General features: G+C 51.9%; 1 protein-coding gene across 1 annotated transcript; it reads left to right on the plus strand.

Moving 5' to 3' along the window:
• Positions 1 to 7,894: 7,894 nt before the first annotated feature.
• On the plus strand, positions 7,895 to 21,235 carry LOC132388995 (cobalamin binding intrinsic factor-like; the record flags this gene model as incomplete). Its single annotated transcript, XM_059961411.1, has 7 exons — positions 7,895 to 8,008; positions 9,752 to 9,892; positions 11,552 to 11,673; positions 16,970 to 17,147; positions 18,653 to 18,833; positions 20,868 to 20,986; positions 21,111 to 21,235. Coding segments are annotated over 7 exons (917 nt in total), but the record flags the coding sequence as incomplete, so codon positions are not given.
• Between the last annotated feature and the right edge of the window lie 50,854 nt (positions 21,236 to 72,089).

Genomic DNA, 72,089 nt, shown 5'->3' on the forward strand with positions numbered 1-72,089 from the left:
GGTGACGGAGACGGGGAGGGGTGTGGGGGAGGGTAGGGAGTGACGGAGACGGGGAGGTGTGTAGGGGAGGGAGAGGGTAATGAAGACGGGGAGGGGTGTAGGGGAGGGAGAGGGTAATGAAGACGGGGAGGGGTGTAGGGGAGGGAGGGGGTGACGGAGACGGGTAGGGGTGTGGGGGAGGGAGGGGTGACGGAGACGGGAAGGGGTGTAGGTGAGGGAGGGGGTGACAGAGACGGGGAGAGGTGTAGGGGAGGGAGGGGTGACGGAGACGGGGAGGGGTGTAGGGGAGGGAGGGGGTGATGGAGACGGGGAGGGGTGTAGGGGAGGGAGGGGTGACAGAGATGGGGAGGGGTGTAAGGGAGGGAGGGGTGTAGGAGAGGGAGGGGGTGACTGAGATGGGAAGGGGTGTGGGGGAGGGAGGGGGTGACGGAGATGGGGAGGGGTGTAGGGGAATGAGGGGGTGACGGAGACGGGGAGGGGTGTAGGGGAGGGAGGGGTGACGGAGACGGGGAGGGGTGTAGGGGAGGGAGGGGGTGATGGAGATGGGAGGGGAGTAGGGGAGGGAGGGGGTGATGGAGATGGGGAGGGTGTAGGGAGGGAGGGGGTGACGGAGACGGAGAGGGGTGTAGGGAGGGAGGGGGTGACGGAGATGGGGAAGGGTGTAGGTGAGTGAGGGGTGACAGAGACGGGGAGGGGTGTAGGGGAGGGAGGGAGTGACGGAGACGGGTAGGTGTGTAAGGGAGGGAGGGGTTGACGGAGACGGGGAGGGGCGTGGGGAGGGAGGGGGTGAGGGAGAAGGGGAGGGGTGCAGGGAGGAAGGGGTGACGGAGACGGGGAGGTGTGTAGGGGAGGGAGGGGGTGACGGAGATGAGGCGGGGTGTAGGGGAGGGAGGTGGTGACGGAGACGGGGAGTGGTGTAGGGGAGTGAGGGGGTGACGGAGATGGGAGGGGTGTAGGGGAGGGAGGGGGTGACGGAGACGGGGAGCGGTATAGGGGACTGAGGCGGGTGACGGAGATGGGGAGGGGTGTAGGGGAGGGAGGTGGTGACGGAGACGGGGAGGGGTGTAGGAGAGTGAGGGGGTGACGGAGATGGGGAGGGGTGTAGGGGAGTGAGGGGTGACGGTGATGGGGAGGGGGTGTGGGGAGGGAGGGGGTGACGGAGACGGGAGGGGTGTAGTGGAGTGAGGGGGTGACGTAGATGGGGAGGGGTGTAGGGGAGGGAGGGGGTGACGGAGACGGGGAGGGGTGTGGGGAGTGAGGGGGTGATGGGGATGGGGAGGGGTGTATGGGAGGGAGGGGTTGACAGAGTTGGGGTGGGAGGGGGTGACGGAGCCAGGAGGGGTCTAGGGGAGGGAAGGGGTGACGGAGATGTGCAGGGGTGTAAGGGAGGGAGGGGTGACGGAGACGGGGAGGGGTGTGGGGAGGTAGGGAGTGACGGAGACGGGGAGGGGTGTAGGGGAGGGAGGGGGTGACGGAGATGTGCAGGCGTGTAGGGGAGGGAGGGGGTGACGGAGATGGGGACGGGTGTAGGTGAGGGAGGGGGTGATGGAGACGGGGAGGTGTGTAGGGGAGGGAGAGGGTACTGAGACGGGGAGGGGTGTAGGGGAGTGAGGGGGTGACGGAGATGGGGAGGGGTGTAGGGGAGGGTGGTGGTGACGGAGACGGGGAGGGGTGTAGGGGAGTGAGGGGGTGACGGAGATGGGGAGGGGTGTAGGGGAGGGAGGGGTGACGGAGACGGGGAGGGGTGTAAGGGAGGGAGGGGGTGACTGAGATGGGGAGGGGTGTAAGGGAGGGAGGGGTGTAGGAGAGGGAGGGGGTGACTGAGATGGGGAGGGGTGTGTGGGAGGGAGGGGGGTCACGGAGACGGGGAGGGGTGTAGGAGAATGAGGGGGTGACGGAGACGGGGAGGGGTGTAGGAGAATGAGGGGGTGACGGAGACGGGGAGGGGTGTATGGGAGGGAGGGGTTGACAGAGATGGGGTGGGAGGGGGTGACGGAGCCAGGGAGGGGTCTAGGGGAGGGAAGGGGTGACGGAGATGTGCAGGGGTGTAAGGAGGGAGGGGTGACGGAGACGGGGAGGGGTGTGGGGGAGGTAGGGAGTGACGGAAACGGGGAGGGGTGTAGGGGAGGGAGGGGGTGACGGAGATGTGCAGGGGTGTAGGGGAGGGAGGGGGTGACGGAGATGGGGACGGGTGTAGGTGAGGGAGGGGGTGATGGAGACGGGGAGGTGTGTAGGGGAGGGAGAGGGTAATGAAGACGGGGAGGGGTGTAGGGGAGGGAGGGGGTGACGGAGATGGGGAGGGGTGTAGGGGAGGGAGGGGGTGACGGAGACGGGGAGGGTGTAGGTGAGGGAGGGGGTGAGAGACGGGGAGAGGTGTAGGGGAGGGAGGGGTGACGGAGACGGGGAGGGGTGTAGTTGAGGGAGGGGGTGAGAGACGGGGAGAGGTGTAGGGGAGGGAGGGGGTGATGGAGACGGGGAGGGGTGTAGGGGAGGGAGGGGTGACGGAGATGGGGAGGGGTGTAAGGGAGGGAGGGGTGTAGGAGAGGGAGGGGGTGATGGAGATGGGGAGGGGAGTAGGGGAGGGAGGGGGTGATGGAGATGGGGAGGGGTGTAGGGGAGGAAGGGGGTGACGGAGACGGGGAGGGGTGTAGGGGAGGGAGGGGGTGACGGAGACGGGGAGGGGTGGTAGGGGAGGGAGGTGTGATGGAGATGGAGGGGTGTAGGGAGGGAGGGGGTGACGGAGACGGGGAGGGGTGTAGGGGAGGGAGGGGGTGACGGAGACAGGGAGGGGTGTAGGGGTGGGAGGGGTGACAGAGACGGGGAGGGGTGTAGGGGAGGGAGGGAGTGACGGAGACGGGTAGGTGTGTAAGGGAGGGAGGGGTTGACGGAGACGGGGAGGGGCATGGGGGAGGGAGGGGGTGAGGGAGACGGGGAGGGTGTAGGGAGGGAGGGGTGACGGAGACGGGGAGGGGTGTAGGGGAGGGAGGGGGTGACGGAGATGAGGAGGGGTGTAGGGGAGGGAGTGGGTGACGGAGACGGGGAGGGGTGTAGGGGAGTGAGGGGGTGACGGAGACGGGGAGGGGTGTAGGGGAGTGAGGGGGTGACGGAGATGGGGAGGGGTGTAGGGGAGGGAGGGGTGACGGAGATGGGAGGGGTGTAGGGGAGGGAGGGGGTGATGGAGACGGGGAGGGGTGTAGGGGAGGGAGGGGGTGATGGAGACGGGGAGGGGTGTAAGGGAGGGAGGGGTGTAGGAGAGGGAGGGGTGACTGAGATGGGGAGGGGTGTAAGGGAGGGAGGGGTGTAGGAGAGGGAGGGTGTGACTGAGATGGGGAGGGGTGTGTGGGAGGGAGGGGGTGACCGAGACTGGGAGGGGTGTAGGAGAATGAGGGGGTGACGGAGACGGGGAGGGGTGTATGGGAGGGAGGGGTTGACAGAGATGGGGTGGGAGGGGGTGACGGAGCCAGGGAGGGTGTAGGGGAGGGAAGGGGTGACGGAGATGTGCAGGGGTGTAAGGGAGGGAGGGGTGACGGAGACGGGGAGGGGTGTGGGGGAGGTAGGAGTGACGGAGACGGGGAGGTGTGTAGGGGAGGGAGAGGGTAATGAAGACGGGGAGGGGTGTAGGGGAGGGAGAGGGTAATGAAGACGGGGAGGGTGTAGGGGAGGGAGGGGTGACGGAGACGGGTAGGGGTGTGGGGGAGGGAGGGGTGACGGAGACGGGAAGGGGTGTAGGTGAGGGAGGGGGTGACAGAGACGGGGAGAGGTGTAGGGGAGGGAGGGGTGACGGAGACGGGGAGGGGTGTAGGGGAGGGAGGGGGTGATGGAGACGGGGAGGGGTGTAGGGGAGGGAGGGGTGACAGAGATGGGGAGGGGTGTAAGGGAGGGAGGGTGTAGGAGAGGGAGGGGGTGACTGAGATGGGAAGGGGTGTGGGGGAGGGAGGGGGTGACGGAGATGGGGAGGGGTGTAGGGGAATGAGGGGGTGACGGAGACGGGGAGGGGTGTAGGGGAGGGAGGGGTGACGGAGACGGGGAGGGGTGTAGGGGAGGGAGGGGGTGATGGAGATGGGGAGGGGAGTAGGGGAGGGAGGGGGTGATGGAGATGGGGAGGGGTGTAGGGGAGGGAGGGGGTGACGGAGACGGAGAGGGGTGTAGGGGAGGGAGGGGGTGACGGAGATGGGGAAGGGTGTAGGTGAGTGAGGGGTGACAGAGACGGGGAGGGGTGTAGGGGAGGGAGGGAGTGACGGAGACGGGTAGGTGTGTAAGGGAGGGAGGGGTTGACGGAGACGGGGAGGGGCGTGGGGGAGGGAGGGGGTGAGGGAGAAGGGGAGGGGTGCAGGGAGGAAGGGGTGACGGAGACGGGGAGGTGTGTAGGGGAGGGAGGGGGTGACGGAGATGAGGCGGGGTGTAGGGGAGGGAGGTGGTGACGGAGACGGGGAGTGGTGTAGGGGAGTGAGGGGGTGACGGAGATGGGAGGGGGTGTAGGGGAGGGAGGGGGTGACGGAGACGGGGAGCGGTATAGGGGACTGAGGCGGTGACGGAGATGGGGAGGGGTGTAGGGGAGGGAGGTGGTGACGGAGACGGGGAGGGGTGTAGGAGAGTGAGGGGGTGACGGAGATGGGGAGGGGTGTAGGGGAGTGAGGGGGTGACGGTGATGGGGAGGGGTGTGGGGAGGGAGGGGGTGACGGAGACGGGGAGGGGTGTAGTGGAGTGAGGGGGTGACGTAGATGGGGAGGGGTGTAGGGGAGGGAGGGGGTGACGGAGACGGGGAGGGGTGTGGGGAGTGAGGGGGTGATGGGGATGGGGAGGGGTGTATGGGAGGGAGGGGTTGACAGAGTTGGGGTGGGAGGGGGTGACGGAGCCAGGGAGGGGTCTAGGGGAGGGAAGGGGTGACGGAGATGTGCAGGGGTGTAAGGGAGGGAGGGGTGACGGAGACGGGGAGGGGTGTGGGGGAGGTAGGGAGTGACGGAGACGGGGAGGGGTGTAGGGAGGGAGGGGGTGACGGAGATGTGCAGGCGTGTAGGGGAGGGAGGGGGTGACGGAGACAGGGAGTGGTGTAGGTGAGGGAGGGGGTGATGGAGACGGGGAGGTGTGTAGGGGAGGGAGAGGGTACTGAAGACGGGGAGGGGTGTAGGGGAGGGAGGGGGTGACGGAGATGGGGAGGGGTGTAGGGGAGGGAGGGGGTGACGGAGACGGGGAGGGTGTAGGTGAGGGAGGGGGTGAGAGACGGGAGAGGTGTAGGGGAGGGAGGGGTGACGGAGACGGGGAGGGGTGTAGTTGAGGGAGGGGGTGAGAGACGGGAGAGGTGTAGGGGAGGGTGGGGTGACGGAGACGGGGAGGTGTGTAGGGGAGGGAGGGGTGACGGAGATGGGGAGGGGTGTAAGGGAGGGAGGGGTGTGTGGGAGGGAGGGGGTGATGGAGATGGGGAGGGGAGTAGGGGAGGGAGGGGGTGATGGAGATGGGGAGGGGTGTAGGGGAGGAAGGGGGTGACGGAGACGGGGAGGGGTGTAGGGGAGGGAGGGGGTGACGGAGACGGGAGGGGTGTAGGGGAGGGAGGTGTGATGGAGATGGAGGGGTGGTTGGGGAGGGAGGGGGTGACGGAGACGGGGAGGGGTGTAGGGGTGGGAGGGGTGACAGAGACGGGGAGGGGTGTAGGGGAGGGAGGGAGTGACGGAGACGGGTAGGTGTGTAAGGGAGGGAGGGGTTGACGGAGACGGGGAGGGGCATGGGGGAGGGAGGGGGTGAGGGAGACGGGGAGGGGTGTAGGGAGGGAGGGTGACGGAGACGGGGAGGGGTGTAGGGGAGGGAGGGGGTGACGGAGATGAGGAGGGGTGTAGGGGAGGGAGGTGGTGACGGAGACGGGGAGGGGTGTAGGGGAGTGAGGGGATGACGGAGATGGGGAGGGGTGTAGGGGAGGGAGGGGGTGACGGAGACGGGGAGGGGTGTAGGGGAGTGAGGGGGTGACGGAGATGGTGAGGGGTGTAGGGGAGGGAGGTGGTGACGGAGACGGGGAGGGGTGTAGGGGAGTGAGGGGGTGACGGAGATGGGGAGGGGTTGTAGGGGAGGGAGGGGTGACGGAGACGGGAGGGGTGTAGGGGAGGGAGGGGGTGATGGAGACGGGGAGGGTGTAGGGGAGGGAGGGGGTGATGGAGACGGGGAGGGGTGTAAGGGAGGGAGGGGTGTAGGAGAGGGAGGGGGTGACTGAGATGGGGAGGGGTGTAAGGGAGGGAGGGGTGTAGGAGAGGGAGGGGGTGACTGAGATGGGGTGTGTGGGAGGGAGGGGGTGACCGAGACTGGGAGGGGTGTAGGAGAATGAGGGGGTGACGGAGACGGGGAGGGGTGTATGGGAGGGAGGGGTTGACAGAGATGGGGTGGGAGGGGGTGACGGAGCCAGGAGGGGCGTGGGGGAGGGAGGGGGTGAGGGAGAAGGGGAGGGGTGCAGGGAGGAAGGGGTGACGGAGACGGGGAGGTGTGTAGGGGAGGGAGGGGGTGACGGAGATGAGGAGGGGTGTAGGGGAGGGAGGTGGTGACGGAGACGGGGAGTGGTGTAGGGGAGTGAGGGGGTGACAGAGATGGGGAGGGGTGTAGGGGAGGGAGGGGGTGACGGAGACGGGGAGGGGTATAGGGGACTGAGGGGGTGACGGAGATGGGGAGGGGTGTAGGGGAGGGAGGTGGTGACGGAGACGGGGAGGGGTGTAGGGGAGTGAGGGGGTGACGGAGATGGGGAGGGGTGTAGGGGAGTGAGGGGGTGACGGTGATGGGGAGGGGTGTGGGGAGTGAGGGGGTGACGGAGACGGGGAGGGGTGTAGGGGAGTGAGGGGGTGACGGAGATGGGGAGGGGTGTAGGGGAGGGAGGGGGTGACGGAGACGGGGTGGGGTGTGGGGAGTGAGGGGGTGATGGGGATGGGGAGGGGTGTAGTGGATGGAGGGGGTTACGGAGACGGGGAGGGGTGTGGGGAGTGTGGGGGTGACGGAGACGGGGAGGTGTGCGGGAGAGAGGGGGTGACGGAGACGGGGAGGGTCGTGGGGGAGGGAGGGGGTGACGGAGACGGGGAGGGGTGTAGGGGAGGGAGAGGGTGACGGAGACGGGGAGGGGTGTAGGGGAGGGAGGTGGTGACGGAGACGTGGAGGGGTGTAGGGGAGGGGGGGTTGACGGAGACGGGGAGGGGTGTAGGGGAGGGAGGGGGTGACGGAGACAGGGAGGGGTGTAGGGGAGGGAGGGGGTGACGGAGACGGGTCGGGGTGTGGGGGAGGGAGGGGGTGACGGAGACAGGGAGGGGTGTGGGGGGGGAGGTGGTGACGGAGACGGGGAGGGGTGTTGGGGAGGGAGGTGGTGATGAGAAGGGGATGGGTGTAGGGGAGGGAGGGTGTGACGGAGACGGGGAGGGGTGTAGGAGAGGGAGGGGGTGACGGAGACGGGTCGGGGTGTGGGGGAGGGAGGGGGTGACGGAGACAGGGAGGGGTGTGGGGGGTAGGTGGTGACGGAGACGGGGAGGGGTGTGGGGGGTAGGTGGTGACGGAGACGGGGAGGGGTGTAGGGGAGGGAGGGGTGACGGAGACGGGGAGGGAGGGGGTGACAGAGACGGGGAGGGGTGTAGGGGAGGGAGGGGGTGACGGAGACGGGGAGGGGTGTAGGGGTGGGAGGGTCTGACGGAGACGGGGAGGGGTGTAGGGGAGGGAGGGGGTGACGGAGACAGGGAGGGGTGTAGGGGGGGGAGGGGGTGATGGAGACGGGGAGGGGTGTTGGGGAGGGAGGTGGTGATGGAGAAGGGGATGGGTGTAGGGAGGGAGGGTGTGACGGAGACGGGGAGGGGTGTAGGAGAGGGAGGGGGTGATGAGACGGTGAAATGCGTACTGCAGGGTGGAGTAGGTAACCCTCTGCGCTCTCCCCCACCCCCAGGCCACTCGTTCTCCAGCGGCATGCTGGGCCTCTACGTCCTGGCACTGAGAGCCTCGTGTGTCGACCCTGCCAGGTCACCGATCACACAAACACATCCCCCATCGACCTGGTCCGGTACTGCAGGACAAGCTGGCAGCTGAGATGAACAGTATCGGTGAGGAGAGTGGTTGGGGGGGTGGCGAGGGGAGGGGCCGTCTCACCCCCTCTGGAGTTAAATGCAACACTTCCTCCCAAGTATCATCCATGGTTGCCTGTCTCTCAAATGCCCCTGAACCCACCGGGACATTCCACACACCCACCACTCTCTGTGTGACCTTCCTACCTCTCCGACTTTCCCCCACCCCCCACCACCGGATGCTCCAAGAATCCATCTTGGACAACGACTCCCATCCACTCCATAATGTACCGGTTAGGCACAGGAGTACATTCAGCCAGAGACTCATTCCACCGAGATGTAACACTGAGCGTCATAGGAAGTCATTCCTGCCTGTGGCCATCCATCAACTTTACAACTCCTCCCTCGGAGTGTCAGACCCCTGAGCCAATAGGCTGGCCCTGGACTTATTTCCACTGGGCATGATTAACTTTTATTTAATTATTTCTGGTTTTCTGTTGCTATATTTCTACACTGTTCTTGGTTGGTCCGACTGTAACAAAACCAATTTCCCTCGGGATCAATAAAGTCTGTCTGTCTGTCTTTCTGTGTTTCTGTCTCTCCGTGTGTGCGGGTTGGGGAGGCGGAGTATTGACCTCTTACTGATCAATCTCTCTCTCTAACCCCCTCTCTCCCGCTCTCCCTCCCTCACTCTCCCTGTCCTCTCGCCCCCCCCCTCTCCTTCCCTCTCTCCACCTTTCACCCCCTGGCTCTCCCTCCCTCCCCCTCGCTGCCTCTCACTGCCCCTCTCTCCCCTCTCTCTCCCTCCCTCACTCTCCCTGTCCTCTTGCCCCCCCTCCCCTTCCCCCTCTCCACCTCTGTCCACCTTTCACCCCCTGGCTCTCCCTCCCTCCCCCTCGCTGCCCCTCTCTCCCCTCTCTCTCCCTCCCTCACTCACTCTCCCTGTCCTCTCGCCCCCCCCCCTCTCCTTCCCCCTCTCCACCTTTCACCCCCTGGCTCTCCCTCCCTCCCCCTCGCTGCCCCTCTCTCCCCTCTCTCTCCCTCCCTCACTCACTCTCCCTGTCCTCTCGCCCCCCCCTCTCCTTCCCCTCTCCACCTTTCACCCCCTGGCTCTCCCTCCCTCCCCCTCGCTGCCCCTCTCTCCCCTCTCTCTCCCTCCCTCACTCTGCCTGTCCTCTCGCCCCCCCCTCTCCTTCCCCTCTCCACCTTTCACCCTCTGGCTCTCCCTCCCTCCCCCTCGCTGCCCCTCCCTCCCCCTCGCTGCCCCTCTCTCCCCTCTCTCTCCCTCCCTCACTCTCCCTGTCCTCTCGCCCCCCCCTCTCCTTCCCCCTCTCCACCTTTCACCCCCTGGCTCTCCCTCCCTCCCCCTCGCTGCCCCTCCCTCCCCCTCGCTGCCCCTCTCTCCCCCTCTCTCTCCCTCCCTCACTCTCCCTGTCCTCTCGCCCCCCCTCTCCCCTTCCCCCTCTCCACCTTTCACTCCCTGGCTCTCCCTCCCTCCCCCTCGCTGCCCCTCTCTCCCCTCTCTCTCCCTGCCTCACTCTCCCTGTCCTCTCGCACCCCCCCTCTCCTTCCCCCTCTCCACCTTTCACCCCCTGGCTCTCCCTCCCTCCCCTCGCTGCCCCTCCCTCCCCCTCGCTGCCCTCTCCCCTCTCTCTCCCTCCCTCACTCTCCCTGTCCTCTCGCCCCCCCCCCTCTCCCCCCCCCCCTCTCCACCTTTCACCCCCTGGCTGCCCCTCCCTCAGTCACGGACGCTCGCCCGGTGACATCCTACTATGAGGTGGCGCTGGCCCTGCTCGGCCTCTGCGAGATCGGCTCCCCGGTGAGTGAGATGGACGTCCAGGCTTTCTCGGACGCTGTGAGGAAGGGTTTCGTCACACAGGTCGGTGAGTGAAATCGGAGCTGGGGGGGGGGGGGGGAGAGAGTGGAGGGAGAGAGGGTAGAGGGAGATGGGGAGGGAGTGAGAGAGTGGAGGAGAGAGGGTAGAGGGAGATGGGGAGGGAGGGCGTGAGAGAGTGGGTAGAGGGAGATGGGAGGGAGGGAGTGAGAGTGGGTAGAGGGAGATGGGGAGGGAGGGAGGGAGAGAGGGTAGAGGGAGATGGGGAGGGAGGGAGTGAGAGTGGGTAGAGGGAGATGGGGAGGGAGGGAGTGAGAGTGGGTAGAAGGAGATGGGGAGGGAGGGAGTGAGAGAGAGAGTGGAGGGAGAGAGGGTAGAGGGAGATGGGGAGAGAGGGCGTGAGAGAGAGTGGAGAGACGGTAGAGGGAGATGGGGGAGGGAGGGTGTGAGAGAGAGAGTGGAGGGAGAGAGGGTAGAGGGAGATGGGGAGAGAGGGCGTGAGAGAGAGTGGAGAGACGGTAGAGGGAGATGGGGAGGGAGGGTGTGAGAGAGAGAGTGGAGAGACGGTAGAGGGAGATGGGGAGGGAGGGAGAGAGAGAGAGAGAGGAGGGAGATTGGGAGGGAGGGAGTGAGAGAGTGGAGGGAGAGACGGTAGAGGGAGATGGGGAGGGAGGGAGGGACGGCAGTGGGAGATGGGGAGTGAGGGAGGGAGAGACGGTAGAGGGAGATGGGGAGGGAGGGAGTGAGAGAGAGAAGAGGGAGAGAGGGTAGAGGGAGATTGGGAGGGAGTGAGAGAGAGAGTGGAGGGAGAGAGGGTAGAGGGAGATGGGGAGAGAGGGAAGTGAGAGAGAGAGAGGAGGGAGATTGGGAGGGAGGGAGTGAGAGAGTGGAGGGAGAGAGGGTAGAGGGAGATGGGGAGGGAGGGCGTGAGAGTGGGTAGAGGGAGATGGGGAGGGTGGGAGTGAGAGTGGAGGGAGAGAGGGTAGAGGGGGATGGGAGGGAGGGAGTGAGAGAGAGAGTGGAGGGAGAGGGTAGAGGGAGATGGGGAGGGAGGGAGTGAGAGAGAGAAGAGGGAGAGACGGTAGAGGGAGATGGGGAGGGAGGGAGGGAGAGACGGTAGAGGGAGATGGGGAGGGAGGGAGGGAGAGACGGTAGAGGGAGATGGGGAGGGAGGGAGTGAGAGAGAGAAGAGGGAGAGAGGGTAGAGGGAGTTGGGGAGGGAGGAAGGGAGAGACGGTAGAGGGAGATGGGGAGGGAGGGAGTGAGAAAGAGAAGAGGGAGAGAGGGAGGGAGGGAGGGAGAGACGGTAGAGGGAGATGGGGAGGGAGGGAGGGAGAGACGGTAGAGGGAGATGGGGAGTGAGGGAGGGAGAGACGGTAGAGGGAGATGGGGAGGGAGGGAGTGAGAGAGAGAAGAGGGAGAGAGGGTAGAGGGAGATGGGAGGGAGGGAGGAGAGACGGTAGAGGGAGATGGGGAGGGAGGGAGTGAGAAAGGAGGGAAGGGGAGGATGGAGGGTATGACTCGTTTCTGAGTGATGCAGCTGAGGGAGGACAGAGCTGTTGAAGAGGAGGCCAACGGGGGAGATCGGGAGGAGAAGCAGGGAGCGGAAAGGGAGGGGAGCGAATGTCCAGACTCAGCCCCCATTGCTCTCGGCCCTTTGGCAGACACCGAGGCCGTCTCGGCCCTGGCCCTCCGCTGCCTCCAACAGGGAAGTTCCAGCCCGAGGACACCGTGAGGGACGCCCGGCTCAAGCTGACCCTGGAGCTGTACAGTGCGCGGACCGACCAGCACACCATCGGCAACATCTACAGCACCGGGCTGGCCGCGCAGGTGGGCACAGGGTGATCCCACAGAGGGAGAGGTCACGGAGTGTGGGGAGGGAGGGGGTGACGGAGACGGGGAGGGAGTGGGTGACGGAGATGAGGAGGGGTGTAGGGGAGGGAGAGGGTGACGGAGATGGGGAGGGAGGGGTGTGACGGAGACGGGGAGGGGTGTAGGGAGGGAGAGGGTGACGGAGATGGGAGGGAGGGGTGTGACGGAGACGGGGAGGGGTGTAGGGGAGGGAGAGGGTGATGGAGACGGGGAGGGGTGTAGGGGAAGGAGGGGGTGACGGAGACGGGGAGGGAGGGGGGTGACGGAGACGGGGAGGGAGGGGGTGATGGAGATGGGGAGGTGTGTAGGGGAGGGAGGGGTGACGGAGACGGGGAGGGGTGTGGGGGAGGAGGGAGAGACGGAGATGGGTGGGGTGTAGGGGAGGGAGAGGGTGACGGAGACGGGGAGGGGTGTGGGGGAGGGAGGGGGAGACGGAGACGGGGAGGGGTGTAGGGGAGGGAGGGGTGTGACGGAGACGGGGAGGGGTGTAGGGGAGGGAGAGGGTGATGGAGACGGGGAGGGAGGGGGTGACGGAGACGGGGAGGGGTGTAGGGGAGGGAGAGGCTGACGGAGACGGGGAGGGAGGGGGTGATGGAGACGGGGAGGGGTGTAGGGGAAGGAGGGGGTGACGGAGACGGGGAGGGAGGGGGTGACGGAGACGGGGAGGGAGGGGGTGATGGAGATGGGAGGTGTGTAGGGGAGGGAGGGGGTGATGGAGATGGGGAGGGGTGTAGGGGAGGGAGGGGTTGACGGAGATGGGGAGGGGTGTAGGGGAGGGAGAGGGTGACGGAGACGGGGAGGGGTGTAGGGGAGGGAGGGGGTGACGGAGACGTGGAGCGGTGTGGGGGAGGGAGGGAGAGACGGAGACGGGGAGGGGTGTAGGGGAGGGAGGGGTAACGGAGACGGGGTGGGGTGTAGGGGAGGGAGGGGGTGACGGAGATGGGGAGGGGTGTGGAGGAGGGAGGGGTGACGGAGATGGGGAGGGGTGTAGGGGAGGGAGGGGGTGACGGAGACGGAGTGGGGTATAGGGGAGGGAGGGGGTGATGGAGACGGGGAGGGGTGTATGTGGAGGAGGGAGGGGTGACGGAGATGGGGAGGGGTGTAGGGGAGGGAGGGGGTGACGGAGATGGGGAGGGTGTAGTGGAGGGAGAGGGTGACGGAGACGGGGAGGGGTGTGGGGTTGGGAGGGGGTGACGGAGACGGGAGGGGTGTAGGGGAGGGAGTGGGTGACGGAGACGGGGAGGGGTGTAGGGGAGGGAGGGGGTGACGGAGACGGGGAGGTGAGTGGGAGGGAGGGGTGATGGAGAAGGGGAGGGGTGTAGGGGAGGGAGGGGGGTGACGGAGACAGGGAGGTGTGTAGGGGAGGGAGGGGGTGACGGAGACGGGGAGGGGTGTAGGGGAGGGAGGGGGTGACGGAGACGGGGAGGGGTGTTGGGGAGGGAGGGAGGGGTGACGGAGACGGGGAGGGGTGTGGGGAGGGAGGGGGAGACGGAGACGGGGAGGGGTGTAGGGGAGGGAGGGGTGATGGAGACGGGGAGGAGTGTGGAGGAGGGAGGGGTGACGGAGATGGGGATGGGTGTAGGGGAGGGAGGGGTAACGGAGACGGGGTGGGGTGTAGGGGAGGGAGGGGGTGACGGAGATGGGGAGGGGTGTGGAGGAGGGAGGGGTGACGGAGATGGGGAGGGGTGTAGGGGAGGGAGGGGGTGACGGAGACGGAGTGGGGTATAGGGGAGGGAGGGGGTGATGGAGACGGGGAGGGGTGTGGAGGAGGGAGGGGTGACGGAGATGGGGAGGGGTGTAGGGGAGGGAGGGGGTGACGGAGATGGGGAGGGGTGTAGTGGAGGGAGAGGGTGACAGAGACGGGGAGGTGAGGGGGAGGGAGGGGTGATGGAGACGGGGAGGGGTGTAGGGGAGGGAGTGGGTGACGGAGACGGGGAGGGGTGTAGGGGAGGGAGGGGGTGACGGAGACGGGGAGTGAGTGGGAGGGAGGGGTGATGGAGAAGGGGGAGGGGTGTAGGGGAGGGTGGGGGTGACGGAGACAGGAGGTGTGTAGGGGAGGGAGGGGGTGACGGAGACGGGGAGGGGTGTAGGGGAGGGAGGGGGTGACGGAGACGGGGAGGGGTGTTGGGGAGGGAGGGAGGGGTGACGGAGACGGGGAGGGGTGTGGGGGAGGGAGGGGGTGACGGAGACAGGGAGGTGTGTAGGGGAGGGAGGGGGTGACGGAGACGGGGAGGGGTGTAGGTGAGGGAGGGGATGATGGAGACGGGGAGGGGTGTAGGGGAGGGAGTGGGTGACGGAGACGGAGTGGGGTATAGGGAGGGAGGGGGTGATGGAGACGGGGAGGGGTGTGGAGGAGGGAGGGGTGACGGAGATGGGGAGGGGTGTAGGGGAGGGAGGGGGTGACGGAGATGGGGAGGGGTGTAGTGGAGGGAGAGGGGTGACAGAGACGTGGAGGTGAGGGGGAGGGAGGGGTGATGGAGACGGGGAGGGGTGTAGGGGAGGGAGTGGGTGACGGAGACGGGGAGGGGTGTAGGGGAGGGAGGGGGTGACGGAGACGGGGAGGGGTGAGGGGGAGGGAGGGGTGACGGAGACGGCGAGGGTGTAGGGGAGGGAGGGGGTGACAGAGTCAGGGAGGGTGTGGGGGAGGGAGGGGGTGATGGAGACGGGGAGGGGTGTAGGGGAGGGAGAGGGTGACGGAGACAGGGAGGTGTGTAGGGGAGGGAGGGGGGTGACGGAGACAGGGAGGGGTGTGGGGGAGGGAGGGGGTGACGGAGACAGGGAGGTGTTTAGGGTGGGAGGGGGTGACGGAGACGGGGGGGGGGTGTAGGGGAGGGAGGGGGTGACGGAGACGGGGAGGGGTGTAGGGGAGGGAGGGGGTGACGGAGACGGGGAGGGGTGTAGTGGAGGGAGGGGGTGATGGAGACGGGGAGGGGTGTGGGAGAGGGAGGGATGATGGAGACGGGGAGGGGTGTGGGGGAGGGAGGGGGTGATGGAGACGGGGAGGGGTGTAGGGGCGGGAGGGGTGACGGAGACGGGGAGGGGTTTAGGGGAGGGAGGGGGTGACGGAGACGGGGAGGGGTGTAGGGGAGGGAGGCGGTGACGGAGACGGGGAGGGGTGTAGTGGAGGGAGGGGGTGACGGAGACGGGGAGGGGTGTAGGGGAGGGAGGGGGTGATGGAGACGGGGAGGGGTGTTGGGTTGGGAGGGGGTGATGGAGATGGGGAGGGGTGTCGGGGAGGGAGGGGGTGATGGAGACGGGGAGGGGTGTACGGGAGGGAGGGGGTGATAGAGACGGCGAGGGGTGTTGGGGAGGGAGGGATGATGGAGACGGGGAGGGGTGTGGGGGAGGAGGGGTTGACGGGGACGGGGAGGGGTGTGGGGGAGGGAGGGGATGACGGAGATGGGGAGGGGTGTGGGGGAGGGAGGGGTGACGGAGACGGGGAGGGGTGTAGGGGAGGGAGGGGGTGACGGAGACGGGGAGGGGTGTTGGGTTGGGAGGGGGAGACGGGGAGGGGTGTTGGGGTTGGGAGGGGGTGATGGAGATGGGGAGGGGTTGTGGGGGAGGGAGGGGTGACGGAGACGGGGAGGGGTGTAGGGGAGGGAGGGGGTGACGGAGACGGGGAGGGGTGTTGGGTTGGGAGGGGGTGATGGAGATGGGGAGGGGTGTGGGGAGGGAGGGGGTGATGGAGACGGGGAGGGGTGTACGGGAGGGAGGGGGTGACAGAGACGGCGAGGGGTGTTGGGGAGGAGGGATGATGGAGACGGGGAGGGGTGTGGGGGAGGGAGGGGTTGACGGAGACGGGGAGGGGTGTGGGGGAGGGAGGGGGTGACGGAGACGGGGAGGGGTGTGGGGGAGGGAGGGGTGACGGAGACGGGGAGGGGTGTAGGGGAGGGAGGGGGTGACGGAGACGGGGAGGGGTGTTGGGTTGGGAGGGGTGATGGAGATGGGGAGGGGTGTGGGGGAGGGAGGGGGTGACGGAGACGGGGAGGGGTGTAGGGGAGGGAGGGGTGACGGAGACGGGGAGGGGTGTTGGGTTGGGAGGGGGTGATGGAGATGGGGAGGGGTGTGGGGAGGGAGGGTGTGATGGAGACGGGGAGGGGGTGTTGGGTTGGGAGGGGGTGACGGAGATGGGGAGGGTGTGGGGGAGGAGGGTGTGATGGAGACGGGGAGGGGTGTTGGGTGGGAGGGGGTGATGGAGATGGGGAGGGGTGTGGGGGAGGGAGGGGTGATGGAGACGGGGAGGGGTGTACGGGAGGGAGGGGGTGACAGAGACGGCGAGGGGTGTTGGGGAGGGAGGGATGATGGAGACGGGGAGGGGTGTGGGGGAGGGAGGGGTTGACGGGGACGGGGAGGGGTGTAGGGGAGGGAGGGGATGACGGAGATGGGAGGGGTGTGGGGGAGGGAGGGGTGACGGAGACGGGGAGGGGTGTGGGGGAGGGAGGGGTTGACGGGGACGGGGAGGGGTGTAGGGGTGGGAGGGGGTGACGGAGATGGGAGGGGTGTGGGGGAGGGAGGGGGTGACGGAGATGGGGAGGGGTGTTGGGGAGGGAGGGATGATGGGGACGGGGAGGGGTGTGGGGGAGGGAGGGGGTGACGGGGACGGGGAGGTGTGGGGGAGGGAGGGGATGACGGAGATGGGGAGGGGTCGTGGGGGAGGGAGGGGTGACGGAGACGGGGAGGGGTGTGGGGGAGGGAGGGATGATGGAGATGGGGGGTGTAGGGGAGGGAGGGGGTGACGGAGACGGGGAGGGGTGAAGTGGAGGGAGGGGGTGACGGAGACGGGGAGGGGTGTAGGGGAGGGAGGGGGTGACGGAGATGGGGAGGGGTGTGGGGGAGGGAGGGGTTGACGGGGACGGGGAGGGGTGTAGGGGTGGGAGGGGGTGACGGAGACGGGGAGGGGTGTGGGGAGGGAGGGGGTGACGGAGACGGGGAGGGGTGTAGGGGAGGGAGGGGGTGACGGAGATGGGAGGGGTGTGGGGGAGGGAGGGGGTGACGGAGACGGGGAGGGGTGTTGGGGAGGGAGGTGGTGACGGAGACGGGGAGGGGTGTAGGGGAGGGAGGGGTGACGGATACACGGAGGGGTGTGGGGAGGGAGGGGGGTGACGGAGACGGGGAGGGGTGTGGGGGAGGGAGGGTGTGACGGAGACGGGGAGGGGTGTGGGGGAGGGAGGGGGTGACGGAGACGGGGAGGGGTGAAGGGGCGGGAGGGTGTAGTCTATGATGTCTAACCCCCCCCCCACTCCTCAATCTCCAGGCCTTATTCGCCAACGAGGATATCATCCCGCCCGCAGTTTGGGGCGCCAGGGAGGTCCTGCAGGAGCTCGGAGCCCTGGCCGAGCTGGGGGCGTTCCAGGTCCCCGTCTCCGCCTCGCAGGTCCTCCCCGCCCTCCTCCGGAAGTCGTTTCTCGATGCCGGCCGGATACCCTGCTCCGGTAATCTTCCGCACCTCCCCCCTGCCGACCCTCACAGTGAAGTATATTAAAAAACTTCTCCTGTCCACTTTGATGTTGTCCGCGAACTTGCTTCCATATCTCATCTTTTTCCCTTCTGATGATTTTTTAATTGCTCTCTGCAGGTTTTTAAAGACTCCCCACTAATTTTTGCTTTGTTGAATGTCCTTTCTTTTGCTTTCACAATGGCTTTGACTTCCCTCATCAGCCACGGTTGCGCTATTTTGCCATTTGAGTCTTTCTTCATTTTTGGAATTCCCGTCTCCTGCACCTTCCTCATTTTTCTCAGAAACACACGCCATTTCTGCTCTGCCGACATCCCTGACATCAGCTTCTTCCAATCTACTTTGTCCAGCTCCTCTCTCTCAACCCTATAACCGTATAACAATTACAGCACGGAAACAGGCCATCTCGGCCCTTCTTGTCCGTGCCGAACGCTTACTCTCACCTAGTCCCACCGACCCGCACTCAGCCCATAACCCTCCATTCCTTTCCTGTCCATATACCTATCCAATTTTACTTTAAATGACAATACCGAACCTGCCTCTACCACTTCTACTGGAAGCTCGTTCCACACAGCTACCACTCTCTGAGTAAAGAAATTCCCCCTCGTGTTACTCTTAACCTTTTGCCCCCTAACTCTCAACTCATGTCCACTTGTTTGCATCTCCCCTACTGTCAAAGGAAAAAGCCTATCCACGTCAACTCTATCTATCCCCCTCATAATTTTAAACATCTCAATCAAGTCCCCCCTCAACTTTCTACGCTCCAAAGAACAAAGACCTAACTTGTTCAGCCTTTCCCTGTAACTTAGGTGCTGAAACCCAGGTAACACTCTAGTAAATCTCCTCTGTACTCTCTCTATTTTGTTGATATCTTTTCTATAATTCAGTGACCAGAACTGTACACAATACTCCAAATTCGACCTTACCAATGTCTTGTACAATTTTAACATTACATCCCAACTCCTATACTCAATGCTCTGATTTATAAAGGCCAGCATACCAAAAGCTTTCTTCAGCACCCTATCCACACGAGATTCCACCTTCAGGGAACTATGCACCATTATTCCTAGATCACTCTGTTCTACTGCATTCCTCAATGCCCTACCATTTACCGTGTATGTCCCAATTGGATTATTCCTACAAAAATGTAGCACCTCACACTTATCAGCATTAAACTCCATCTGCCATCGTTCAGCCCATTCTTCTAACTGGCCTAAATCTCTCTGCAAGCTTTGAAAACCTACTTCATTATCCACAACACCACCTATCCCAGTATCAAATGCATACTTACTAATCCAATTTGCCACCCCATCACCCAGATCATTAACGTATATGACAAACAACATTAGACCCAGTACAGATCCACATGAGAATTCTCACGCTCGAGCTTTCTACACAAAAAAAACTTTTGCACCGACGATAAAGACGCTTCGAACTCTGAACATTAACCTGATTCCTCCGGCCCCCCCCCCCCCCGATCAGCGACCGTTCAGTCTGGACCGGTGACGTACGGCCTGTCGGAGATCTCGGTACGCTACACCGTGAAGAGAGATGAGGGATGCACGCACGCCTGCTCCCACTCCGTCGTCGTCACCGTCCCCGCAGGCTCGACCATCCTGGACGTGATGAAGGTGGCTGCGTTGAAAGACCCTGGGGACTTCAAGTGAGTGCAGAGGAGGCAGCGTAGAGAAGAGGGGTTCCCCTGACGCGGGGTGACGGGCCGGTGTGTGTCGGTGAGGGGAGTCGGGAGGTCACATAACGGTTGTGCAAGAGGTTGGCGAGGAAAGTGTTTTGGGAGTGGTGCCATTGACACTCGGACAGGGACACGGATAGGAAAGGTTTAGAGGGATACGGGTGGTCCGTCTGTGGAAGGAGCTGCCGGAGGAAGAGGTCGAGGCAGGTATATTAACGACATTCGGACAGGGACACGGAGAGGAAAGGTTTAGAGGGATAAGAGTGGACCATCTGTGGAAGGAGCTGCCGGAGGAAGTGGTCGAGCAGGTACATTAACGACACTCGGACAGTGATACTGATAGGAACGGTTTAGAGGGATACGGGTGGTCCGTCTGTGGAAGGAGCTGCCGGAGGAAGTGGTCGAGGCAGGTACATTAACGACACTCGGACAGGGACACGGAGAGGAAAGGTTTAGAGGGATACGGGTGGTCTGTCTGTGGAAGGAGCTGCCGGAGGAAGTGGTCGAGGCAGGTACATTAACGACACTCGGACAGGGACACGGATAGGAAAGGTTTAGAGGGATACGGGTGGTCCGTCTGTGGAAGGAGCTGCCGGAGGAAGTGGTCGAGGCAGGTACGTTAAAGACACTCGGACAGGGACACGGATAGGAAAGGTTTAGAGGGATACGGGTGGTGCGTCTGTGGAATGAGCTGCCGGAGGAAGTGGTCGTGGCAGGTACATTAACGACACTCGGACAGGGACACGGATAGGAAAGGTTTAGAGGGATACGGGTGGTCCATCTGTGAAAGGAGCTGCCGGAGGAAGTGGTCGGGGCAGGTACATTAACGACACTCGGACAGGGACACGGATAGGAAAGGTTTAGACGGATACGGGTGGTACGTCTGTGGAAGGAGCTGCCGGAGGAAGTGGTCGGGGCAGGTACATTAACGACACTCGGACAGGGACACGGATAGGAAAGGTTTAGAGGGATACGGGTGGTCCGTCTGTGGAAGGAGCTGCCAAAGGAAGTGGTCGGGGCAGGTACCTTAACGACACTCGGACAGGGACACGGATAGGAAAGGTTTAGAGGGATACGGGTGGTCCGTCTGTGGAAGGAGCTGCCGGAGGAAGTGGTCGAGGCAGGTACATTAACGACACTTGGACAGGGACACGGATAAGAAAGGTTTAGAGGGATACGGGTGGTCCGTCTGTGGAAGGAGCTGCCGGAGGAAGTGGTCGAGGCAGGTACATTAACGACACTCGGACAGGGACACGGATAGGAAAGGTTTAGAGGGATACGGGTGGTCCATCTGTGGAAGGAGCTGCCGGAGGAAGTGGTGGAGGTGGGTACATTAACGACACTCGGACAGGGACACGGAGAGGAAAGGTTTAGAGGGATACGGGTTGTCCGTCTGTGGAAGGATCTACCGGAGGAAGTGGTCGAGGCAGGTACATTAACGACACTCGGACAGGGACACGGATAGGAAAGGTTTAGAGGATACGGCTGGTCCATCTGTGGAAGGAGCTGCCGGAGGAAGTGGTCGAGGCAGGTACATTAACGACACTCGGACAGGGACACGGAGAGGAAAGGTTTAGAGGGATACGGGTGGTCCGTCTGTGGAAGGAGCTGCCGGAGGAAGTGGTTGAGGCAGGTACATTAACGACACTCGGACAGGGACACGGATAGGAAAGGTTTAGACGGATACGGGTGGTACGTCTGTGGAAGGAGCTGCCAAAGGAAGTGGTCGGGGCAGGTACATTAACGACACTCGGACAGGGACACGGTTAAGAAAGGTTAGAGGGATGATGGGAATCTGGGCAGGACTGGGTCGAAACTCCTGTCTATATGACTGTGACAGAGGAGGATTTCAGCCAAGGGGAAGGGGAGGGAGGGGAGGGCAGAGGAAGGGGGATAATTCAGTCAGAGGCGTCCTTCTGTGGTTAGGTGGGTGGGGTGAGCCATCAGTCCCGAACTCACTCACTCTCTCTCTCTCTCTCTCTCTCTCTCACCGCCCCTCTCCAGATTCTCCACAGAACGCTCTGCTTGGGGCGAATACGTCGTCAGCATCGGGGGTACTGAGGCCAACACCCGGGACAAGACCTACTGGCAGTTCCTCGTCGGTTCGCGCCCCATTCCTGTAGGTGAGTCTGCTCCCCGACAGACGTTCCCCCCTCCCCTGGCTGCAGTTGTGTCGAGTTTTGGCCTAACCCTGTGACTCGTGCCCTCTATCCCTATCCGGCCTCCCTCACTCCACTCTCCCTCCAGGTGTGGCTGCCTACAAGCTTTCCGATGGGGACCACGTCGTCGCCAAGTTCACCACGTATTGACCGCCGTCGCGCGGATCGGCCGTGTCCTCGCCTCCTCCTGAATAAACTCTGAACGAATCTCCCTCAGCAATCGGTGTCTGAACGAGTGATTGCATTCCGACGTGGCGGGGCACAGATTGACCCAGGGTTTCGGAGTCCCAGCCTGGGGGGGGGGGGGGCAAACGGCTTGCTCCGGTCCATCCGTGGCTGCGGAGGGTGGGGGGGGGGGGGGGGCGGTGGCGAGGTCCCTCGGAGGGGTGAGGTGTTTCTGCGTCACGCCCCAGGTTGGGTTGGGGGTGGAGTCATGTTCAAATCTCAGCACAGGGAGGAGGTCTGGAGTTGGGTCTCTCCCTCTCTCCACTCATTCCTCACTAACCCCACTGTCACTTCCCCCCCCTCTCTCTCCAGACCTCTCCTAACCTTTCTCTCTCCTTCCCATCTCTGACACTCTCTCTCTTACTCCCTCCCTATATCTCTCTCTATCTCTCTCTCTCTCCATCTCTCTCTCTGCACCCCCCTCGCTAAACTCTCCCAGTCTGTTAATTTCTTCAGCCTCCGAGACAGAGAGAGAGACAGAGAGACAGAGACAGAGAGAGACGGTGAGAGAGAGAGGGAGGCGGAGGGAGGGAGAGGGAGAGAGAGAGAGTGAGAGGGAGAAAGTGAGGGAGAGAGAGAGGGAGAGGGGGAGAGAGTGAAAGAGAGGGAGAGAGGGAGGGGGAGAGAGGGAGGGGGAGAGAGCGAGAGGGAGAGAGAGAGGGAGGGGAGAGAGAAAGTGAGGGCGAGAGAGTGAGAGGGAGAGAGAAATTGATGGGCAGAGAGAGATGGGAGAGAGGAGGAGAGGGAAAGGGGAAATGAGGGAGAGAGGTCGAGAGGGGGGGTGCAGTGCGAGTGGAGAGGGAGGGAGATAGGCACAGAGAGTGGATGAGGAGGGTCAGAGGTGAGAGAAAAGGGAAGGGGAGAGAGAGAGTGGGGATAGAGAGAGAGAGGGGGGAGAGTGGGGATAGAGGGAATAGAGAGAGAGAGAGAGTGGGGATTGAGAGAGGGAGGAGTGAAGGGGAGAGAGGAGAGAGTGGGGATAGACTTTATCCTATCTTGTCCTGTGTCACCAAGTACTCCATCACTTCATCCCTAACAATTGACTCCAACGTCTTCCCAACCGCTGGGGCCAGGCGAACTGGCCTGTAATTTCCTTTCTGCTGCCTTCCTCCTTTCTTAAAGAGCAGAGTGACGTTTGCAGCTTTCCAGCCCTCCGGCACCATGACAGAGTCCGACGAGTTTTCAAAGATCGTTTCTAATGCCACCACAATCTCCAACGCTACCTCTTTCAGAACCCTAGGGAGCAGTTCCTCTGGTCCGGGTGACTTATGTACCTTTAGTTCTTTCAGTTTTTGACACTAACTGCACCCACCTCTCTTCCTTCACTCAGTACAACGTCAGGCTCACTGCTAGTGTCTTCCACAGTGAAGACCGATGCAAAATACTCATTCAGTTCATCTGCCATTTCCTTGGCCCCCAATGTTATTATTTCCCCTGCCTCACTTTCTTTCTCCTGGACCCACCTTCATTTCTCTTTTAATTTTAAAAACTTTAAAAAAAGTTTTAAAAACTTTAAAAAGTTTGAAAAAACTTTTCCTGTCCACTTTGATATTGTTCACGAACTTGCTTCCATATCTCATCTTTTTCCCTTCTAATGATTTTTTAAATTGCTCTCTGCAGGTTTTTAAAGACTCCCCACTAATTTTTGCTTTGTTGAATGCCCTTTCTTTTGCTTTCACAATGGCTTTGACTTCCCTCGTCAGCCACGGTTGCGCTATCTTGCCATTTGAGTCTTTCTTCGTTTTTGGAATTCCCGTCTCCTGCTCCTTCCTCATTTTTCTCAGAAACACACGCCATTTCTGCTCTGCTGACATCCCTGACATCAGCTTCTTCCAATCTACTTTGTCCAGCTCCTCTCTCTCAACCCTATAACCGTATAACAATTACAGCATGGGAACAGGCCTCCTCGGCCCTTCTAGTCCGTGCCGAACGCTTACTCTCACCTAGTCCCACCGACCCGCACTCAGCCCACAACCCTCCATTCCTTTCCCGTCCATATACCTATCCAATTTTACTTTAAATGACAATACCGAACCTGCCTCTACCACTTCTACTGGAAGCTCCTTCCACACAGCTACCACTCTGAGTAAAGAAATTCCCCCTCGTGTTACCCTTAAACTTTTGCATGCTAACTCTCAACTCATGTCCTCTCGTTTGAAGCTCCCCTACTCTCAAAGGAAAAAGCCTATCCACGTCAACTCTATCTATCCCCCTCATAATTTTAAATACCTCTATCAAGTCCCCCCTCAACCTTCTACGCTCCGAAGAATAAAGACCTAACTTGTTCAACCTTTCACTGTAACTTAGGTGCTGAAACCCAGGTAACATTCTAGTAAATCTTCTCTGTACTCTCTCTATTTTGTTGACATCTTTTCTATAATTCGGTGACCAGAACTGTACACAATACTCCAAATTCGGCCTCACCAATGCCTTGTACAATTTTAACACTACATCCCAACTCCTATACTCAATGCTCTGATTTATAAAGGCCAGCATACCAAAAGCTTTCTTCACCACCCTATCCACATGAGATTCCACCTTCAGGGAATCTTGCACCATTATTCCTAGATCACACTGTTCTACTGCATTCCTCAATGCTCTACCATTTACCGCGTATGTCCCAATTGGATTATTCCTACAAAAATGTAGCACCTCACACTTATCAGCATTAAACTCCATCTGCCATCGTTCAGCCCACTCTTCTAACTGGCCTAAATCCCTCCAGAAGCTTTGAAAACCTACTTCATTATCCACAACGCCACCTACCTAAGTATCATCTGCATACTTACTAATGCCCTCTGCAGCTTCTTTCGTTCCTGTGCAGTAGCCCCTCCACATACCAGACAGCGATGGAGCCTGTCAGAATGCTCTCCACGGTACAACTATAGAACTTCTTGAGTGTATTTGTTGAAATGCCGAAACTCTTCAAACCCCTAATAAACTACAGCCGCTGTCTTGCCTTCTTTATAATTACATCGATATGTTGGGGCCAGGTTAGATCCTCAGACAGACAGAGGGAGGGGACGGAGAGGGAGAGGGAGGGAGGGGACAGAGAGAGAGAGAGGGAGGGAGGGAGGGAGGGGATGGAGAGACAGACAGACATACTTTACAGTCGCACCAACCAAGAATAGTGAAGAAATATAGCATTATAAACCCAGAACTAATTAAATAATAATGTTAATCTTGCCCAGTGGAAATAAGTCCAGGACCAGCCTATTGGCTCAGGGTGTCTGACACTCCGAGGGAGGAGTTGTAAAGTTTGATCCCACAGGCAGGAATGACTTCCTGTGACGCTCAGTGTTACATCTCGGTGGATTGAGTCTCTGGCTGAATGTACTCCTGTGCCTAACCAGTACATTATGGAGTGGATGGGAGACATTGTCCAAGATGGCATGCAACTTGGACAGCATCCTCTTTTCAGACACCACCGTCAGAGAGTCCAGTTCCACCCCCACAACGTCACTGGCCTTACGAATGGGTTTGGAGTGGAGTGGACATTATGGAGTGGATGGGAGTCATTGTCCAAGATGGCATGCAACTTGGACAACATCCTCTTTTCAGACACCACCGTCAGAGAGTCCAGTTCAACCCCCACAACATCACTGGCCTTACGAATGAGTTTGTTGATTCTGTTGGTGTCTGCTACCCTCAGCCTGCTGCCCCAGCACACAACAGCAAACATGATAGCACTGGCCACCACAGACTCGTAGAACATCCTCAGCATCGTCCGGCAGATGTTAAAGGACCTCAGTCTCCTCAGGAAATAGAGACGGCTCTGACCCTTCTTGTAGACAGCCTGAGTGTTCTTTGACCAGTCCAGTTTATTGTCAATTGGTATCCCCAGGTATTTGTAATCCTCCACCATGTCCACACTGACCCTTGGATGGAAACAGGGGTCACCGGTGCCTTAGCCCTCCTCAGGTCCACCACCAGCTCCTTAGTCTTTTTCACATCAAGCTGCAGATGATTCTGCTCGCACCGTGTGACAAAGTTTCCCACCGTCGCCCTGAACTCAGCCTCATCTCCCTTGCTGATGCATCCGACTATGGCAGAGTCATCAGAGATCCTGACACCCAGGAACCGACTCGACTGAGAGACTTTGCTTTCTCCCCATCAGATTTCAAGTGGAACACAATCGTGTTGTGATCACTGGTTCTGAAGGGTTCTTTTACCTTAGGCTCCCTAATCGCCTCCGGTTCATTACATCACACCCAATGCTGTATAGTTGGTCCAAGTCAAGTCAAGTTTATTGTAATTTACACCATAAACTGCTGGTACAGTACACAGTGAAAACGAGACAAGGTTCCTCCAGGACCCTGGTGCCACATGAAACAACACAAAACCACACTAGACTGTGTGAGACAGCACAAAACCACACTAGACTGTGTGAGACAGCACAAAACCACAGAAGACTGTGTGAGACAGCACAAAACTACACTAGACTGTGTGAGACAGCACAAAACCACACTAGACTGTGTGAGACAGCACAAAACCACACTAGACTGTGTGAGACAGCACAAAACCACAGAAGACTGTGTGAGACAGCACAAAACTACACTAGACAGTGTGGGACAGCACAAAACTACACTAGACTGTGTGAGCCAACACAAAACCACACTAGACTGTGTGAGACAGCACAAAACCACACTAGACTGTGTGAGACAGCACAAAACCACACTAGACTGTGTGAGCCAACACAAAACCACACTAGACTGTGTGAGACAGCACAAAACCACACTAGACTGTGTGAGACAGCACAAAACCACACCAGACTGTGTGAGACAGCACAAAACCACACTAGACTGTGTGAGACAGCACAAAACTACACCAGACTGTGTGAGACAGCACAAAACCACACCAGCATGTGTGAGACAGCACAAAACCACACTAGACTGTGTGAGACAGCACAAAACCACACTAGACTGCGTAAGACAACTCAACACCACACTAGACTGTGTGAGACAGCACAAAACCACACTAGACCGTGTGAGACAGCACAAAACTACACCAGACTGTGTGAGACAACACAAAACCACACTAGACTGTGTGAGACAGCACAAAACCACACTAGACTGTGTGGGACAGCACAAAACCACACTAGACTGTGTGAGACAGCACAGAACCACACTAGACTGTGTGAGACAGCACAAAACCACACTAGACTGTGTGAGACAGCACAAAACCACAGAAGACTGTGTGAGACAGCACAAAACCACACTAGACTGTGTGAGCCAACACAAAACCACACTAGACTGTGTGAGACAGCACAAAACCACACTAGACTGTGTGAGACAGCACAAAACTACACTAGACTGTGTGAGACAAAACAAAACCACACTAGACCGTGTGAGACAGCACAAAACCACACTAGACCGTGTGAGACAGCACAAAACCACACTAGACCGTGTGAGACAGCACAAAACCACACTAGACCGTGTGAGACAGCACAAAACCACACTAGACCGTGTGAGACAGCACAAAACCACACTAGACAGTGTGAGACAGCACAAAACCACACAAGACTGTGTGAGACAGCACAGAACCACACTAGACTGTGTGAGACAGCACAAAATCACACTAGACTGTGTGAGACAGCACAAACCCACACTAGACTGTGTGAGACAGCACAAAACCACAGAAGACTGTGTGAGACAGCACAAAACTACACTAGACAGTGTGGGACAGCACAAAACTACACTAGACTGTGTGAGCCAACACAAAACCACACTAGACTGTGTGAGACAGCACAAAACCACACTAGACTGTGTGAGACAGCACAAAACCACACTAGACTGTGTGAGCCAACACAAAACCACACTAGACTGTGTGAGACAGCACAAAACCACACTAGACTGCGTGAGACAGCACAAAACGACACTAGACTGTGTGAGACAGCACAAAACCACACCAGACTGTGTGAGACAGCACAAAACCACACTAGACAGTGTGAGACAGCACAAAACTACACCAGACTGTGTGAGACAGCACAAAACCACACCAGCATGTGTGAGACAGCACAAAACCACACTAGACTGTGTGAGACAGCACAAAACCACACTAGACCGTGTGAGACAGCACAAAACTACACCAGACTGTGTGAGACAACACAAAACCACACTAGACTGTGTGAGACAGCACAAAACCACACTAGACTGTGTGGGACAGCACAAAACCACACTAGACTCTGTGGGACAGCACAAAACCACACTAGACTGTGTGAGACAACACAAAACCACACTAGACTGTGTGAGACAGCACAAAACCACACAAGACTGTGTGAGACAACACAAAACCACACTAGACTGTGTGAGACAGCACAAAACCACACTAGACTGTGTGGGACAGCACAAAACCACAGTAGACTTTGTGAGACAGCACAAAACCACACTAGACAGTGTGAGACAGCACAAAACTACACTAGACTGTGTGAGACAAAACAAAACCACACTAGACTGTGTGAGACAGCACAAAACCACACTAGACCGTGTGAGACAGCACAAAACCACACTAGACCGTGTGAGACAGCACAAAACCACACTAGACCGTGTGAGACAGCACAAAACCACACTAGACCGTGTGAGACAGCACAAAACCTCACTAGACCGTGTGAGACAGCACAAAACCACACAAGACTGTGTGAGACAACACAAAACCACACTAGACTGTGTGAGACAGCACAAAACCACACCAGCATGTGTGAGACAGCACAAAACCACACTAGACCGTGTGAGACAGCACAAAACCACACAAGACTGTGTGAGACAACACAAAACCACACTAGACCGTGTGAGACAGCACGAAACCACACTAGACTGTGTGAGACAACACAAAACCACACTAGACTGTGTGAGACAACACAATACTACACCAGACTGTGTGAGACAGCACAAAACTACACCAGACTGTGTGGGACAGCACAAAACCACACCAGCATGTGTGAGACAGCACAAAACCACACTAGACCGTGTGAGACAGCACAAAACCACACAAGACTGTGTGAGACAACACAAAACCACACTAGACTGTGTGAGACAGCACAAAACCACACAAGACTGTGTGAGACAACACAAAACCACACTAGACTTTGTGAGACAACACAAAACCACACTAGACTGTGTGAGACAACACAATACTACACCAGACTGTGTGAGACAGCACAAAACTACACCATACTGTGTGGGACAGCACAAAACCACACCAGCATGTGTGAGACAGCACAAAACCACACTAGACCGTGTGAGACAGCACAAAACCACACAAGACTGTGTGAGACAACACAATACCACACTAGACTGTGTGAGACAACACAAAACCACACCAGACTGTGTGAGACAGCACAAAACCACACAGGACTGTGTGAGACAGCACAAAACTACACTAGACTGTGTGAGACAGCACAAAACCACACTAGACTGTGTGAGACAACACAAAACCACACTAGACTGTGTGAGACAGCACAAAACCACACTAGACTGTGTGGGACAGCGCAAAACCACACTAGACTGTGTGAGACAACACAAAACCACACTAGACTTTGTGAGACAGCACAAAACCACACTAGACAGTGTGAGACAGCACAAAACTACACTAGACTGTGTGAGACAAACCAAAACCACACTAGACAGTGTGAGACAGCACAAAACCACACCAGCATGTGTGAGACAGCACAAAACCACACTAGACCGTGTGAGACAGCACAAAACCACACAAGACTGTGTGAGACAACACAAAACCACAATAGACCGTGTGAGACAGCACGAAACCACACTAGACTGTGTGAGACAACACAAAACCACACTAGACTGTGTGAGACAGCACAAACCCTCACTAGACACTGAGAGACAGCACAAAACCACACAAGACTGTGTGAGACAACACAAAACCACACTAGACTTTGTGAGACAACACAAAAACACACTAGACTGTGTGAGACAACACAATACTACACCAGACTGTGTGAGACAGCACAAAACTACACCAGACTGTGTGGGACAGCACAAAACCACACCAGCATGTGTGAGACAGCACAAAACCACACTAGACCGTGTGAGACAGCACAAAACCAGACAAGACTGTGTGTGACAACACAAAACCACACTAGACTGTGTGAAACAACACAAAACCACACCAGACTGTGTGAGACAGCGCAAAACCACACAAGACTGTGTGAGACAGCACAAAACCACACTAGACTGTGTGAGACAGCACAAAACCACACTAGACTGTGTGAGACAACACAAAACCACACTAGACTGTGTGAGACAGCACAAAACCACACTAGACTGTGTTAGACAGCACAAAACCACACTAGACTGTGTGAGACAGCACAAAACCACACTAGACTGTGTGAGACAGCACAAAACTAAACCAGACTGTGAGAGACAGCACAAAACTACACTAGACTGTGTGAGACAGCACAAAACTACACTACACTGTGTGAGACAGCACAAAAACACACTAGACTGTGTGAGACAACACAAAACTACACCAGACTGTGTGACACAGCACAAAACTACACCAGACTGTGTGAGACAGCACAAAACTACACTAGACTGAGTGCGACAACACAAAGCTACACTAGACTGTGTGACACAGCACAAGACTACACTAGACTGTGTGAGACAACACAACGCCACACTAGACTGTGTGAGACAGCACAAAACCACACAAGGCTGCGTGAGACAACACAAAACTACACCAGACTGTGTGAGACAGCGCAAAACTACACCAGACTGTGTGAGACAGCACAAAACTACACCAGACTGTGTGAGACAGCTGAAAACTACAATAGACTGTATGAGACAACACAACGCCACACTAGACTGTGTGAGACAGCACAAAACCACACTAGACTGTGTGAGACAGCACAAAACTACACTAGACTGTGTGAGACAGCACAAAACCATACTAGACTGTGTGAGAGAGCACAAAACCACACAAGACTGTGTGAGACAGCACAAAACGACACTAGACTGTGTGAGACAGCACAAAACTACACTAGACTGTGTGAGACAGCACAAAACCACACTAGACTGTGTGAGACAGCACAAAACCACACTAGACTGTGTGAGACAGCACAAACCCACACAAGACTGTGTGAGACAGCACAAAACCACACTAGACTGTGTGAGACAGCACAAACCCACACAAGACTGTGTGGGACAGCACAAAACTACACTAGACTGTGTGAGACAGCACAAAACCACACTAGACTGTGTGAGACAGCACAAAACTACACTAGACTGTGTGAGACAGCACAAAACCACACTAGACTGTGTGAGACAGCACAAAACCACACTAGACTGTATGAGACAGCACAAAACTACACTAGACTGTGTGAGACAGCACAAAACCACACTAGACTGTGTGAGACAGCACAAAACCACAAAAGACTGTGTGAGACAGCACAAAACCACACTAGACTGTGTGAGACAGCACAAAACGACAGTAGACTGTGTGAGACAGCACAAAACCAAACTAGACTGTGTGAGACAGCACAAAACCACACTAGACTGTGTGAGACAGCACAAAACCACACAAGACTGTGTGAGACAACACAAAACCACACTAGACTGTGTGAGACAGCACAAAACCACACTAGACTGTGTGGGACAGCACAAAACCACACTAGACTGTGTGAGACAACACAAAACCACACAAGACTTTGTGAGACAGCACGAAACCACAATAGACAGTGTGAGACAGCACAAAACTACACTAGACTGTGTGAGACAAAACAAAACCACACTAGACAGTGTGAGACAGCACAAAACCACACCAGCATGTGTGAGACAGCACAAAACCACACTAGACTGTGTGAGACAGCACAAAGCCACACTAGACTGTGTGGGACAGCACAAAACCACACTAGACTGTGTGAGACAACACAAAACCACACAAGACTTTGTGAGACAGCACGAAACCACACTAGACAGTGTGAGACAGCACAAAACTACACTAGACTGTGTGAGACAAAACAAAACCACACTAGACAGTGTGAGACAGCACAAAACCACACCAGCATGTGTGAGACAGCACAAAACCACACTAGACTGTGTGAGACAACACAAAACCACACTAGACTTTGTGAGACTACAGAAAACCACACTAGACTGTGTGAGACAACACAATACTACACCAGACTGTGTGAGACAGCACAAAACTACATCAGACTGTGTGGGACAGCACAAAACCACACCAGAATGTGTGAGACAGCACAAAACCACACTAGACCGTGTGAGACAGCACAAAACCACACAAGACTGTGTGAGACAACACAAAACCACACTAGACTGTGTGAGACAACACAAAACCACACCAGACTGTGTGAGACAGCACAAAACCACACAAGACTGTGTGAGACAGCACAAAACTACACTAGACTGTGTGAGACAGCACAAAACCACACTAGACTGTGTGAGACAACACAAATCCACACTAGACTGTGTGAGACAGCACAAAACCACACTAGACTGTGTGAGACAGCACAAAACCACACTAGACTGTGTGAGACAGCACAAAACTAAACCAGACTGTGAGAGACAGCACAAAACTACACTAGACTGTGTGAGACAGCACAAAACTACACTACACTGTGTGAGACAGCACAAAACCACACTAGACTGTGTGAGACAACACAAAACTACACCAGACTGTGTGACACAGCACAAAACTCCACCAGACTGTGTGAGACAGCACAAAACTATACTAGACTGAGTGCGACAACACAAAGCTTCACTAGACAGTGTGAGACAGCACAAAACCACACTAGGCTGCGTGAGACAACACAAAACTACACCAGACTGTGTGAGACAGCGCAAAACTACACCAGACTGTGTGAGACAGCACAAAACTACACCAGACTGTGTGAGACAGCTGAAAACTACAATAGACTGTGTGAGACAACACAACGCCACACTAGACTGTGTGAGACAGCACAAAATCACACAAGACTGTGTGAGACAACACAAAACCACACTAGACCGTGTGAGACAGCACGAAACCACACTAGACTGTGTGAGAGAGCACAAGACCACACCAGCATGTGTGAGACAGCACAAAACCACACTAGACCGTGTGAGACAGCACAAAACCACACAAGACTGTGTGAGACAACACAAAACCACACTAGACCGTGTGAGACAGCACGAAACCACACTAGACTGTGTGAGACAACACAACACCACACTGGACTGTGTGAGACAGCACAAAACCACACTAGACACTGAGAGACAGCACAAAACCACACTAGACTGTGTGAGACAACACAAAACCACACTAGACTTTGTGAGACAACACAAAACCACACTAGACTGTGTGAGACAACACAATACTACACCAGACTGTGTGGGACAGCACAAAACTACATCAGACTGTGTGGGACAGCACAAAACCACACCAGAATGTGTGAGACAGCACAAAACCACACTAGACCGTGTGAGACAGCACAAAACCACACAAGACTGTGTGAGACAACACAAAACCACACTAGACTGTGTGAGACAACACAAAACCACACCAGACTGTGTGAGACAGCACAAAACCACACAAGACTGTGTGAGACAGCACAAAACTACACTAGACTGTGTGAGACAGCACAAAACCACACTAGACTGTGTGCGACAACACAAAACCACACTAGACTGTGTGAGACAGCATAAAACCACACTAGACTGTGTGAGACAGCACAAAACCACACTAGACTGTGTGAGACAGCACGAAACTAAACCAGACTGTGAGAGACAGCACAAAACTACACTAGACTGTGTGAGACAGCACAAAACTACACTACACTGTGTGAGACAGCACAAAACCACACTAGACTGTGTGAGACAACACAAAACTACACCAGACTGTGTGACACAGCACAAAACTCCACCAGACTGTGTGAGACAGCACAAAACTATACTAGACTGAGTGCGACAACACAAAGCTACACTAGACTGTGTGAGACAGCACAAAACCACACTAGGCTGCGTGAGACAACACAAAACTACACCAGACTGTGTGAGACAGCGCAAAACTACACCAGACTGTGTGAGACAGCACAAAACTACACCAGACTGTGTGAGACAGCTGAAAACTACAATAGACTGTGTGAGACAACACAACGCCACACTAGACTGTGTGAGACAGCACAAAACCACACAAGACTGTGTGAGACAACACAAAACCACACTAGACCGTGTGAGACAGCACGAAACCACACTAGACCGTGTGAGACAGCACAAAACCACACAAGACTGTGTGAGACAACACAAAACCACACTAGACTGTGTGAGACAACACAATACTACACCAGACTGTGTGAGACAGCACAAAACTACACCAGACTGTGTGGGACAGCACAAAACCACACCAGCATGTGTGAGACAGCACAAAACCACACTAGACCGTGTGAGACAGCACAAAACCACACAAGACTGTGTGAGACAACACAAAACCACACTAGACATTGTGAGACAACACAAAACCACACTAGACTGTGTGAGACAACACAATACTACACCAGACTGTGTGAGACACCACAAAACTACACCATACTGTGTGGGACAGCACAAAACCACACCAGCATGTGTGAGACAGCACAAAACCACACAAGACTGTGTGAGACAACACAATACCACACTAGACTGTGTGAGACAACACAAAACCACACCAGACTGTGTGAGACAGCACAAAACCACACAGGACTGTGTGAGACAGCACAAAACTACACTAGACTGTGTGAGACAGCACAAAACCACACTAGACTGTGTGAGACAACACAAAACCACACTAGACTGTGTGAGACAGCACAAAACCACACTAGACTGTGTGAGACAACACAAAACCACACTAGACTTTGTGAGACAGCACAAAACCACACTAGACAGTGTGAGACAGCACAAAACTACACTAGACTGTGTGAGACAAAACAAAACCACTCTAGACAGTGTGAGACAGCACAAAACCACACCAGCATGTGTGAGACAGCACAAAACCACACTAGACCGTGTGAGACAGCACAAAACCACACAAGACTGTGTGAGACAACACAAAACCACACTAGGCTGCGTGAGACAACAGAAAACTACACCAGACTGTGTGAGACAGTACATAACTACACCAGACTGTGTGAGACAGCTGAAAACTACAATAGACTGTGTGAGACACCACAACGCCACAATAGACTGTGTGAGACAGCACAAAACCACACAAGACTGTGTGAGACAACACAAAACCACACTAGACCGTGTGAGACAGCACAAAACTACACTAGACTGAGTGCGACAACACAAAGCTACACTAGACTGTGTGAGACAGCACAAAACCACACTAGGCTGCGTGAGACAACACAAAACTACACCAGACTGTGTGAGACAGCGCAAAACTACACCAGACTGTGTGAGACAGCACAAAACTACACCAGACTGTGTGAGACAGCTGAAAACTACAATAGACTGTGTGAGACAACACAACGCCACACTAGACTGTGTGAGACAGCACAAAACCACACAAGACTGTGTGAGACAACACAAAACCACACTAGACCGTGTGAGACAGCACGAAACCACACTAGACTGTGTGAGACAACACAAAACCACACTAGACTGTGTGAGACAACACAATACTACACCAGACTGTGTGAGACAGCACAGAACTACACCAGACTGTGTGGGACAGCACAAAACCACACCAGCATGTGTGAGACAGCACAAAACCACACTAGACCGTGTGAGACAGCACAAAACCACACAAGACTGTGTGAGACAACACAAAACCACACTAGACTTTGTGAGACAACACAAAACCACACTAGACTGTGTGAGACAACACAATACTACACCAGACTGTGTGAGACACCACAAAACTACACCATACTGTGTGTGACAGCACAAAACCACACCAGCATGTGTGAGACAGCACAAAACCACACTAGACCGTGGGAGACAGCACAAAACCACACAAGACTGTGTGAGACAACACAATACGACACTAGACTGTGTGAGACAACACAAAACCACACCAGACTGTGTGAGACAGCACAAAACCACACAGGACTGTGTGAGACAGCACAAAACTACACTAGACTGTGTGGGACAGCACAAAACCACACTAGACTGTGTGAGACAACACAAAACCACACTAGACTGTGTGAGACAGCACAAAACCACACTAGACTGTGTGAGACAACACAAAACCACACTAGACTTTGTGAGACAGCACAAAACCACACTAGACAGTGTGAGACAGCACAAAACTACACTAGACTGTGTGAAACAAAACAAAACCACACTAGACAGTGTGAGACAGCACAAAACCACACCAGCATGTGTGAGACAGCACAAAACCACACTAGACCGTGTGAGACAGCACAAAACCACACAAGACTGTGTGAGACAACACAAAACCACAATAGACCGTGTGAGACAGCACGAAACCACACTAGACTGTGTGAGACAACACAAAACCACACTAGACTGTGTGAGACAGCACAAACCCTCACTAGACACTGAGAGACAGCACAAAACCACACAAGACTGTGTGAGACAACACAAAACCACACTAGACTTTGTGAGACAACACAAAACCACACTGGACTGTGTGACAGCGCAAAACAACACCAGAATGTGTGAGACAACGCAAAACCACACTAGACTTTGTGAGACAGCACAAAACCACACAAGACTGTGTGAGACAACACAAAACCACACTAGACTGTGTGAGACAACACAAAACCACACCAGACTGTGTGAGACAGCACAAAACCACACAGGACTGTGTGAGACAGCACAAAACCACACTAGACTGTGTGAGACAGCACAAAACCACACTAGACTGTGTGAGACAACACAAAACCACACTAGACTGTGTGAGACAGCACAGAACCACACTAGACTGTGTTAGACAGCACAAAACCACACTAGACTGTGTGAGACAGTACAAAACGACACCAGACTGTGTGAGACAGCACAAAACTAAACCAGACTGTGAGAGACAGCACAAAACTACACTAGACTGTGTGAGACAGCACGAAACTACACTACACTGTGTGAGACAGCACAAAACCACACTAGACTGTGTGAGACAACACAAAACTACACCAGACTGTGTGACACAGCACAAAACTACACCAGACTGTGTGAGACAGCACAAAACTACACTAGACTGAGTGCGACAACACAAAGCTACACTAGACTGTGTGACACAGCACAAGACTACACTAGACTGTGTGAGACAACACAACGCCACAATAGACTGTGTGAGACAGCACAAAACCACACTCGGATGCGTGAGACAACGCAAAACTACACCAGACTGTGTGAGACAGCGCAAAACTACACCAGACTGTGTGAGACAGCACAAAACTACACCAGACTGTGTGAGACAGCTGAAAACTACAATAGACTGTGTGAGACAACACAACGCCACACTAGACTGTGTGAGACAGCACAAAACCACACAAGACTGTGTGAGACAGCACAAAACTACACTAGACTGTGTGAGACAACACGAAACCACACTAGACTGTGTGAGACAGCATAAAACCACACTAGACTGTGTGCGACAACACAAAACCACACTGGACTGTGTGAGACAGCACAAAACTACACCAGTCTGTGTGAGACAGCATCAATCTACACTAGACTGTGTGAGACAGCACACAACTACACTAGACTGTCTGAGACAACACAATACTACACCAGACTGTGTGACACAGCACAAAACTACACCAGACTGTGTGAGACAGCACAAAACTTCACTAGACTGTGTGAGACAGCACAAAACTACACCAGACTGTGTGAGACAGCATCAATCTACACTAGACAGTGTGAGACAGCACAAAACCACACTAGACTGTCTGAGACAGCACAAAACTACACTAGACTGTGTGAGACAGCACAAAACTACACTAGACAGTGTGCGACAACACAAGACTACACTAGACTGTGTGACATAGCAAAAGACTACACTAGACTGTGTGAGACAACACAACACCACACTAGACTGTGTGAGACAACGCAAAACCACACTAGACTGTGTGAGACAACACAAAACTACACCAGACACTGTGAAACAGCACAAATCTACACTAGAGTGTGTGAGACAACACAACGCCACACTAGACAGTGTGAGACAGCACAAAACCACACTAGGCTGTGTGAGACAACACAAAACTACACCAGACTGTGTGAGACAGCACCAAACCACACTAGACTGTGTGAGACAGCCCAAAACCACACTAGACTGTGTGAGACAGCACAAAACCACACTAGGCTGTGTGAGACAACACAAAACTATACCAGACTGTGTGCGACAGCACCAAACCACACTAGACTGTGTGAGACAGCCCAAAACCACACTAGACTGTGTGAGACAGCACAAAACCACACTAGACTGTGTGAGACAGCACAAAACGACACTAGACTTTGTGAGACAACACAAAACGACACTAGACTGTGTGCGACAGCACAAAACTACACCAGACTGTGTGAGACAGCATCAAACTACACTAGACTGTGTGGGAAAGCATAAAACCACACTAGACTGTGTGGGACTGCAGGAAACTACACCAAACTGTGTGAGACAGCGCAAAACTACACCAGACTGTGTGAGACAGCACAAAACAACTCCAGACTGTGTGAGACAACACACAACTACACCAGACTGTGCGAGACAGCACAATACCACACTAGACTGTGTGAGACAGCGCAAAACCACACTAGACTGTGTGAGACAGCGCAAAACCACACTAGACTGTGTGAGACAGCACAAAACCACACTAGACTGTGTGAGACAGCACAAAACCACACTAGACTGTGTGAGAAAGCACAAAACCACACTGGACTTTGTGAGACAGTACAAAACGACACCAGACTGAGAGAGACAGCACAAACCCACACTAGACTTTGTGAGACAGTACAAAACTACACTAGACTGTGTGCAACAACACAAAGCTACACTAGAATCTGTGACACAGCACAAGACTACACTAGACTGTGTGAGACAACACAACGCCACACTAGACTGTGTGAGACAGCACAAAACCACACTAGGCTGTGTGAGGCAGCACAGAACCACACTAGACTGTGTGAGATAGCACAAAACCACACTAGACTGTGTGAGACAGCAGAAGACTACACTAGACTTTGTGAGAAAACACAAAGCCACACTAGACTGTGTGAGACAGCACAAAACTACACTAGACTGTGTGAGACAGCGCAAAACTACACCAGACTGTGTGAGACAGAATCAAACTACACTAGACTGTGTGGGACAGCATAAAACCACACTAGACTGTATGAGACAGCAGGAAACTACACCAGACTGTGTGAGACAACACAAAACTACACCAGACTGTGTGTGACAGCACACAAATACACCAGACTGTGTGAGACAGCATCAAACTACACTAGACTGTGTGGGACAGCATAAAACCACACTAGACTGTGTGCGACAGCAGGAAACTACACCAGAATGTGTGAGACAGCACAAAACTACACCAGACTGTGTGAGACAGCACAAAACAACACCAGACTGTGTGAGACAACACACAACTACACCAGACTGTGCGAGACAGCACAAAACCACACTAGACTGTGTGAGCCAGCACAAAACCACACTAGACTCTGTGTGACACCACAAAACCACACTAGACTGTGTGAGAAAGCACAAAACCACACTAGACTTTGAGAGACAGCATCAAACTACACCAGACTGAGTGAGACAGCAAAAACCCACACTAGACTGTGTGAGACAGCACAAAACCACACTAGACTGTGTGAGACAGCGCGAAACTACACTAGACTCTGTGAGACAACACAAAACCACACTAGACTGTGTGAGACAGCTCAAACCCACACTAGACTGTGTGAGACAGCACAAAACTACACTAGGCTGTGTGAGACAACACAAAACCACACAAGACAGTGTGAGACAGCACAAAACCACACTAGACTGTGTCGGAAAGCACAAAACTACACTAGACTGTGTGAGACAACACGAAACCACACTAGACTGTGTGAGACAGCACAAAACCACCCTGGACTGTGTGAGACAACACAAAACCACACTAGACTGTGTGAGACAGCACAAAACTACACCAGACTGTGTGAGACAGCATGAATCTACACTAGACTGTGTGAGACAGCACAAAACCACACTAGACTGTGTGAGACAGCACAAAACTACACCAGACTGTGTGGGACAGCACAAAACTATACTAGACTGTGTGCGACAACACAGAACCACACTAGACTGTCTGAGACAACACAGAACCACTCTAGACTGTGTGAGACAGCACAAAACCACACTAGGCTGTGTGAGACAACACAAGACTACACTAGACTGTGTGACATAGCACAAGACTACAATAGACTGTTTGAGACAACACAACACCACACTAGACTGTGTGAGACAACGCAAAACCACACTAGACTGTGTGAGACAACACAAAACTACACCAGACTCTGTGGGACAGCACAAAATTACACTAGAGTGTGTGAGACAGCACAAGGCTACACTAGACTGTGTGAGACAGCACAAAACCACATTTGACTGTGTGAGACAGCAGGAAACTACACCAGACTGTGTGAGCCAGCACAAAACTACACCAGACTGTGAGGGACAGCACAAAACTACACCAGACTGTGAGAGACAGCACAAAACTACACTAGACTGTGTGAGACAGCAGAAAACTACACCAGACTGTGTGCGACAACACAGAACCACACTAGACTGTTGAGACAACACAGAACCACACTAGACTGTGTGAGACAGCACAAAACCACACTATACTGTGTGAGACAACACAAGACTACACTAGAGTGTGTGAGACAGCACAAGGCAACACTAGACTGTGTGAGACAGCACAAAACCACATTTGACTGTGTGCGACAGCAGGAAACTACACCAGAATGTGAGACAGCAGAAAACTACAGAAGACTGTGAGAGACAGCACAAAACTACACCAGTCTGTGAGAGACAGCACAAAACTACACCAGACTGTGAGAGACAGCACAAAACTACAATAGACTGTTTGAGACAACACAACACCACACTAGACTGTGTGAGACAACGCAAAACCACACTAGACAGTGTGAGACAACACAAAACTACACCAGACTCTGTGGGACAGCACAAAATTACACTAGAGTGTGTGAGACAGCACAAGGCTACACTAGACTGTGTGAGACAGCACAAAACCACATTTGACTGTGTGAGACAGCAGGAAACTACACCAGACTGTGTGAGCCAGCACAAAACTACACCAGACTGTGAGAGACAGCACAAAACTACACCAGACTGTGAGAGACAGCACAAAACTACACTAGACTGTGTGAGACAGCACAAAACTACACTAGACTGTGTGAGACAGCAGAAAACTACACCAGACTGTGTGCGACAACACAGAACCACACTAGACTGTGTGAGACAACACAGAACCACACTAGACTGTGTGAGACAGCACAAAACCACACTATACTGTGTGAGACAACACAAGACTACACTAGAGTGTGTGAGACAGCACAAGGCAACAGTAGACTGTGTGAGACAGCACAAAACCACATTTGACTGTGTGCGACAGCAGGAAACTACACCAGACTGTGTGAGACAGCAGAAAACTACAGAAGACTGTGAGAGACAGCACAAAACTACACCAGACTGTGAGAGACAGCACAAAACTACACCAGACTGTGAGAGACAGCACAAAACTACAATAGACTGTTTGAGACAACACAACACCACACTAGACTGTGTGAGACAACGCAAAACCACACTAGACTGTGTGAGACAACACAAAACTACACCAGACTCTGTGGGACAGCACAAAATTACACTAGAGTGTGTGAGACAGCACAAGGCTACACTAGACTGTGTGAGACAGCACAAAACCACATTTGACTGTGTGAGACAGCAGGAAACTACACCAGACTGTGTGAGCCAGCACAAAACTACACCAGACTGTGAGAGACAGCACAAAACTACACCAGACTGTGAGAGACAGCACAAAACTACACTAGACTGTGTGAGACAGCAGAAAACTACACCAGACTGTGTGCGACAACACAGAACCACACTAGACTGTGTGAGACAACACAGAACCACACTAGACTGTGTGAGACAGCACAAAACCACACTATACTGTGTGAGACAACACAAGACTACACTAGAGTGTGTGAGACAGCACAAGGCAACACTAGACTGTGTGAGACAGCACAAAACCACATTTGACTGTGTGCGACAGCAGGAAACTACACCAGACTGTGTGAGACAGCAGAAAACTACAGAAGACTGTGAGAGAAAGCACAAAACTACACCAGACTGTGAGAGACAGCACAAAACTACACCAGACTGTGAGAGACAGCACAAAACTACACTAGAGTGTGTGAGACAGCACAAAACTACACCAGACTGTGTGCGACAACACAGAACCACACTAGACTGTGTGAGACAACACAGAACCACACTAGACTGTGTGAGACAGCACAAAACCACACTATACTATGTGAGACAACACAAGACTACACTAGAGTGTGTGAGACAGCACAAGGCAACACTAGACTGTGTGAGACAGCACAAAACTACACCAGACTGTGTGAGACAGCATGAATCTACACTAGACTGTGTGAGACAGCACAAAACCACACTAGACTGTGTGAGACAGCACAAAACTACGCCAGACTGTGTGGGACAGCACAAAACTATACTAGACTGTGTGCGACAACACAGAACCACACTAGACTGTCCGACACAACACAGAACCACTCTAGACTGTGTGAGACAGCACAAAACCACACTAGGCTGTGTGAGACAACACAAGACTACACTAGACTGTGTGACATAGCACAAGACTACAATAGACTGTTTGAGACAACACAACACCACACTAGACTGTGTGAGACAACGCAAAACCACACTAGACTGTGTGAGACAACACAAAACTACACCAGACTCTGTGGGACAGCACAAAATTACACTAGAGTGTGTGAGACAGCACAAGGCTACACTAGACTGTGTGAGACAGCACAAAACCACATTTGACTGTGTGAGACAGCAGGAAACTACACCAGTCTGTGTGAGCCAGCACAAAACTACACCAGACTGTGAGAGACAGCACAAAACTACACCAGACTGTGAGAGACAGCACAAAACTACACTAGACTGTGTGAGACAGCAGAAAACTACACCAGACTGTGTGCGACAACACAGAACCACACTAGACTGTGTGAGACAACACAGAACCACACTAGACTGTGTGAGACAGCACAAAACCACACTATACTGTGTGAGACAACACAAGACTACACTAGAGTGTGTGAGACAGCACAAGGCAACACTAGACTGTGTGAGACAGCACAAAACCACATTTGACTGTGTGCGACAGCAGGAAACTACACCAGACTGTGTGAGACAGCAGAAAACTACAGAAGACTGTGAGAGACAGCACAAAACTACACCAGACTGTGAGAGACAGCACAAAACTACACCAGACTGTGAGAGACAGCACAAAACTACAATAGACTGTTTGAGACAACACAACACCACACTAGACTGTGTGAGACAACGCAAAACCACACTAGACAGTGTGAGACAACACAAAACTACACCAGACTCTGTGGGACAGCACAAAATTACACTAGAGTGTGTGAGACAGCACAAGGCTACACTAGACTGTGTGAGACAGCACAAAACCACATTTGACTGTGTGAGACAGCAGGAAACTACACCAGACTGTGTGAGCCAGCACAAAACTACACCAGACTGTGAGAGACAGCACAAAACTACACCAGACTGTGAGAGACAGCACAAAACTACACTAGACTGTGTGAGACAGCAGAAAACTACACCAGACTGTGTGCGACAACACAGAACCACACTAGACTGTGTGAGACAACACAGAACCACACTAGACTGTGTGAGACAGCACAAAACCACACTATACTGTGTGAGACAACACAAGACTACACTAGAGTGTGTGAGACAGCACAAGGCATCACTAGACTGTGTGAGACAGCACAAAACCACATTTGACTGTGTGCGACAGCAGGAAACTACACCAGACTGTGTGAGACAGCAGAAAACTACAGAAGACTGTGAGAGACTGCACAAAACTACACCAGACTGTGAGAGACAGCACAAAACTGCACCAGACTGTGAGAGACAGCACAAAACTACAATAGACTGTTTGAGACAACACAACACCACACTAGACTGTGTGAGACAACGCAAAACCACACTAGACTGTGTGAGACAACACAAAACTACACCAGACTCTGTGGGACAGCACAAAACTACACCAGACTGTGAGAGACAGCACAAAACTACACTAGACTGTGTGAGACAGCAGAAAACTACACCAGACTGTGTGCGACAACACAGAACCACACTAGACTGTGTGAGACAACACAGAACCACAGTAGACTGTGTGAGACAGCACAAAACCACACTATACTGTGTGAGACAACACAAGACTACACTAGAGTGTGTGAGACAGCACAAGGCAACACTAGACTGTGTGAGACAGCACAAAACCACATTTGACTGTGTGCGACAGCAGGAAACTACACCAGACTGTGTGAGACAGCAGAAAACTACAGAAGACTGTGAGAGACAGCACAAAACTACACCAGACTGTGAGAGACAGCACAAAACTACACCAGACTGTGAGAGACAGCACAAAACTACAATAGACTGTTTGAGACAACACAACACCACACTAGACTGTGTGAGACAACGCAAAACCACACTAGACAGTGTGAGACAACACAAAACTACACCAGACTCTGTGGGACAGCACAAAATTACACTAGAGTGTGTGAGACAGCACAAGGCTACACTAGACTGTGTGAGACAGCACAAAACCACATTTGACTGTGTGAGACAGCAGGAAACTACACCAGACTGTGTGAGCCAGCACAAAACTACACCAGACTGTGAGAGACAGCACAAAACTACACCAGACTGTGAGAGACAGCACAAAACTACACTAGACTGTGTGAGACAGCAGAAAACTACACCAGACTGTGTGCGACAACACAGAACCACACTAGACTGTGTGAGACAACACAGAACCACACTAGACTGTGTGAGACAGCACAAAACCACACTATACTGTGTGAGACAACACAAGACTACACTAGAGTGTGTGAGACAGCACAAGGCATCACTAGACTGTGTGAGACAGCACAAAACCACATTTGACTGTGTGCGACAGCAGGAAACTACACCAGACTGTGTGAGACAGCAGAAAACTACAGAAGACTGTGAGAGACTGCACAAAACTACACCAGACTGTGAGAGACAGCACAAAACTGCACCAGACTGTGAGAGACAGCACAAAACTACAATAGACTGTTTGAGACAACACAACACCACACTAGACTGTGTGAGACAACGCAAAACCACACTAGACTGTGTGAGACAACACAAAACTACACCAGACTCTGTGGGACAGCACAAAACTACACCAGACTGTGAGAGACAGCACAAAACTACACTAGACTGTGTGAGACAGCAGAAAACTACACCAGACTGTGTGCGACAACACAGAACCACACTAGACTGTGTGAGACAACACAGAACCACAGTAGACTGTGTGAGACAGCACAAAACCACACTATACTGTGTGAGACAACACAAGACTACACTAGAGTGTGTGAGACAGCACAAGGCAACACTAGACTGTGTGAGACAGCACAAAACCACATTTGACTGTGTGCGACAGCAGGAAACTACACCAGACTGTGTGAGACAGCAGAAAACTACAGAAGACTGTGAGAGACAGCACAAAACTACACCAGACTGTGAGAGACAGCACAAAACTACACCAGACTGTGAGAGACAGCACAAAACTACAATAGACTGTTTGAGACAACACAACACCACACTAGACTGTGTGAGACAACGCAAAACCACACTAGACTGTGTGAGACAACACAAAACTACACCAGACTCTGTGGGACAGCACAAAATTACACTAGAGTGTGTGAGACAGCACAAGGCTACACTAGACTGTGTGAGACAGCACAAAACCACATTTGACTGTGTGAGACAGCAGGAAACTACACCAGACTGTGTGAGCCAGCACAAAACTACACCAGACTGTGAGAGACAGCACAAAACTACACCAGACTGTGAGAGACAGCACAAAACTACACTAGACTGTGTGAGACAGCAGAAAACTACACCAGACTGTGTGCGACAACACAGAACCACACTAGACTGTGTGAGACAACACAGAACCACACTAGACTGTGTGAGACAGCACAAAACCACACTATACTGTGTGAGACAACACAAGACTACACTAGAGTGTGTGAGACAGCACAAGGCAACACTAGACTGTGTGAGACAGCACAAAACCACATTTGACTGTGTGCGACAGCAGGAAACTACACCAGACTGTGTGAGACAGCAGAAAACTACAGAAGACTGTGAGAGACAGCACAAAACTACACCAGACTGTGAGAGACAGCACAAAACTACACCAGACTGTGAGAGACAGCACAAAACTACACTAGACTGTGTGAGACAGCACAAAACTACACCAGACTGTGTGCGACAACACAGAACCACACTAGACTGTGTGAGACAACACAGAACCACACTAGACTGTGTGAGACAGCACAAAACCACACTATACTATGTGAGACAACGCAAGACTACACTAGAGTGTGTGAGACAGCACAAGGCAACACTAGACTGTGTGAGACAGCACAAAACCACATTTGACTGTGTGCGACAGCAGGAAACTACACCAGACAGTGTGAGACAGCAGAAAACTACAGACTGTGAGAGACAGCACAAAACTACACTAGACTGTGTGAGACAGCACACAACTACACTAGACTGTGTGAGACATCACAATACCACACCAGACTGTGTGACACAGCACAAAACTACACCAGACTGTGTGTGACAGCACAAAACTACACTAGACTGTGTGCGACAACACGAAGCTACACTAGACTGTGTGACACAGCACAAGACTACACTAGACTGTGTGAGACAACGCAAAACCACACAGGACTGTGTGAGACAGCACAAAACCACACTAGACTGTGTGAGACAGCACAAAACCACACTAGACTGTGTGAGAAAACAGAAAACCACACTAGACAGTGTGAGACAGCACAAAACCACACTAGACTGTGAGAGACAGCACAAAACTACTCTAGACTGTGTGAGACAGCGCAAAACTACACCAGACTGTGCGAGACAGCACAAACCCACACTAGACTGTGCGAGACAGCACAAACCCACACTAGACTGTGTGAGACAGCACAAAACCACACTAGACTGTGTGAGACAGCACAAAACTACACTAGACTGTGTGAGACAACACAAAACCACACTAGACTGTGTGAGACAGCACAAACCCACACTAGACTATGTGAGACAGCACAAAACTACACTAGACTGTGTGCGACAACGCAAAACCACACTAGACTGTGTGAGACAGCACAAAACCACACTAGACTGTGTGATACAGCACAAAACTACACTAGACTGTGTGACACAGCACAAGACTACACTAGACTGTGTGAGACAACACAAAACCACACTAGGCTGTGTGCGACATCACAAAACTACACCGGACTGTGTGAGACAGCACCAAACCACACTAGACTGTGTGAGACAGCACGAAACCACACTAGACTGTGTGAGACCTCACCAAACTACACTAGACTGTGTGAGACAGCACAAAACTGCACTATACTGTGTGAGACAGCATAAAAGCACACTAGACTGTGTGTGACAGCAGGAAACTACACCAGACTGTGAGAGACAACACAAAACTACACCAGACTGTGTGAGACAGCACCAAACCACACTAGACTGTGTGAGACAGCACAAAACCACACTAGACTGTGTGAGACCGCACAAAACTACACTCGACTTTGTGAGACAACTCAAAACCACACTAGACTGTGTGAGACAGCACAAAACTACACCAGACTGTGTGTGAATGCACATAACTACACCAGACTGTGTGAGACAGCATCAAACTACACTAGACAGTGTGGGACAGCATAAAACAACACTAGACTGTGTGAGACAGCAGGAAACTACACCAGACTGTGTGAGACAGAACAGAACTACACTAGACTGTGTGCGACAGCACAAAACCACACTAGACTGTGTGAGACAGCACAAAACCACACCAGACTGTGAGAGACAGCACAAAACTACTCTAGACTGTGTGAGACAGCGCAAAACTACACCAGACTGCGAGAGACAGCACAAACCCACACTAGACTGTGCGAGACAGCACAAACCCACACTACACTGTGTGAGACAGCACAAAACCACACTAGACTGTGTGAGACAGCACAAAACTACACTAGACTGTGTGAGACAACACAAAACCACACTAGACTGTGTGAGACAGCACAAACCCAAACTAGACTATGTGAGACAGCACAAAACTACACTAGACTGTGTGAGACAACGCAAAACCACACTAGACTGTGTGAGACAGCACAAAACCACACTAGACTGTGTGATACAGCACAAAACTACACTAGACTGTGTGACACAGCACAAGACTACACTAGACTGTGTGAGACAACACAACGCCACACTAGACTGTGTGAGACAGCACAAAACCACACTAGGCTGTGTGCGACATCACAAAACTACACCGGACTGTGTGAGACAGCACCAAACCACACTAGACTGTGTGAGACAGCACGAAACCACACTAGACTGTGTGAGACCTCACAAAACTACACTAGACTGTGTGAGACAGCACAAAACTGCACTATACTGTGTGAGACAGCATAAAAGCACACTAGACTGTGTGTGACAGCAGGAAACTACACCAGACTGTGTGAGACAACACAAAACTACACCAGACTGTGTGAGACAGCACCAAACCACACTAGACTGTGTGAGACAGCACAAAACCACACTAGACTGTGTGAGACCGCACAAAACTACACTCGACTTTGTGAGACAACTCAAAACTACACCAGACTGTGTGAGACAGCATCAAACTACACTAGACAGTGTGGGACAGCATAAAACAACACTAGACTGTGTGAGACAGCAGGAAACTACACCAGACTGTGTGAGACAGAACAAAACTACACTAGACTGTGTGAGACAGCACAAACCTACACTAGACTGTGTGAGACAGCACAGAACTACACTAGACTGTGTGCGACAGCACAAAACCACACTAGACTGTGTGAGACAGCACAAAACCACACCAGACTGTGTGAGACTGCACAAAACCACACTAGACTGTGTGAGAGAACAGAAAACTACACAAGACTGTGTGAGAGAGCACAGGACCACACTAGACTGTGTGAGACAGCACAAAACTACACTAGACTTTGTGAGACAGCACAAAACCACACTAGACCTTGTGAGACAGCACAAACCTACACTAGACTGTGTGAGACAGCACAGAACTACACTAGACTGTGTGAGACAGCACAAAACCACACTAGACTGTGTGAGACAGCACAAAACCACACCAGACGGTGTGAGACTGCACAAAACCACACTAGACTGTGTGAGACAACACTATACTACACAAGACTGTGTGAGAGAGCACAAGACCACACTAGACTGTGTGAGACAGCACAAAACTACACTAGACTGTCTGAGACAGCACAAAACTACACTAGACTGTGTGAGACAGCACAAAACTACACCAGACTGTGTGCGACAACACAAAGCTACACCAGACTCTGTGGGACAGCACAAAATTACACTAGAGTGTGTGAGACAGCACAAGGCTACACTAGACTGTGTGAGACAGCACAAAACCACATTTGACTGTGTGAGACAGCAGGAAACTACACCAGACTGTGTGAGCCAGCACAAAACTACACCAGACTGTGAGAGACAGCACAAAACTACACCAGACTGTGAGAGACAGCACAAAACTACACTATACTGTGTGAGACAGCACAAAACTACACCAGACTGTGTGCGACAACACAGAACCACACTAGACTGTGTGAGACAACACAGAACAACACTAGACTGTGTGAGACAGCACAAAACCACACTATACTGTGTGAGACAACACAAGACTACACTAGAGTGTGTGAGACAGCACCAGGCAACACTAGACTGTGTGAGACAGCACAAAACCACATTTGACTGTGTGCGACAGCAGGAAACTACACCAAACTGTGTGAGACAGCAGAAAACTACAGAAGACTGTGAGAGACAGCACAAAACTACACCAGACTGTGAGAGACAGCACAAAACTACACCAGACTGTGAGAGACAGCACAAAACTACACTAGACTGTGTGAGACAGCACAAAACTACACCAGACTGTGTGCGACAACACAGAACCACACTAGACTGTGTGAGACAACACAGAACCACACTAGACTGTGTGAGACAGCACAAAACCACACTATACTATGTGAGACAACGCAAGACTACACTAGAGTGTGTGAGACAGCACAAGGCAACACTAGACTGTGTGAGACAGCACAAAACCACATTTGACTGTGTGCGACAGCAGGAAACTACACCAGACAGTGTGAGACAGCAGAAAACTACAGACTGTGAGAGACAGCACAAAACTACACTAGACTGTGTGAGACAGCACACAACTACACTAGACTGTGTGAGACATCACAATACCACACCAGACTGTGTGACACAGCACAAAACTACACCAGACTGTGTGTGACAGCACAAAACTACACTAGACTGTGTGCGACAACACGAAGCTACACTAGACTGTGTGACACAGCACAAGACTACACTAGACTGTGTGAGACAACGCAAAACCACACAGGACTGTGTGAGACAGCACAAAACCACACTAGACTGTGTGAGACAGCACAAAACCACACTAGACTGTGTGAGAAAACAGAAAACCACACTAGACAGTGTGAGACAGCACAAAACCACACTAGACTGTGAGAGACAGCACAAAACTACTCTAGACTGTGTGAGACAGCGCAAAACTACACCAGACTGTGCGAGACAGCACAAACCCACACTAGACTGTGCGAGACAGCACAAACCCACACTAGACTGTGTGAGACAGCACAAAACCACACTAGACTGTGTGAGACAGCACAAAACTACACTAGACTGTGTGAGACAACACAAAACCACACTAGACTGTGTGAGACAGCACAAACCCACACTAGACTATGTGAGACAGCACAAAACTACACTAGACTGTGTGCGACAACGCAAAACCACACTAGACTGTGTGAGACAGCACAAAACCACACTAGACTGTGTGATACAGCACAAAACTACACTAGACTGTGTGACACAGCACAAGACTACACTAGACTGTGTGAGACAACACAAAACCACACTAGGCTGTGTGCGACATCACAAAACTACACCGGACTGTGTGAGACAGCACCAAACCACACTAGACTGTGTGAGACAGCACGAAACCACACTAGACTGTGTGAGACCTCACCAAACTACACTAGACTGTGTGAGACAGCACAAAACTGCACTATACTGTGTGAGACAGCATAAAAGCACACTAGACTGTGTGTGACAGCAGGAAACTACACCAGACTGTGAGAGACAACACAAAACTACACCAGACTGTGTGAGACAGCACCAAACCACACTAGACTGTGTGAGACAGCACAAAACCACACTAGACTGTGTGAGACCGCACAAAACTACACTCGACTTTGTGAGACAACTCAAAACCACACTAGACTGTGTGAGACAGCACAAAACTACACCAGACTGTGTGTGAATGCACATAACTACACCAGACTGTGTGAGACAGCATCAAACTACACTAGACAGTGTGGGACAGCATAAAACAACACTAGACTGTGTGAGACAGCAGGAAACTACACCAGACTGTGTGAGACAGAACAGAACTACACTAGACTGTGTGCGACAGCACAAAACCACACTAGACTGTGTGAGACAGCACAAAACCACACCAGACTGTGAGAGACAGCACAAAACTACTCTAGACTGTGTGAGACAGCGCAAAACTACACCAGACTGCGAGAGACAGCACAAACCCACACTAGACTGTGCGAGACAGCACAAACCCACACTACACTGTGTGAGACAGCACAAAACCACACTAGACTGTGTGAGACAGCACAAAACTACACTAGACTGTGTGAGACAACACAAAACCACACTAGACTGTGTGAGACAGCACAAACCCAAACTAGACTATGTGAGACAGCACAAAACTACACTAGACTGTGTGAGACAACGCAAAACCACACTAGACTGTGTGAGACAGCACAAAACCACACTAGACTGTGTGATACAGCACAAAACTACACTAGACTGTGTGACACAGCACAAGACTACACTAGACTGTGTGAGACAACACAACGCCACACTAGACTGTGTGAGACAGCACAAAACCACACTAGGCTGTGTGCGACATCACAAAACTACACCGGACTGTGTGAGACAGCACCAAACCACACTAGACTGTGTGAGACAGCACGAAACCACACTAGACTGTGTGAGACCTCACAAAACTACACTAGACTGTGTGAGACAGCACAAAACTGCACTATACTGTGTGAGACAGCATAAAAGCACACTAGACTGTGTGTGACAGCAGGAAACTACACCAGACTGTGTGAGACAACACAAAACTACACCAGACTGTGTGAGACAGCACCAAACCACACTAGACTGTGTGAGACAGCACAAAACCACACTAGACTGTGTGAGACCGCACAAAACTACACTCGACTTTGTGAGACAACTCAAAACTACACCAGACTGTGTGAGACAGCATCAAACTACACTAGACAGTGTGGGACAGCATAAAACAACACTAGACTGTGTGAGACAGCAGGAAACTACACCAGACTGTGTGAGACAGAACAAAACTACACTAGACTGTGTGAGACAGCACAAACCTACACTAGACTGTGTGAGACAGCACAGAACTACACTAGACTGTGTGCGACAGCACAAAACCACACTAGACTGTGTGAGACAGCACAAAACCACACCAGACTGTGTGAGACTGCACAAAACCACACTAGACTGTGTGAGAGAACAGAAAACTACACAAGACTGTGTGAGAGAGCACAGGACCACACTAGACTGTGTGAGACAGCACAAAACTACACTAGACTTTGTGAGACAGCACAAAACCACACTAGACCTTGTGAGACAGCACAAACCTACACTAGACTGTGTGAGACAGCACAGAACTACACTAGACTGTGTGAGACAGCACAAAACCACACTAGACTGTGTGAGACAGCACAAAACCACACCAGACGGTGTGAGACTGCACAAAACCACACTAGACTGTGTGAGACAACACTATACTACACAAGACTGTGTGAGAGAGCACAAGACCACACTAGACTGTGTGAGACAGCACAAAACTACACTAGACTGTCTGAGACAGCACAAAACTACACTAGACTGTGTGAGACAGCACAAAACTACACCAGACTGTGTGCGACAACACAAAGCTACACCAGACTCTGTGGGACAGCACAAAATTACACTAGAGTGTGTGAGACAGCACAAGGCTACACTAGACTGTGTGAGACAGCACAAAACCACATTTGACTGTGTGAGACAGCAGGAAACTACACCAGACTGTGTGAGCCAGCACAAAACTACACCAGACTGTGAGAGACAGCACAAAACTACACCAGACTGTGAGAGACAGCACAAAACTACACTATACTGTGTGAGACAGCACAAAACTACACCAGACTGTGTGCGACAACACAGAACCACACTAGACTGTGTGAGACAACACAGAACAACACTAGACTGTGTGAGACAGCACAAAACCACACTATACTGTGTGAGACAACACAAGACTACACTAGAGTGTGTGAGACAGCACCAGGCAACACTAGACTGTGTGAGACAGCACAAAACCACATTTGACTGTGTGCGACAGCAGGAAACTACACCAAACTGTGTGAGACAGCAGAAAACTACAGAAGACTGTGAGAGACAGCACAAAACTACACCAGACTGTGAGAGACAGCACAAAACTACACCAGACTGTGAGAGACAGCACAAAACTACACTAGACTGTGTGAGACAGCACAAAACTACACCAGACTGTGTGCGACAACACAGAACCACACTAGACTGTGTGAGACAACACAGAACCACACTAGACAGTGTGAGACAGCACAAAACCACACTATACTATGTGAGACAACACAAGACTACACTAGAGTGTGTGAGACAGCACAAGGCAACACTAGACTGTGTGAGACAGCACAAAACCACATTTGACTGTGTGCGACAGCAGGAAACTACACCAGACTGTGTGAGACAGCAGAAAACTACAGACTGTGAGAGACAGCACAAAACTACACTAGACTGTGTGAGACAGCACAGAACTACACTAGACTGTGTGAGACATCACAATACTACACCAGACTGTGTGACACAGCACAAAACTACACCAGACTGTGTGTGACAGCACAAAACTACACCAGACTGTGTGCGACAACACAAAGCTACACTAGACTGTGTGACACAGCAGAAGACTACACTAGACTGTGTGAGACAACGCAAAACCACACAGGACTGTGTGAGACAGCACAAAACCACACTAGACTGTGTGAGACAGCACAAAACCACACTAGAATGTGTGAGAAAACACAAAACCACACTAGACTGTGTGAGACAGCACAAAACCACACTAGACTGTGAGAGACAGCACAAAACTACTCTAGACTGTGTGAGACAGCGCAAAACTACACCAGACTGTGAGAGACAGCACAAACCCACACTAGACTGTGCGAGACAGCACAAACCCACACTAGACTGTGTGAGACAGCACAAAACCACACTAGACTGTGTGAGACAGCACAAAACTACACTAGACTGTGTGAGACAACACAAAACCACACTAGACTGTGTGAGACAGCACAAACCCACACTAGACTATGTGAGACAGCACAAAACTACACTAGACTGTGTGAGTCAACGCAAAACCACACTAGACTGTGTGAGACAGCACAAAACCACACTAGACTGTGTGATACAGCACAAAACTACACTAGACTGTGTGCCACAGCACAAGACTACACTAGACTGTGTGAGACAACACAACGCCACACTAGACTGTGTGAGACAGCACAACACCACACTAGGCTGTGTGCGACATCACAAAACTACACCGGACTGTGTGAGACAGCACCAAACCACACTAGACTGTGTGAGACAGCACGAAACCACACTAGACTGTGTGAGACCTCACAAAACTACACTAGACTGTGTGAGACAGCACAAAACTGCACTAGACTTTGTGAGACAGCATAAAAGCACACTAGACTGTGTGTGACAGCAGGAAACTACACCAGACTGTGTGAGACAACACAAAACTACACCAGACTGTGTGAGACAGCACCAAACCACACTAGACTGTGTGAGACAGCACAAAACCACACTAGACTGTGTGAGACCGCACAAAACTACACTAGACTTTGTGAGACAACTCAAAACCACACTAGACTGTGTGAGACAGCACAGAACTACACCAGACTGTGTGTGAATGCACATAACTACACCAGACTGTGTGAGACAGCATCAAACTACACTAGACAGTGTGGGACAGCATAAAACAACACTAGACTGTGTGAGACAGCAGGAAACTACACCAGACTGTGTGAGACAGAACAAAACTACACTAGACTGTGTGAGACAGCACAAAACCACACTAGACTGTGTGAGACAGCACAAACCTACACTAGACTGTGTGAGACAGCACAGAACTACACTAGACTGTGTGAGACAGCACAAAACCACACTAGTCTGTGTGAGACAGCACAAACCCACACCAGACTGTGTGAGACTGCACAAAACCACACTAGACTGTGTGAGAGAACAGAAAACTACACAAGACTGCGTGAGAGAGCACAGGACCACACTAGACTGTGTGAGACAGCACAAAACTACACAAGACTGTGTGGGAGAGCACAAAACCACACTAGACTGTGTGAGACAGAGCAAAACCACACTAGACTGTGAGAGACAGCACAAAACCAGACTAGACTGTGTGAGACAGCACAAAACGACACTAGACTGTGTGAGACAGCACAAACCTACACTAGACTGTGTGAGACAGCACAGAACTACACTAGACTGTGTGAGACAGCATAAAACCACACTAGACTGTGTGAGACAGGACGAAACCACACCAGACTGTGTGAGACAGCAGGAACCTACACTAGACTGTGTGAGACAGCACAAAACCACACTAGACTGTGTGAGACAGAACAAAAGTACACTAGACTGTGTGAGACAGAATAAAACTACACTAGACTGTGTGAGACAGAACAAAACGACACTAGACTGTGTGAGACAGCACAAAACCACACTAGACTGTGTGAGACAGCAGGAAACTACACCAGACTGTGAGAGACAACACAAAACTACACCAGACTGTGTGAGACAGCACCAAACCACACTAGACTGTGTGAGACAGCACAAAACCACACTAGACTGTGTGAGACCGCACAAAACTACACTCGACTTTGTGAGACAACTCAAAACCACACTAGACTGTGTGAGACAGCACAAAACTACACCAGACTGTGTGTGAATGCACATAACTACACCAGACTGTGTGAGACAGCATCAAACTACACTAGACAGTGTGGGACAGCATAAAACAACACTAGACTGTGTGAGACAGCAGGAAACTACACCAGACTGTGTGAGACAGAACAGAACTACACTAGACTGTGTGCGACAGCACAAAACCACACTAGACTGTGTGAGACAGCACAAAACCACACCAGACTGTGAGAGACAGCACAAAACTACTCTAGACTGTGTGAGACAGCGCAAAACTACACCAGACTGCGAGAGACAGCACAAACCCACACTAGACTGTGCGAGACAGCACAAACCCACACTACACTGTGTGAGACAGCACAAAACCACACTAGACTGTGTGAGACAGCACAAAACTACACTAGACTGTGTGAGACAACACAAAACCACACTAGACTGTGTGAGACAGCACAAACCCAAACTAGACTATGTGAGACAGCACAAAACTACACTAGACTGTGTGAGACAACGCAAAACCACACTAGACTGTGTGAGACAGCACAAAACCACACTAGACTGTGTGATACAGCACAAAACTACACTAGACTGTGTGACACAGCACAAGACTACACTAGACTGTGTGAGACAACACAACGCCACACTAGACTGTGTGAGACAGCACAAAACCACACTAGGCTGTGTGCGACATCACAAAACTACACCGGACTGTGTGAGACAGCACCAAACCACACTAGACTGTGTGAGACAGCACGAAACCACACTAGACTGTGTGAGACCTCACAAAACTACACTAGACTGTGTGAGACAGCACAAAACTGCACTATACTGTGTGAGACAGCATAAAAGCACACTAGACTGTGTGTGACAGCAGGAAACTACACCAGACTGTGTGAGACAACACAAAACTACACCAGACTGTGTGAGACAGCACCAAACCACACTAGACTGTGTGAGACAGCACAAAACCACACTAGACTGTGTGAGACCGCACAAAACTACACTCGACTTTGTGAGACAACTCAAAACTACACCAGACTGTGTGAGACAGCATCAAACTACACTAGACAGTGTGGGACAGCATAAAACAACACTAGACTGTGTGAGACAGCAGGAAACTACACCAGACTGTGTGAGACAGAACAAAACTACACTAGACTGTGTGAGACAGCACAAAACCTCACTAGACTGTGTGAGACAGCACAAACCTACACTAGACTGTGTGAGACAGCACAGAACTACACTAGACTGTGTGCGACAGCACAAAACCACACTAGACTGTGTGAGACAGCACAAAACCACACCAGACTGTGTGAGACTGCACAAAACCACACTAGACTGTGTGAGAGAACAGAAAACTACACAAGACTGTGTGAGAGAGCACAGGACCACACTAGACTGTGTGAGACAGCACAAAACTACACTAGACTTTGTGAGACAGCACAAAACCACACTAGACCTTGTGAGACAGCACAAACCTACACTAGACTGTGTGAGACAGCACAGAACTACACTAGACTGTGTGAGACAGCACAAAACCACACTAGACTGTGTGAGACAGCACAAAACCACACCAGACGGTGTGAGACTGCACAAAACCACACTAGACTGTGTGAGACAACACAATACTACACTAGACTGTGTGAGACAACACAATACTACACAAGACTGTGTGAGAGAGCACAAGACCACACTAGACTGTGTGAGACAGCACAAAACTACACTAGACTGTCTGAGACAGCACAAAACTACACTAGACTGTGTGAGACAGCACAAAACTACACCAGACTGTGTGCGACAACACAAAGCTACACCAGACTCTGTGGGACAGCACAAAATTACACTAGAGTGTGTGAGACAGCACAAGGCTACACTAGACTGTGTGAGACAGCACAAAACCACATTTGACTGTGTGAGACAGCAGGAAACTACACCAGACTGTGTGAGCCAGCACAAAACTACACCAGACTGTGAGAGACAGCACAAAACTACACCAGACTGTGAGAGACAGCACAAAACTACACTATACTGTGTGAGACAGCACAAAACTACACCAGACTGTGTGCGACAACACAGAACCACACTAGACTGTGTGAGACAACACAGAACAACACTAGACTGTGTGAGACAGCACAAAACCACACTATACTGTGTGAGACAACACAAGACTACACTAGAGTGTGTGAGACAGCACCAGGCAACACTAGACTGTGTGAGACAGCACAAAACCACATTTGACTGTGTGCGACAGCAGGAAACTACACCAAACTGTGTGAGACAGCAGAAAACTACAGAAGACTGTGAGAGACAGCACAAAACTACACCAGACTGTGAGAGACAGCACAAAACTACACCAGACTGTGAGAGACAGCACAAAACTACACTAGACTGTGTGACACAGCACAAAACTACACCAGACTGTGTGCGACAACACAGAACCACACTAGACTGTGTGAGACAACACAGAACCACACTAGACAGTGTGAGACAGCACAAAACCACACTATACTATGTGAGACAACACAAGACTACACTAGAGTGTGTGAGACAGCACAAGGCAACACTAGACTGTGTGAGACAGCACAAAACCACATTTGACTGTGTGCGACAGCAGGAAACTACACCAGACTGTGTGAGACAGCAGAAAACTACAGACTGTGAGAGACAGCACAAAACTACACTAGACTGTGTGAGACAGCACAGAACTACACTAGACTGTGTGAGACATCACAATACTACACCAGACTGTGTGACACAGCACAAAACTACACCAGACTGTGTGTGACAGCACAAAACTACACCAGACTGTGTGCGACAACACAAAGCTACACTAGACTGTGTGACACAGCACAAGACTACACTAGACTGTGTGAGACAACGCAAAACCACACAGGACTGTGTGAGACAGCACAAAACCACACTAGACTGTGTGAGACAGCGCAAAACCACACTAGAATGTGTGAGAAAACACAAAACCACACTAGACTGTGTGAGACAGCACAAAACCACACTAGACTGTGAGAGACAGCACAAAACTACTCTAGACTGTGTGAGACAGCGCAAAACTACACCAGACTGTGAGAGACAGCACAAACCCACACTAGACTGTGCGAGACAGCACAAACCCACACTAGACTGTGTGAGACAGCACAAAACCACACTAGACTGTGTGAGACAGCACAAAACTACACTAGACTGTGTGAGACAACACAAAACCACACTAGACTGTGTGAGACAGCACAAACCCACACTAGACTATGTGAGACAGCACAAAACTACACTAGACTGTGTGAGTCAACGCAAAACCACACTAGACTGTGTGAGACAGCACAAAACCACACTAGACTGTGTGATACAGCACAAAACTACACTAGACTGTGTGCCACAGCACAAGACTACACTAGACTGTGTGAGACAACACAACGCCACACTAGACTGTGTGAGACAGCACAACACCACACTAGGCTGTGTGCGACATCACAAAACTACACCGGACTGTGTGAGACAGCACCAAACCACACTAGACTGTGTGAGACAGCACGAAACCACACTAGACTGTGTGAGACCTCACAAAACTACACGAGACTGTGTGAGACAGCACAAAACTGCACTAGACTTTGTGAGACAACACAAAACCACACTAGACTGTGTGAGACAGCACAAACCCACACTAGACTATGTGAGACAGCACAAAACTACACTAGACTGTGTGAGTCAACGCAAAACCACACTAGACTGTGTGAGACAGCACAAAACCACACTAGACTGTGTGATACAGCACAAAACTACACTAGACTGTGTGCCACAGCACAAGACTACACTAGACTGTGTGAGACAACACAACGCCACACTAGACTGTGTGAGACAGCACAACACCACACTAGGCTGTGTGCGACATCACAAAACTACACCGGACTGTGTGAGACAGCACCAAACCACACTAGACTGTGTGAGACAGCACGAAACCACACTAGACTGTGTGAGACCTCACAAAACTACACGAGACTGTGTGAGACAGCACAAAACTGCACTAGACTTTGTGAGACAGCATAAAAGCACACTAGACTGTGTGTGACAGCAGCAAACTACACCAGACTGTGTGAGACAACACAAAACTACACCAGACTGTGTGAGACAGCACCAAACCACACTAGACTGTGTGAGACAGCACAAAACCACACTAGACTGTGTGAGACCGCACAAAACTACACTAGACTTTGTGAGACAACTCAAAACCACACTAGACTGTGTGAGACAGCACAGAACTACACCAGACTGTGTGTGAATGCACATAACTACACCAGACTGTGTGAGACAGCATCAAACTACACTAGACAGTGTGGGACAGCATAAAACAACACTAGACTGTGTGAGACAGCAGGAAACTACACCAGACTGTGTGAGACAGAACAAAACTACACTAGACTGTGTGAGACAGCACAAAACCACACTAGACTGTGTGAGACAGCACAAACCTACACTAGACTGTGTGAGACAGCACAGAACTACACTAGACTGTGTGAGACAGCACAAAACCACACTAGTCTGTGTGAGACAGCACAAACCCACACCAGACTGTGTGAGACTGCACAAAACCACACTAGACTGTGTGAGAGAACAGAAAACTACACAAGACTGCGTGAGAGAGCACAGGACCACACTAGACTGTGTGAGACAGCACAAAACTACACAAGACTGTGTGGGAGAGCACAAAACCACACTAGACTGTGTGAGACAGCGCAAAACCACACTAGACTGTGTGAGACAGCACAAAACCACACTAGACTGTGTGAGACAGCACAAAACGACACTAGACTGTGTGAGACAGCACAAACCTACACTAGACTGTGTGAGACAGCACAGAACTACACTAGACTGTGTGAGACAGCATAAAACCACACTAGACTGTGTGAGACAGGACGAAACCACACCAGACTGTGTGAGACAGCAGGAACCTACACTAGACTGTGTGAGACAGCACAAAACCACACTAGACTGTGTGAGACAGAACAAAAGTACACTAGAGTGTGTGAGACAGAATAAAACTACACTAGACTGTGTGAGACAGAACAAAACGACACTAGACTGTGTGAGACAGCGCAAAACCACACCAGACTGTGTGAGACAGCACAAACCTACACTAGACTGTGTGAGACAGCACAGAACTACACTAGACTGTGTGAGACAGCACAAAACCACACTAGACTGTGTGAGACAGCACAAAACCACACCAGACTGTGTGAGACTGCACAAAACCACACAAGACTGTGTGAGACAACGCAAAACTACACAAGACTGTGTGAGAGAGCACAAGACCACACTAGACTGTGTGAGACAGCACAAACCTACACTAGACTGTGTGAGACAGCACAAAACTACACCAGACTGTGTGAGACAGCATCAAACTATACTAGACAGTGTGGAACAGCAAAAAACCACACAAGACTGTGTGAGACAGCACAAAACTACACCAGACTGTGTGACACAGCACAAAACTACACCAGACTGTGTGAGACAGCACAAAACTACACTAGACTGTGTGCGACAACACAAAGCTACACTAGACTGTGTGACACAGCACAAGACTACACTAGACTGTGTGAGACAACACAACGCCACACTAGACTGTCTGAGACAGCACAAAACCACACTAGGCTGTGTGCGACATCACAAAACTACACCAGACTGTGTGACACAGCACAAAACTACACCAGACTGTGTGAGACAGCACCAAACCACACTAGACTGTGTGAGACAGCACGAAACCACACTAGACTGTGTGAGACCTCACAAAACTACACTAGACTGTGTGAGACAGCACAAAACTACACTAGACTGTGTGAGACAGCGCAAAACTACACCAGACTGTGTGAGACAGCATCAAAATACACTAGACTGTGTGGGCAGCTTAAAAGCACACTGGACTGTGTGTGACAGCAGGAAACTACACCAGACTGTGTGAGACAACACAAAACTACACCAGACTGTGTGAGACAGCACCAAACCACACTAGACTGTGTGAGACAGCACAAAACCACACTAGACTGTGTGAGACAGCACAAAACCACACTAGACTGTGTGAGACAGAACAAAAGTACACTAGAGTGTGTGAGACAGAATAAAACTACACTAGACTGTGTGAGACAGAACAAAACGACACTAGACTGTGTGGGACAGCGCAAAACCACACCAGACTGTGTGAGACAGCACAAAACTACACTAGACTGTGTGAGACAGCACAAAACTACACTAGACTGTGTGAGACAGCACAAAACCACACTAGACTGTGTGAGACAGCACAAAACCACACCAGACTGTGTGAGACTGCACAAAACCACACAAGACTGTGTGAGACAACGCAAAACTACACAAGACTGTGTGAGAGAGCACAAGACCACACTAGACTGTGTGAGACAACACAAAACCACACTAGACTGTGTGAGACAGCACAAAACTACACTAGACTGTGTGAGACAGCACAAAACTACACTAGACTGTGTGAGACAACACAAAACTACACTAGACTGTGTGAGACAGCACAAAACCACACTAGACTGTGTGAGACAGCACAAAACCACACCAGACTGTGGGAGACAGCACAAAACCACACAAGACTGTGTGAGACAACGCAAAACTACACAAGACTGTGTGAGACAGCACAAAACCACACTAGACTGTGTGAGACAACACAAAACCACACTAGACTGTGTGAGACAACACAAAACTACACAAGACTGTGTGAGAGAGCACAAAACTACACTAGACTGTGTGAGACAGCACAAGACCACACTAGACTGTGTGCGACAAAACAAAACTACACGAGACTGTGTGAGACAACACAAAACTACACTAAACTGTGTGAGAGAGCACAAGACCACACTAGACTGTGTGCGGCAAAACAAAACTACACGAGACTGTGTGAGACAACACAAAACTACACTAGACTGTGTGAGACAGCACAAAACTACACTAGACTGTGTGAGACAGCACAAAACTACACCAGACTGTGTGAGACAGCATCAAACTATACTAGACAGTGTGGAACAGCAAAAAACCACACAAGACTGTGTGAGACAGCACAAAACTACACCAGACTGTGTGAGACAACACAAAGCTACACTAGACTGTGTGACACAGCACAAGACTACACTAGACTGTGTGAGACAGCACAAAACTACACTAGACTGTGTGACACAGCACAAAACTACACCAGACTGTGTGAGACAGCACAAAACTACACTAGACTGTGTGCGACAACACAAAGCTACACTAGACTGTGTGACACAGCACAAGACTACACTAGACTGTGTGAGACAACACAACGCCACACTAGACTGTCTGAGACAGCACAAAACCACACTAGGCTGTGTGCGACATCACAAAACTACACCAGACTGTGTGAGACAGCACCAAACCACACTAGACTGTGTGAGACAGCACGAAACCACACTAGACTGTGTGAGACCTCACAAAACTACACTAGACTGTGTGAGACAGCACAAAACTACACTAGACTGTGTGAGACAGCGCAAAACTACACCAGACTGTGTGAGACAGCATCAAAATACACTAGACTGTGTGGGCAGCTTAAAAGCACACTGGACTGTGTGTGACAGCAGGAAACTACACCAGACTGTGTGAGACAACACAAAACTACACCAGACTGTGTGAGACAGCACCAAACCACACTAGACTGTGTGAGACAGCACAAAACCACACTAGACTGTGTGAGACAGCACAAAACTACACTAGACTTTGTGAGACAACTCAAAACCACACTAGACTGTGTGAGACAGCACAGAACCACACTAGACTGTGTGAGACAACGCAAAACTACACAAGACTGTGTGAGAGAGCACAAGACCACACTAGACTGTGTGAGACAGCACAAAACTACACTAGACTGTGTGAGACAGCACAAAACTACACCAGACTGTGTGAGACAGCATCAAACTATACTAGAATGTGTGGAACAGCAAAAAACCACACAAGACTGTGTGAGACAGCTCTAAAGCACACTAGACTGTGTGAGACAGCACAAAACTACACCAGACTGTGTGACACAGCACAAAACTACACCAGACTGTGTGACACAGCACATAAATACACTAGACTGTGTGCGACAACACAAAGCTACACTAGACTGTGTGACACAGCACAAGACTACACTAGACTGTGTGAGACAACACAACGCCACACTAGACTGTGTGAGACAGCACAAAACCACACTAGACTGTGTGCGACAACACAAAGCTACACTAGACTGTGTGACACAGCACAAGACTACACTAGACTGTGTGAGACAACACAACGCCACACTAGACTGTGTGAGACAGCACAAAACCACACTAGGCTGTGTGCGACATCACAAAACTACACCAGACTGTGTGAGACAGCACCAAACCACACTAGACTGTGTGAGACAGCACGAAACCACACTAGACTGTGTGAGACCTCGCAAAACTACACTAGACTGTGTGAGACAGCACAAAACTACACTAGACTGTGTGAGACAGCGCAAAACTACACCAGACTGTGTGAGACAGCATCAAAATACACTAGACTGTGTGGGACAGCTTAAAAGCACACTGGACTGTGTGTGACAGCAGGAAACTACACCAGACTGTGTGAGACAACACAAAACTACACCAGACTGTGTGAGACAGCACCAAACCACACTAGACTGTGTGAGACAGCACAAAACCACACTAGACTGTGTGAGACAGCACAAAACTACACTAGTCTTTGTGAGACAACTCAAAACCACACTAGACTGTGTGAGACAGCACAGAACTACACTAGACTGTGTGAGACAGCACAGAACTACACTAGACTGTGTGAGACAGCACAAAGCCACACTAGACTGTGTGAGACAGCACAAACCTACACTAGACTGTGTGAGACAGCATAGAACTACACTAGACGGTGTGAGACAGCACAAAACCACACTAGACTGTGTGAGACAGCACAAAACCACACCAGACAGTGTGAGACTGCACAAAACCACACTAGACTGTGTGAGAGAACACAAAACTACACAAGACTGTGTGAGAGAGCACAAGACCACACTAGACTGTGTGAGACAGCACAAAACTACACTAGACTGTGTGAGACAGCACAAAACCACTCTAGAACTTGTGAGACAGCACAAACCTACACTAGACTGTGTGAGACAGCACAGAACTACACTAGACTGTGTGAGACAGCACAAAACCACACTAGACTGTGTGAGACAGCACAAAACCACACCAGACGGTGTGAGACTGCACAAAACCACACTAGACTGTGTGAGACAACACAATACTTCACAAGACTGTGTGAGAGAGCACAAGACCACACTAGACTGTGTGAGACAGCACAAAACTACACTAGACTGTGTGAGACAGCACAAAACTACACTAGACTGTGTGAGACAGCACAAAAGTACACCAGACTGTGTGAGACAGCATCAAACTATACTAGACTGTGTGGAACAGCAAAAAACCACACAAGACTGTGTGAGACAGCTCAAAACCACACTAGACTGTGTGAGACAGCACAAAACTACACCAGACTGTGTGACACAGCACAAAACTACACCAGACTGTGTGAGACAGCACAAAACTACACTAGACTGTGTGCGACAACACAAAGCTACACTAGACTGTGTGACACAGCACAAGACTACACTAGACTGTGTGAGACAACACAACGCCACACTAGACTGTGTGAGACAGCACCAAACCACACTAGACTGTGTGCGACAGCACAAAACCACACTAGACTGTGTGAGACAGCACAAAACTACACTAGACTGTGTGAGACAGCACAAAACTACACTAGACTGTGTGAGGCAGCGCAAAACTACACCAGACTGTGTGATACAGCATCAAAATACACTAGACTGTGTGGGACAGCATTAAAGCACACTAGACTGTGTGTGACAGCAGGAAACTACACCAGACTGTGTGAGACAACGCAAAACTACACCAGACTGTGTGAGACAGCACCAAACCACACTAGACTGTGTGAGAGCACAAAACCACACTAGACTGTGTGAGACAGCACAAAACCACACTAGACTGTGTGAGATAGCACAAAACTACACCAGACTGTGTGAGACAGCATCAAACTATACTAGATTGTGTGGAACAGCAAAAAACCACACAAGACTGTGTGAGACAGCTCAAAACCACACTAGACTGTGTGAGACAGCACAAAAGTACACCAGACTGTGTGACACAGCACAAAACCACACCAGACTGTGTGACACAGCACAAAACTACACCAGACTGTGTGAGACAGCACAAAACTACACTAGACAGTGTGCGACAACACAAAGCTACACTAGACTGTGTGACACAGCACAAGACTACACTAGACTGTGTGAGACAACACAACGCCACACTAGACTGTGTGAGACTGCACAAAACCACACTAGGCTGTGTGAGACTGCACAAACCTACACTAGACTGTGTGAGACAGCACAGAACTACACTAGACTGTGTGAGACAGCACAAAACCACACTAGTCTGTGTGAGACAGCACAAAACCACACCAGACTGTGTGAGACTGCACAAAACCACACTAGACTGTGTGAGACAACGCAAAACTACACAAGACTGTGTGAGAGAGCACAAGACCACACTAGACTGTGTGAGACAGCACAAAACTATACTAGACTGTGTGGAACAGCAAAAAACCACACAAGACTGTGTGAGACAGCTCTAAAGCACACTAGACTGTGTGAGACAGCACAAAACTACACCAGACTGTGTGACACAGCACAAAACTACACCAGACTGTGTGACACAGCACATAACTACACCAGACTGTGTGAGACAGCACAAAACTACACTAGACTGTGTGCGACAACACAAAGCTACACTAGACTGTGTGCGACAACACAAAACTACACTAGACTGTGTGACACAGCACAAGACTACACTAGACTGTGTGAGACAGCACCAAACCACACTAGACTGTGTGAGACAACACAAAACTACACTAGACTGTGTGACACAGCACAAGACTACACTAGACTGTGTGAGACAGCACCAAACCACACTAGACTGTGTGAGACAACACAACGCCACACTAGACTGTGTGAGACAGCACAAAACCACACTAGGCTGTGTGAGACAGCACCAAACCACACTAGACTGTGTGAGACAACACAACGCCACACTAGACTGTGTGAGACAGCACAAAACCACACTAGGCTGTGTGCGACATCACAAAACTACACCAGACTGTGTGAGACAGCACCAAACCACACTAGACTGTGTGAGACAGCACGAAACCACACTAGACTGTGTGAGACCTCACAAAACTACACTAGACTGTGTGAGACATCACAAAACTACACTAGACTGTGTGAGACAGCGCAAAACAACACCAGACTGTGTGAGACAGCATCAAAATACACTAGACTGTGTGGGACTGCATAAAAGCACACTGGACTGTGTGTGACAGCAGGAAACTACACCAGACTGTGTGAGACAACACAAAACTACACCAGACTGTGTGAGACAGCACCAAACCACACTAGACTGTGTGAGACAGCACAAAACCACACTAGACTGTGTGAGACAGCACAAAACTACACTAGACTTTGTGAGACAACTCAAAACCACACTAGACTGTGTGAGACAGCACAAAACTACACTAGACTGTGTGAGACAGCACAGAACTACACTAGACTGTGTGAGACAGCACAAAACCACACTAGACTGTGTGAGATAGCACAAACCTACACTAGACTGTGTGAGACAGCATAGAACTACACTAGACTGTGTGAGACAGCACAAAACCACACTAGACTGTGTGAGACAGCACAAAACCACACCAGACAGTGTGAGACTGCACAAAACCACACTAGACTGTGTGAGAGAACACAAAACTACACAAGACTGTGTGAGAGAGCACAAGACCACACTAGACTGTGTGAGACAGCACAAAACTACACTAGACCTTGTGAGACAGCACAAACCTACACTAGACTGTGTGAGACAGCACAGAACTACACTAGACTGTGTGAGACAGCACAAAACCACACTAGACTGTGTGAGACAGCACAAAACCACACCAGACGGTGTGAGACTGCACAAAACCACACTATACTGTGTGAGACAACACAATACTTCACAAGACTGTGTGAGAGAGCACAAGACCACACTAGACTGTGTGAGACAGCACAAAACTACACTAGACTGTGTGAGACAGCACAAAACTACACTAGACTGTGTGAGACAGCACAAAAGTACACCAGACTGTGTGAGACAGCATCAAACTATACTAGACTGTGTGGAACAGCAAAAAACCACACAAGACTGTGTGAGACAGCTCAAAACCACACTAGACTGTGTGAGACAGCACAAAACTACACCAGACTGTGTGACACAGCACAAAACTACACCAGACTGTGTGAGACAGCACAAAACTACACTAGACTGTGTGCGACAACACAAAGCTACACTAGACTGTGTGACACAGCACAAGACTACACTAGACTGTGTGAGACAACACAACGCCACACTAGACTGTGTGAGACAGCACCAAACCACACTAGACTGTGTGCGACAGCACAGAACCACACTAGACTGTGTGAGACAGCACAAAACCACACTAGACTGTGTGAGATAGCACAAAACTACACCAGACTGTGTGAGACAGCATCAAACTATACTAGATTGTGTGGAACAGCAAAAAACCACACAAGACTGTGTGAGACAGCTCAAAACCACACTAGACTGTGTGAGACAGCACAAAACTACACCAGACTGTGTGACACAGCACAAAACCACACCAGACTGTGTGACACAGCACAAAACTACACCAGACTGTGTGAGACAGCACAAAACTACACTAGACAGTGTGCGACAACACAAAGCTACACTAGACTGTGTGACACAGCACAAGACTACACTAGACTGTGTGAGACAACACAACGCCACACTAGACTGTGTGAGACTGCACAAAACCACAATAGGCTGTGTGAGACAACACAAAACTACACCAGACTGTGTCAGACAGCACCAAACCACACTAGACTGTGTGAGACAGCACAAAACCACACTAGACTGTGTGAGACCTCACAAAACTACACTAGACTGTGTGAGACAGTTCAGAACTACACTAGACTGTGTGAGACAGCGCAGAACTACACCAGACTGTGTGAGACAGCATCAAAATACACTAGACTGTGTGGGACAGCATAAAAGCACACTAGACTGTGTGTGACAGCAGGAAACTACACCAGACTGTGTGAGACAACACAAAACTACACCAGACTGTGTGAGACAGCACCAAACCACACTAGACTGTGTGAGACAGCACAAAACTACACTAGACTTTGTGAGACAACTCAAAACCACACTGGACTGTGTGAGACAGCACAAAACTACACCAGACTGTGTGTGAAAGCACAAAACTACACCAGACTGTGTGAGACAGCATCAAACTACACTAGACTGTGTGGGACAGCATAAAACAACACTAGACTGTGTGAGACAGCAGGAAACTACACCAGACTGTGTGAGACAGAACAAAACTACACTAGACTGTGTGAGACAGCACAAAACCACACTAGACTGTGTGAGACAGCACAAACCTACACTAGACTGTGTGAGACAGCACAGAACTACACTAGACTGTGTGAGACACCACAAAACCACACTAGACTGTGTGAGATAAGCACAAAACCACACCAGACTGTGTGAGACTGCACAAAACCACACTAGACTGTGTGAGAGAACACAAAACTACACAAGACTGTGTGAGAGAGCACAAGACCACACTAGACTGTGTGAGACAGCACAAAACTACACTAGACTGTGTGAGACAGCACAAAACCACACTAGACCTTGTGAGACAGCTCAAACCTACACTAGACTGTGTGAGACAGCACGGAACTACACTAGACTGTGTGAGACAGCACAAAACCACACTAGACTGTGTGAGACAGCACAAAACCACACCAGACGGTGTGAGACTGCACAAAACCACACTAGACTGTGTGAGACAACACAATACTACACAAGACTGTGTGAGAGAGCACAAGACCACACTAGACTGTGTGAGACAGCACAAAACTACACTAGACTGTGTGAGACAGCACAAAACTACACTAGACTGTGTGAGACAGCACAAAACTACTCCAGACTGTGTGAGACAGCATCAAACTATACTAGACTGTGTGGAACAGCAAACAACCACACAAGACTGTGTGAGACAGCTCAAAACCAGACTAGACTGTGTGAGACAGCACAAAACTACACCAGACTGTGTGCCACAGCACAAAACTACACCAGACTGTGTGAGACAGCACAAAACTACACTAGACTGTGTGCGACGACACAAAGCTACACTAGACTGTGCGACACAGCACAAGACTACACTAGACTGTGTGAGACAACACAACGCCACACTAGACTGTGTGAGACAGCACAAAACCACACTAGGCTGTGTGAGACAACACAAAACTACACCAGACTGTGTGAGACAGCACCAAACCACACTAGACTGTGTGAGACAGCACAAAACCACACTAGACTGTGTGAGACCTCACAAAACTACACTAGACTGTGTGAGACAGCACAAAACTACACTAGACTGTGTGAGACAGCGCAAAACTACACCAGACTGTGTGAGACAGCATCAACATACACTAGACTGTGTGGGACAGCGTAAAAGCACACTAGACAGTGTGTGACAGCAGGAAACTACACCAGACTGTGTGAGACAACATAAAACTACACCAGACTGTGTGAGACAGCACCAAACCACACTAGACTGTGTGAGACAGCACAAAACCACACTAGACTGTGTGAGACAGCACAAAACCACACTAGACTGTGTGAGACAGCACAAAACTACACCAGACTGTGTGTGAAAGCACAAAACTACACGAGACTGTGTGAGACAGCTTCAAACTATACTAGACTGTGTGGGACAGCATAAAACAACACTAGACTGTGTGAGACAGCAGGAAACTACACCAGACTGTGTGAGACAGAACAAAACTACACTAGACTGTGTGAGACAGCACAAAACCACACTAGACTGTGTGAGACAGCACAAACCTACACTAGACTGTGTGAGACAGCACAGAACTACACTAGACTGTGTGCGACAGCACAAAACCACACTAGACTGTGTGAGACAGCACAAAACCACACCAGACTGTGTGAGACAGCACAAAACCAAACTAGACTGTGTGAGAGAACACAAAACTACACAAGACTGTGTGAGAGAGCACAAGACCACACTAGACTGTGTGAGACAGCACAAAACTACACTAGTCTGTGTGAGACAGCAGAGAACTACACTAGACTGTGTGAGACAGCACAAAACCACACTAGACTGTGTGAGACAGCACAAAACCACACCAGACGGTGTGAGACTGCACAAAACCACACTAGACTGTGTGAGACAACACAATACTACACAAGACTGTGTCAGGGAGCACAAGACCACACTAGACTGTGTGAGACAGCACAAAACTGCACTAGACTGTGTGAGACAGCACAAAACCACACTAGGCTGTGTAAGACAACACAAAACTAAACCAGACTGTGTGAGACAGCACCAAACCACACTAGACTGTGTGAGACAGCACAAAACCACACTAGACTGTGTGAGACAGCACAAAACTACACTAGACTGTGTGAGACAGCGCAAAACTACACCAGACTGTGTGAGACAGCATCAAAATTCACTAGACTGTGTGGGACAGCATATAGGCACACTAGACTGTGTGTGACAGCAGGAAACTACACCAGACTGTGTGAGACAACACAAAACTACACCAGACTGTGTGAGACAGCACCAAACCACACTAGACTGTGTGCGACAGCACAAAACCACACTAGACAGTGTGAGACAGCACAAAACCACACTAGACTGTGTGAGACAGCACAAAACTACACCAGACTTTGTGAGACAACACAAAACCACACTAGACTGTGTGAGACAGCACAACACTACACCAGACTGTGTGTGAAAGCACAAAACTACACCAGACTGTGTGAGACAGCATCAAACTACACTAGACTGTGAGGGACAGCATAAAACCACACTAGACTGTGTGAGACAACAGGAAACTACACCAGACGGTGTGAGACAGCACAAAACTACACCAGACTGTGTGAGACAGCACAGAACTACACTAGACTGTGTGAGACAGCACAAAACCACACTAGACTGTGTGAGACAGCACAACACCACACCAGACTGTGTGAGACTGCACAAAACCACACTAGACTGTGTGAGAGAACACAAAACTACACATGACTGTGTGAGAGAGCACAAGACCACACTAGACTGTGTGAGACAGCACAAAACTACACTAGACTGTGTGAGA

This window comes from Hypanus sabinus, unplaced genomic scaffold (assembly GCF_030144855.1).
Source record: "Hypanus sabinus isolate sHypSab1 unplaced genomic scaffold, sHypSab1.hap1 scaffold_452, whole genome shotgun sequence".
Taxonomy (NCBI): Eukaryota; Metazoa; Chordata; class Chondrichthyes; order Myliobatiformes; family Dasyatidae; genus Hypanus; species Hypanus sabinus.